This window comes from Leopardus geoffroyi, chromosome B1 (assembly GCF_018350155.1).
Source record: "Leopardus geoffroyi isolate Oge1 chromosome B1, O.geoffroyi_Oge1_pat1.0, whole genome shotgun sequence".
In the NCBI taxonomy this organism is placed as follows: Eukaryota; Metazoa; Chordata; class Mammalia; order Carnivora; family Felidae; genus Leopardus; species Leopardus geoffroyi.
The window spans coordinates 156,634,841-156,706,929 of NC_059327.1; the positions used below are offsets into that span (position 1 = coordinate 156,634,841).

The 72,089-nt window shown below is 35.4% G+C and overlaps 1 long non-coding RNA gene across 1 annotated transcript; it reads right to left on the minus strand.

Annotated features, from left to right (window-relative positions):
- Positions 1-32,208: 32,208 nt before the first annotated feature.
- Positions 32,209-54,269, minus strand: LOC123583458. Its single transcript, XR_006704883.1, has 3 exons — positions 54,259-54,269; positions 38,890-38,894; positions 32,209-32,338 (listed from the first exon to the last, which is right to left on the minus strand). It is a non-coding gene; the product is annotated as an uncharacterized LOC123583458 (long non-coding RNA).
- Positions 54,270-72,089: the final 17,820 nt, after the last annotated feature.

The following is a 72,089-nucleotide window of genomic DNA, read 5'->3' on the forward strand; positions in this document are numbered from 1 at the left end:
TCCGTGAGTTCGAGCCCCGCGTCGGGCTCTGGGCTGACAGCTCAGAGCCTGGAGCCTGTTTCAGATTCTGTGTCTCCCTCTCTCTGACCCTCCCCCGTTCATGCTCTGTCTCTCTCTGTCTCAAAAATAAATAAACGTTAAAAAAAAAAATCAAGGGTATCCAGTAACTACACTTAAGAAGAAACAGTATTATGTGTGATTATTAATTTATTGTTTGTTTCTTCACCAAATTATAAGAGGGGTCCCAAGTGTCTGGACAAGGTCAGGCACAGAGAAGAATACACAGTAAATATTTGTAGAATGAATAAGCTTCCAGAGAGGTGAGAGGAGAATCAGGAGATCATGTTGTTGTAGGAACCAAGTTTTATATGCTGAGAAAGTTTATTCATTTTAAAGGTAAAATTAGCTGATAGTGATACTTAGAGTATACACAAAATCCAAACCATTTTTAATGTGAAATTTATAATAAGCCAGTTTCTTTGTCTATTTGTCATCACCCAATTAATACAAGTGGTTTTTCCCCTTTTCTCCAATGACTAAAACATAATAGTTATTTTAGGACTTTTTGCTTTCTCTTTACTCTGGCTCTCAATTAAGGTAATTGTACCTTATTATTTACATGAAGTTATTCTCTTTTTTTTAGACTTATATTCTGTATATTAGTCATTGGTGATTCAGATGAAACATATTTGTTGCATTTAAGAAGCATTTAACCAAGAATAAAACATCAACATTCACTTATTATTATAAACAGTCGTGAGAAACTCTTAAAGTAATACTTGTCACTATTCTAATAGTGTCTTAGCATTTGCTTTAAAAAAATAGTGGCATTTCACAATCTTTAAAAACAGGTATATTTTTACTCTTCATGCATTTTAAGTCTCTATGAACATGGTTACTGTTATGGATTGAATATTTATGTCTCCCAAAAATTCTTATGTTGAAACCCTGCTCCCTGGTGTGATAGTAGTAGGAGGTAGGGTCTTTAGGATTAGGATTAAATGAAGTAGTGAGGCCTCACCCCTTATGAAGGAGATTTGTACCCTTAGAAAAGTCATGCTTTTCTTAGTCTGCTTCTTGGGTCTCTCAGCTGTGTTGGGGTGCAACGAGAAGGCAGCCATCTATAAGCCAGGAAGTGGATCCTCATCAGACATCAGATATGTTGGTGCCTTGATCTTGGACTTCTCATCCTTCATAAATCTGAGAAATAAGTATGTGTTACTTAAGCTACACAGTCTCTCATAATTTGTTATTATAGCCTGAGCTGCTGAGACAGTTACCTAATACAAACATGCCCTTTTCAGGTCAGATGATTAAGCGTTGATTCACCAGGATATATCTGAGTTCATTAAAACAAAAACAAAGCAAAACAAAACCAAAAACAACTTAGTACTAAATAAGCTTGATCATTTATTTTAACCTACAATATTTCAGTAAAAAAATGAGGATTTATTCAAGATTCCAATGTTTTGATAAATCGATTGATTTGACTAGGTGTTGACAATCATATTTTCCTATTCCTATATATATATATATATAATATATATATAATATATAATATAATATATAATATAATATAATATATAATATAGTATAATATATAATATAATATATAATATATAATACAAAATAATATATATATTAATTAGAGAGAGAGAAGGAGAGAACAAGCAGGGGAGAGGGGCAGAGGGAAAGAGAGAGAAGCTTAAGCAGACTCTATTTTCAGCACGGAGTCCCATGCAGCACTTGATACCATGACCCTGGGATCACGAACTGAGCAAAAATCAAGAGTCAGACACTTAACTGACTGAACCAGTCAGGCACTCCTTTAATCTTATATTATTTAAAATACAATCTTCCTACCATAGACTGGTAAATTTTAGCCAATATTTACTTTATTATCATACATTTCAGTGAAGAATATTTTAATTAATAAAAGTTACTCTCTTATTCTATCATTGAGTGTTTCTTTTGTGCCAAGAGCAGTGTGAGACATATAGCATATTTTATCTTTTTAAATCCTAAAAATAGTCCCATAAGGAGAGAATGGCTGTCATTTTTATGCTGAGGGAACTAAAACCTAGAAAATTAAACATATCTATCTCCCCAGGTCCTATGATGAAGCTAGGATTTGTACGAAGTTCAGTCAGTTTAGGCATTGTTTCTGTTGGTTGTTTGAATGTTTGTTTTGTTAACTTTAGGTCAATGTATGTGTCTTAGAGGCTGATCCTGACCCAAGACTTTGATGCCTAGTAGATTATTTGGGAAGTGCATTGCAATATGACCTTTAGCGTATATTTTGCCCAGGCTGGTGCCTGGGGTCTCTTGTGCTGTGGAAGTGCTTTTCTCATTTTTCCTAAATCGCCCTCTGGTGGCTGGCAGTAACCGGGGACAGTAGCGCTATTTGGGCAGAGTGCCACAGGCAGAGACTGCTCCGGGGCTGAAAATGCCTTCCTTAAACTTCCATGTGTTGCTGGTACTGCCTGTTTACTGTTCTGATGGTGTGTACCGAAGTCCAATTGCAAATTTTATGGGACAAAGTCCCTGTTTTTCCTTTTGGGGAGTTTTCCAATTTTCTACTCCATGTAGATCAATCTGCATGTGGGATTGATCAAATGTTCTGCGGTACTCTGTGACTCCCCCATGTAGGTGTCCCAGGGCCCTGGGTCCAGGGGGACAACCTGGTGAATAGACTGATCCTGCTGACCAGCATGGTATTTCCTACTGCTGTCGAATGAGATTGGAAGCCAGAATGCTGATGACATGTTGGGTTTTGTTGACTCTCACTTATGTAAGACACAGGTTGAGGTTCAGGACCCTGATTACCCACATTCCGCTGTTAACTCTTGAACTTCAGGGAGGGGGTGTGTGAATCCACTTTTCAGGTGTCACCTGAGGGTGCTCCAAGCATAATGTTCCCTCCATCTAAAATTTTTGGTTGATGTGGGTGGCAATAAACATGTTTACCCTGTGAACCCTCTGCTGTGGGCACGCAGAAGACTGATAGTGCTTCCTCTACAAGTTTCTTGGCATGTGTCAGGCAATCTTCCAGGATTGGCTGCACCTCTCTCTCTCTCTCTCTCTCTCTCTTTTTCCTTTTTTAAAAATTTTTAATGTTTATTTATATTTGAGAGACAGTGAGAGAGAGTGCAAGAACAGGAGAGGGCAGAGAGAGAGAGGGACACAGAATCCGAAGCAGGCTCCAGGCTCTGAACTGACAGCATAGAGCCTGACATGGGGCTCGAACTCGTCAACTGCGAGATCATGACCTGAGCTGAAGTCGGTCGCCCAACCCACTGAGCCACCCAGGCGCCCAGACACTTGTCTCTTTTGAGAGCTTTAAAGATATTTCAACCAAATGGACCTTTTCAGTGAATCTCTTCTTTTTCTTTCAGTCAACATGGTGATATTATCCTCTTCCCATTAAGTCTCAAGCTATGCTGAACTAGGGATGGATATTCTTTGATAAATGGGACAACTCTTCCTGATCCATTCATGGGCCCCTCGTCTGTCCCCCTTTGTGGAAGCAATATGTGGAAGGCAAGGCAGTGGGCAAATTTAAGCTCTAGAAGAAGAAAGATCTTTTTCAGTTTCACTCAGTCCTGTTTCTTCAATACCCAGAACAGTGCCTGGTACATAGTAGTAGTTTAATCAATAGTTTTGGAAAAAATGTAATGAATTAATGAATCTTTATCGACCTCTCTTAAATTTACGCTAATCCTACTGCATGAAATATTTTCTCTCTTGTCCTCTGCTCCATTCATCTCTTTATGTGTTGTTCTTTGTACCATTTAAATATTAGTTTGTCTCTGGTTCAGTTCTTCATTTCTCCTTAAATGAGTTCACCTACTTGTCTGTCCACATTACTCAGCCATCTATAAGATAACAACTGTGAAATGTGTTTTTCTAACCTAAAACTTCCTTTTAAAATGCAGATCTTATATACTGGACATCTCTACCCAGATATCACACGGTATGGCATATCAATACATCCAAAACTCAGCTCATTATACTGCTACCCATACCTGCTAATTTTCCTATGTTCCCTTCCTCAAACATCTTGTCAACAAAGCCTTTTACCTATAAATAAAGAGGCAACATTGCAGCATATCTCATTAATGGGCTAAAAGTAGGATTCATAAATATACTATAAAAATTTTAATATGATAAAAAGAAGTCTTCTGAATATTATGAAGGAAGGAGTAGAATTATCAGGTACAACATTTTCCTCTTGTACCCTGGCTTTAAATTTGAGCTGAGAACTTGAAAAAGATAACAAAAGGTAAGATTCAAGGTGAATCATCTGATGGAAGGAAGGCCAATAATTCAGGGCTATTTAGTGCATATTTCATTGTGTGATATAATTCACTCTTCTCTCCTTTCATCTGAGAATTATATTTTCACGGTCCAGGAACAATTTCAAATACTCAAGTGAATTTGATTTGATTTAATTAAACAGTAATTATCTTCCAGATACTCTCCTATTGCATGTGAATAATACAGTAATCAAGACAGACATAGCCTTTATACTCATTGAAAAAGCTAGTAGTAGAGATGATTTAACATTATTATTTCTGTGAATTCAAACAATGTATGTAGTCAGGGATCTTCCCGCTCCCTCTCTTATCTATATGTTCCTTTTTCATGAACTAGTCAATATGGCCTAGGAAGGAGGTGCTCTGACTGCCCGGGTCCAGACCATTTGCTTCTGCCTGGAATCTGGAGATGGCATCAATCCTACACAGATCACATGGAAAGAGCATAGGCGATGGGTAATTTCTGAAAGGAAGAGAGAGTATCTGTCATCAGGAGTAGGAATACTGCACTGAAAAAAGGCACAATATATCGGCTATGTTCTAGCACTTCTTCGGGGGCCTAGAAACTTCCTCCCATAAACTCCATTAAAGAAAAATATTCTTTCTTATCTAATGCAACTATCCTATATACAGTTGAAAACGTACTCATCTTGTCCCCAGAGGAAGACAACACATGCCTGCCCAGTTTCACAACCGGGATGATTAGCATTCCTTTCATTGAGTTCCAGATGGAGCTCATCACAGTCCAGTAATCTGTGGAGAAATGATACATTTTATAAATTTTCACACATCCAAAACACAATGGTGCGGGAGAATGGCAATAAAAGGTGCCATTTGGAGTGTGGTACAGGAAAGAGAATCACAGTGTTCTTTCTGGGCAAGTGAGTAGATTCCTGTCCCGGAAGAGGAGCGAGTTCCGAAGCAGCCAGGTTGGTTGCCTGACCAAGAGTCTGTTCTTAGTAGGTGTCTCTTAATTTACTGTCCACATGTAAAACAACTCTGTGGAATATTTTCCTTCAGGGCTGCATCACTTTATGTGGGAGACTAAGGACTTTCAATGATAATCAAGCTTGTGACAGATTTAGATTTGTCCTTGGTCTTTCAATATAAATTCTCAACTAATGTGAGGTTGATGAAAGAGTAGTAGCCTATTGAGAATTTGCTTTCATCAGAATGTATAATCCATGATTGCAGCAATTTTTTGTTTGTTTTATTAACTCTTGTACCACCCAAACCAGTCATATTGCAGCAGTTTGATAAATACGTGTTAGATGAATGACTTAGTTCTTCCTTTTTCCTGTTCTCCTAATTTTATCATTTCTGCTAACTAAATGGCTTTTGAACTTGCTCATGTCTCTCTATTTCCCTTTTTCATTCTATCCCCATTCACTATCACCTGCTGTCTGAAATCCTGAAATCCTGTGTCAGTCTACTAAATGATCCGTCTCCCACAAGTCTTTTTCCACTCCATTCCATTTTACACACAACAGCTAAGCTGGAGTTTTAAAAGATGGATCAGATCAGGGTACCTGGATGGCTCAGTCAGTTGAGCATCTGGCTTTGGGTCAGGTCATGATCTTGCAGTTCCTGGGTTCTAGCCCCGCATTGGGCTCACTGCTGTCAGAACAGAGCCTGCTTCTGATCCTCTGTTCCTCTCTCTGCCCCTCCCCTGCTCAAGCCTGTTTTCTCTCTCTCTCTCTCTTTCAAAAAAAAAAAAAAATAAGGATAAGATTAAGTTGATCCTGTTTTTAAGTGGTTTCCCATTGCTTTTAAGATCAAGACTCAAAATCCTTCTATGGCCTACATTCTGGTTCCTTTTTTCCTCTGTGCCTCTGCTCTCCCATTCCAATGACCTCTCTCTCTCTCTCTTTCTCATTCCCTAGATTGTAGCCATTTTGAACTTCTTCTCGTGCACTAAATATTCCATGATTCTTCAACTTTGCTATTTGTTCCATCTAAAATATTTCCTCTGACCTACTCCCATCTCTCTTCCCTTCATCTAGCAAATTCCTAGTTGTTCTACACGTTAAGAAGATCTTGACAAGCTTTAAGTTAAATCCTTTGGTAGTGAACACGTACACTCATTTTAATAACACACATCCTTCTTATAATGACTTGCTGAATGTCTGCACAGCGGACGCCTGTTGTGTTAGCCTGCACAGTACCGCTTCCGGTACAGAATCCTCCTTTCCTTTTGAGAGTCATCCATTCTACTGACATTTTCATTGCTGGTAGTTATGTGGGGTGTCCTGCATCCTGTTACAGGCAAGGTACATGACTCAAACCTGGTCTTGGAACTCTGCTTTTCCCTTTGCTTCTGAGCTCCATGGCAGAGATAGGTCTCTGCTTCAGGATAGTAGGGCTAATTTGATCCCTTTCTCTCTAAGCTGCTTCCAAAGATGGTTTCATAAAAAGGAGTCAATCATTATTATTACTTTTCAATGAGAGGCTTTTGGAGAGGAATTTGAGAGATTCTTGTGTCCCACAGAAAGCACTAGTATGCTTGCAATATGAATTCAAATCTTTGAAATTTTAAAACAGCAATACTGCTTAATTTTTAATTGACTCTGCTTTTTGGCTTTTACTTGATAACGTTTTAGAAAATAATTAGGATCCCATCATCTTCCTGGATCCTCTTGTATTTAAATTCTTAGTGTATAAAGTGGTGCTGAACAAATAATAATTACTTAGTACATATTTTTAAATTACAAAAACCAAATGAATGAACAGTTTAGCATATTTTCCATTTTGTTATAGTTTCGTATATTCAGAGCAAGAAAACTCATGTTAGAGATTATTTTTTCCATTCATACCACATGAGGATATTTTTGTTAGGATCCCCCAAAACATATCCACCATCGGGACAGATTAGGGTATTTTGAGATGTGAGAAGTATCCATTTAACTGTTTTAATCATTATCTTTATTTTCCAGGCTAGAACATATTAATGATAGATTTTGTAGAATGGATATGAGGAGCTAGGTGGTTTTAGAGTCATCATTAATTTCATGGTTTCTCATTTATCACAGTAAGTCTGTTATATCCCATTTTCCATATTCTGTCATAAATGTCAATTCACTTAATCAATTTTGCTTCTACATAAAAATCTTGTTCCATTGCAGATATCTATATCTTTATTTTTCAAATATTGGGTTGCATAGCATCTTTGAAATATATAGTACACAGGTCAAAAGAGGATGGGATGCCTGGAAATCCATTTCTAAAGAGCCCTTTGGAATAAACAGGAATATATTCATATAGGAAAAATATAAAATTCTATAACAGCTCTAAAATATAAATGACAGTTAAATATTTGTCAAAATCAAAGATGTTTTTAAATTGATTATGTCACTGATTGGAACATATTTAAAAATGTCATTGATGTTTTCCATATGTTCCATTATTTTAAAAAATTAATGCAAATAACATTATCCACTAGTAAACTTGAGATTCTCTCTGATAATGGTACTTATGTTGCTCAAGAAACAAGGGAGCCATATCCTCCATAACTTTCCTTGGCCTTTTCTTCTTGGTCCAAAAGAAATATAATTTAGAAATACCCTAATCCATACAAGTACTGAAGAAAATTCCTCATTGTCACATTTCAAGAAAATTACAATCACTTCAAACTGTTCTCATCTTTAGAAGGAATAGAAATAGAAAATTATCCCAGTAGAGTGATTTGGTTTAATAAATCATATGCTATTTCAGATATGACAGATATCATCTGTTTATGCTCCATGCCATCCCTTTTTAATCTCTTCTGGAATTCTGAAACCTACATTTCTAAGACTCACTTGTCAGCAGGATTTTGGTTTAGGCTACACTAATTGAGAGACACTAAGGTGAGATTTGGAGAATATAAAAGAAGTATTATACTTCTGGAGTAGTATCTTATAAAGCCAAAAGAAAACTTCAGATGCAAGGCTTATAGAGGTTTATGATTATGATCTTATGCCTCTGTTTTGTTGTAGAGGTTTTTTGACATTAAGGGTCTAGTGCTTCCTGATTTCATCAGGGTCAACCATGGTTCTCAGTGTCCACCCTCAAGCGTTGCCAGTGGCTCTACAATCACATAATTCCCTGTATTGTGTACCTATTTGTTAAATATCTAGAGTCACTTCTGTTTCCTTGGACACCCTCAACCAATGCGCATGTATGTATGTATGTGTGTGTGAGTGTGTGTGTGTACATTTTTAAACGCTGTCCATATGTGTATATGCATAGACTCAAGTGACCATGTCAGAGAATAAGCCAACAGCTTGGGCAGATGAAGCTGAAGGTATTCGTGAGCATTAAGCCAGGAACTCCTGGTTGGAAAGGAAGAGCCTTTCCAGGGAGCAGAGAGATACCGACTCAGTCAGTGCCTGTGATGAGATAATATGTGCCATGTACTCCTTTTTCCTTATTTCTTCTCTTTATGAGCTAACATAGCCATTTAATTGAATTAGCTTAATTGCTTAATTGCTTTGGTGTTCAAAAATCTATTGAACAAAAATACATGTGTGTTTATAGATAGTCTATAACTGTTTTGGTTATGTCTTTCAACATCCTGAACTGTGTCTTTGATGTAACCCTGTTGAAGATTTGATTTTTAGTGTGAGGACTTGAACATATCTGTTAGAACTTAGCACAAATACAACGTACAAAAAAAAAAAACACCAAAGAGATAACACTGGTGAAAAAAACATATAAAATTATCAATGTGTATTATCATATCAAACAATCTTGGCCCAAAAGAAAATATTCCAAAATAATATTGTCTCTGTAGTGAAAACATAGATTTAATCTTTTTTATTCTTTTTAACATTCTATATTGTCCAAAAGCCAGAAAGTTTTTATTTCCATCTCAAATCAAAATAAGACGGGTCCATGCAATGCCTAATTTATGTCTTATACCATAAAATTTCAACAATTTAAGTATATTTAATAAATGTCTTTGATGCAGTTCTAAAACTCCATCATAATAGGTTGGGTTAAAATGGAAAATGTGCCAGTCAGGCGTGGAATGAGGCTTGAAGTTATTGTGTTCCGCCTGATGCAACAGGGTTGGGTTTGTGTTAAGAAAATTTGAATAGCATAAGAAAGAGTTAAATGAAATATTATACATGGGCAAATATGACATATAACAACTATAGTAAAAACACATTAAGGTTGCCAGTGTGATATTACAATATTAAATGCAAAAATTAAAATAGAGCTAACGAGACAATAGGGTAATACCTGCTTCGTGGAGTAATTTCAAGTGCCAGTTCATTAACTAGCTTTTTTGATGCTTCTATTGTTGTAATAAAAGTAATTGCCTTAATAAGTATGAGTAGTATGAGTCTTTCAGGGAAAATTTAATTTTCATAAACATCTTTAAATTCAGTTTATCATTCCATTGTCAAGAACTAAAATTAGTTACAATTTTACCTACAGATCTACATGGTCAAGGCGTGTAAGCTACTTTAAATGTAGAGATTGTAATTTTTAAATAATAAAGGAATTATAAAGCATTAAAATTTATAATTTAGAAAACTTCCCTTTCTTGTCAATATCCTATATCATATTTTACTTCTGTTTGCTTTTGAGTAAACTTTAAGTACCACTAACCTAAAACCAAGCTTCCTGCAGTTTGGAATCAGCTTTTCTGGTAGATTCAAACGATGTCCAGTCCCTAATGAACAGAGGATAGTGTATTAGTTTGCTGGGGCTGCCATAACAAAGTACCCCTCACTCGGTGGTTTAAGCTACAGAAATTTATTTGCTCACAGCTCGGGAGACCAGAAGTCCAAAATCAAGGTGTTAGCAGATCTGTTTTCTTTTGTGGCTTCTCTCCTTGGTTTGCAGATCCACCTTCTGGCTGCTGTGTCCTATCAGGTCTTTCTTCTTTATATGTCCTCATATCCCCTTCCTATAAGAACACCAGTCAGAATGGATTAGGCCCCCCACTAATGGCTTCACTTTAAGTTAATTACCTCTCGAAATGACCTGTCTCCAAATACAGTAGCATTCTAAGGTACTGGGGGTTAGGGCTAACATAGATTGTGGGGTGATACAACTCTGTCCATAACAAATAGGGAGCACTGCATGATCAGATTTGCCTGTCTCAATTTATTTCTATTTCCTCGATTTTTACTGGAGCTTCAATAAAAACTTGAGAAAAGGATCCTCTGCCTACATATTTGAATATGTACTAAAATAGTGAACCTTGAGTATAAACAGATCTCATTACGTATACTTTAAACAAGCGTGGTACTTACATCATCATCAATATTTTATTGGTAGAAATCAACAATGAAGGTTGGTTCACTTACATCAGACTCCCAGTCTGTCTTCTTGTCCCTAATTATTAACAAAACATTATATTGTCTTTAAAACGCTAAAGTATTAGTTTCTAGAGCTTCATATCTTGGGGGTTTCTGTGGTTCTCAGATTTCTACCTTTGTTTGTTTTTTGTTTTGCCACTGTAGGTTAAGGGATTTCTATTTTAATTAGCAATACATGCTGCTATAGCTCATGTTGATCCTTTTAATGCTGTTTTTGCACCTGCGTAATTATCGTAATAACAAAGCTGTTCAGCACATAATTCTCCCCCCTTTCCTGTCAAAAGATAAGGCTTACATTGATCTATATTTTGGGGATAGTCCTATGCTTTTGCTGGGAGACACTAGCTTTTAAGTGAGCTAATTAGTAAGCTGTCCTTACCAGCTTAAAAAAAATAAAAAGAAAACTCTCTGTTGTTTTTAACATTTATTTATCCACAGTATTTCAATTGCTACTATGTGGCAAGTCAAAATGTAAGTTCTACTAGCTGGCAGAAAATTGCTCCCTCCTGTCCTTTTATAAAATGTATAACATGTATGATATTGTGTATTATTATATACTATAATAAGTTTTTAATGTTTTTGTTACTTCCTCAGTAGACATGGCCCACAGGATTCCGGGGATAACAACATGGATACTAAAACCTAGCCAGCTCAGAACAATTAAGAAATTACGAACAATTTACTGGCTTCATCGAATCACCAACTACATGGTAGACACAAACTACATAGTATTTCATTTAAAGTGTCTTTTTTCAAGTTTTTGTTTAAATTCCAGTTAGTTAACATACAGTGCAATATTAGTTTCAGGTGTAGAATTCAGCGGTTCATCACTCACCTACAAGTGCATTTAGGGTGCTTTCTGACAGAAATCCACAGTCTCCACTGGGAGGTTTAGTCGAGTAATTCTGATTTCTCTGGTCTGCATAAGAAAAGGTTTCCACTGATCTTTGGCCCACTCCTCTTCCCTCTCCAATTTGAGGTGGAGTGAGTTACTTCATAAATACCAGCCACTGGTTGGCATTTCTCAAGTGGATGGAGAAAATTTCAGCATTATATGAAAGAGATCTATATTTATGTCCTCTCATGTTTGTGCTGAATCAGTGTCAGTTGGTGACCTGGGTAGATGTGACTTCTCTGAAAATTCCCACACTTCCTCTGATGAGCTGTTCAAGATCTAGACGAAAGGAGTAGCCATGGAGCTCTCACATGAAGGTACAGTCTGGAACAGCACCGTCAGGAATAAAGCTGACATTTTTTTTCTCTTTCAATGGATGCCTTTGGCTTCTTTATTTGGTTCAGAACTTCAAAGAGGTGTTGCATGTTGAATCTCTCAAAGCTCAACTCTTTTAAAACTTTATTCCCCTTGGAAACATTTTACCAATATTGTTCCATCAACACAACAGCTCAAACTGTATTCGTAACGAGTGCAAGTCTAGTGAGTGTCACGGAGGGGTTATCTGAAGAACGAGGGAAGCAGCAGTAATTAGTCATATACGACATAAGTGTCCTGTTCAGAACTATTCTTCCTGGGAGGTTCCAACCAGTCAGCTTAAAAACTTGTTTGTTCTTGGTTTCTGGTGATCCACAGATGGCAGAGATGACCAGAGAAGTTTGTGATGGAGATGGGCGTTCTCAAAATCCTCACAGAAAGGCATGACTTAGGCTAACATATCCTGCATTAAGTGATTAGAAAAAAGAAGTGTATAAATCCTGTGGATAATATAAAGACAAAAGGTAAAAGTAAACATCCTGTGGGAAGAGTTTATGAAATTGTCAACAATCCCTAGATAAGGAAGAGCACAATATTGGTGAACCTGGAATGCTATTTAATGTGGAGATTCCAGGGGCCGAGGCAGGATGAGTGTTAATCTTTTAAACTGGATGGATATAATCACCTTAACTGTACTTGAGCACACACTATTTAAGCCTACTTTGATAGTCTCAATTTCTTACACTTAATCATAAATTTAATTTTTTAAAGTGTGCATTTGTTTTGAGAGAGAGCGCATGTGTATGAGTGAGGGAGAGGCAGAGAGCGAAGAAGAGAGAGAGAATCCTTGGCAGGCTCCCTTCTGCCACTGCAGAACCCAGTGCAGGGCTCAGACTCGGGAACCATGTGATCATGACCTGAGCCAAAACCAAGAGTCAGATGCTTAACCAGCTGAGCCACCCAGGAGCCCCAATCATAAATTTAATTCTATCTTGAAATTTCTCTACTGAGTATGAGCCTCCTACACAGAAAGTGCTCAATAAATGCGAAACAAAGGGAAGGAAGGGGAAGGAAAGAGAGAGGAAAGGAGGGAAGTGGAATAGTAGCTTTTTAAATACCCCTTTCCTTTACATCTGAGTTGTGTACCACAAAAACCAGTTGAAAAGATATATACACATAAATGAGAATTTGAAACGTCTTCAAATGCATACAATCATACTTATTTTTCCCTTAAACATATTCCACATACCTCAATAATCACTAAAGACTGTATTTTTGAGATGTGGTAGTTATTACAGCTGAAGAACATGTGAAAAATATTTTAATATTAATTTGCAATATGTTTTCTTTTTCACAGTTTAACACGCCATAGCACCTTAAAGTGGGTGTATCTTTTTAAACAGTTAAGAAAACTGAGTGAGTTTTCATTTTGGCTGTCAATATAATACATATTTCAGCAACACATTAGGAGATTCTTTCTCTGTGAATTATCCCCAGAGATTAAAAATAAAAATACGGTGGCGTAGAAAAGCTGCCAAAGCACATTCTATGACTGTTCCTGGCTCCCACTCTATCTTTTTTCTATCCAAATGAAGCATCTTTCTGCCAGAAAGTTACAGGTGTGGAAGCAGATCTTTCAGTCTCTGAACTCTTGGGTTTGCATCTGAAGGATGTATCCTATTTTAGAATATGTATTGATGGTTTATATATATTTAAATAAAACGAAGTGGGATGTTCTTATGAAAATGAATAAAGGGAGCAGATGCCACCCTTTTTGCATTATAGAAAATGTCAGTGGGATGTAGCTGGAATATAGCTACTCAGCTATGCTCAAATATTTGTGATGCGATATTGGGTGCAGTGATCCAGATACACATGTTGAGTGTTGAAAATAGATCTTAAATACAATCTGCAAAACCTGTACAATATTATACTAGTTCATAGTGATGTTTGGAAAAATCAATGTTTGTAAGTGACTTGTGTTTTATGTTTTGCCAAGGATAATTAATGTGATGTTATGGTATTTTTGATGAATAGTCTAAAAACATTTTATTCCAGTGAAAAGAAGGGATGATTATAACATACCCTGGCAGAGGGAATGTGAAAATATTCATATCAGAATCTCAAGATCATTTTAGGCAGAGTTGGAAATGTGTTCTTATTGCTGGAAAAATATAGCAATTAAATTGTTCAATAGCAAATATCAGATTCATTAAGCATCATTATTTTTGATTTGATAGTCCTTTTCAAAGAATTACGTTATAAACAATATGTCCGTTCATATATTAAATTCAGCATCACAGTGAGTGACTGCTATGGGCCAGCTGTTACAGAAAGCAACATGTGGGATCCCAAATGGTCCATGGTATTGAATGATGTCTTTTCTTAATCTTTAGTTTAAAGATATTTTGCTGGTTCAAAAATAAAGAGAAATAGGGTTTTTATCTCTCTATTGTATATTCACATGAGGTCATGGCCTTTATTTTGAAATTCAAGTCCCACCCCTTTTGGTTCGCAACTTATATTTTCATTTTGACCCTCCACTCATTCTCATTGAGCCCACAGTTCTTTGCATCTTTGTGATCTTTACATTTTCAATAGTGTGGAGACTAGGTCAGATATACACCTATTTCTAACTGTACAAAAAAATAAAATGGTAGTGCATGGAAATATTACAATAGAGGAACTATAAGAACAGATAAGAAGGAGCAATTACTCTTAACTGAGGGGATCAGAAAGTACACTTAGTAGAAGTAATATTAGAATTGAGCTTGAAGGAAAATTTTATTTTGACCATCAAACATGTTGGCAAATTTATATCTCTAACAGAGGAAAGGGGATGAGTAAAGGTGGAAAAGTGAAAATCATATTCTATGTTGAAGTAAATTTCTGGAATTTTTTTTGGGGGGTAGGGTGGGAGACTAAGTTGAATGTGCCAGATCAAGATAGTAGAAGGGGTGTGCTAGATGCCAAGATAAATAGGCTGTCCTAGCAAAAACTAGTAGGCAGAAAAAGAAATTATAACTGTCTTTTATTTTATTTAAAAAATTTTTTTCAATGTTTATTTATTTTTGAGACAGAGAGAGACAGAGCATGAACAGGGGAGGGGCAGAGACAGAGGGAGACACAGAATCTGAAACAGGCTCCAGGCTCTGAGCGGTCAGCACAGAGCCCAACGTGGGGCTCGAACTCACGGGCCATGATATCATGACCTGAGCCGAAGTCCTGAAGTCCGACGCTTAACCGACCAAGCCACCCAGGCTCCCCTGTCTTTTATTTTAGAAGGAAATGGCTCAGTAAACTAAAGCCATATTTTTTAAAACATCAAAAGTACATATAATCATGTTTGAACACATATTTCTAGCAACAGTCCATCTAAAAGCCAACTAAATATGTAATATGTTTTTTTAGAGTTATATTTTAACAATAGTCAGTTGTCCAGATAACCTGTTAATGTTTCTTATTAGAGTAGAATGCAAAAAGAAAAAAAAAAAAACAAAAACAAAAAACAGGTAGTCCCAAGGAAAAGATACAATGGTATTTCTTTGTTTGTTTTCAAATTTTATGTTTATTTGTTTATTTTTAGCAGAGAGTGTATACAATTAGTTAACTTAAGTATCCTCAATTATATTATCTATAAAATATTGGTTCAGGCTTAATGACTCTGGTTTTTGATATACATATTTAAATAAAGATACTTTTATGCACAAAGTACCTTTTTGTTTGTTTTTGCCACAGTGAAAATTAACACTGAAGTAAGCTCCAGTAAAAATTTATTACTGAACCTTAAGCATGATATATACCATTGATATTTTCAGCTTAATTAAAGTGAAGACCTATTAGCATATTTTCATTATTGTAGGGCCTTCTATTTCAAAGACATGGACATAAACAATTTGTTTTATTCTCTTTGAATAAAATGTCTCAACTAACAAGTTCTTACAGTTTAAAAAGCCCCAATGTAAACTGTTATGCATTTACATTGGTATTTTATTAAAATATTTCTTATTTTCAAATATCCGTATAAGAGTAGTTTATTGATATATCATCATTCTTATTCCTGAATACGAGCCATGTTTCCCTTCCTTACCCAAAGAAGCTCTTTTGTTTTTAATTGGAATAATTGACTTTTTAATTTAACATTTATTTATTTATTTTGTGAGAGAAGGAGAGAGTGTGTGAGCCAGTTTGAGAGAAAGGGTGAGGGGCAGAAACAGAGAGGAGAGAGAATCCCAAACAGGCTCTGCACTGTCAGCACGGAGCCCAGTGTGGCCCTATCCCATGAACCATGAACTGTGAGATCATGACCTGAGCCCAAATCAAGAGTCCAACTCTCAAGTGACTGAGCCACCCAGGCGCCCCACCCCCACCTCCAAGAAGGTGGGAGTTTTTTTGTTGTTTTTTGTTTTTGTTTTTTTTGTTTTGTTTTTTGTTTTTTTTGGATTTGGGGCACTCTGACTTATAGAAATTTTTTGCCTGGAGTGATTTGTGGTGCTGAAACGGAGAATTTATTGGGTCCTAGGGAAGATCTCTAAACAGGTTTCTGTTTGGGGAGTGGATCAATCAGAGTCCCAAATAGAAACAGACGGTAAACAATTGAGGATAATTCCAGAAGGACTTATCGCCAGGGACTGACCGTAAAGGTATGGGTTTGCGTGCAGGGACACCTCAAAGGACAGCACAGAAACACAGGGCTGAGTACTTTCAGCATCTGCCATGTTCTTACCCTGTTTATTTCAAACTAACTTCAAGAACTCTACCTTCCACAGCATCTGCATTGATTCTACCTTCAATAAATGGTTATGTGAATTGAACCAGATTAATAACACACATAAATCAAAACAGCTTGATTAAAGCCTAACTCACTTGAGGCTTAGTTTAACATATGTAAGATTTTTTTTTCTAATAGTTGAAAAGACACAAAAAGTATTATTGCTTTTTCTCAGCTAAAACAGACAAAACGTTGCCTTAGAGAATGTTTAAAATGTGTTTGCACATTTTAATATTCAAATAACAATTATAATATGGAATTCATCACTGAATCATCAAATATATACATCATGAATATATAAGACAAATTTGGAGGGGGGGACAATGAAATCTCAGATATAGGGGGCCCTGGGTGACTCCGTCTGTTAAGCATCTGACTTCAGGTCAGGTCAGGATCTCACAGTTCATGAGTTTGAGCTCCACATCAGGCTCTGTGCTGACAGCTCAGAGCCTGGAGCCTGCTTCAGATTCTGTGTCTTCCTCTCTCTCTGCCTCCCCCCCCCTCCCATCCTTCTCATGCTCTATCTGTTTCTCTCTCTCAAGAATAAATAAAAAAAATTAAAAAAGAATAAGAGAAAAAAAACTTAAAAAAATCTCAGATATAATACCCCAGGATTACTGTTCCTGGTTAGAAACACTTAAAAGTACAACTCACCAGGTTCTGGCCCTCAAACACTGTAGAGAATTTGGCTATTTGTCTAGTGTCAAGAGAAAATTTACCCATGATTAAATTTTATATTATCTATCTTGATGAAGTAATTTTTTTTGTGTTCAAATGAAACACCTTCCAAATTTACTGGAGTTCTCATCAGACATTTACTGTTTGTTCTGTTGTCCTTTTAGAAGAGTAGATATGCCCCAGACATTTGGTGTTCAAAGTCATCCAATGTCTTTCCAACTATTTAATCTGCTTTTATGATTCATTAGCTTCTACTGAAGTTGCTTTGCTTCTGTCTTTATTGAAAGATGTAACTGGAAATGCTGTTGATATAATTCTCAATGTTTATTTGTATCAACTAATGTTTTGTAACATTCAGTTAATTGATATCGGGTAAATATACGCCTTGATTGCATATTTATATTCATTTTCTCATATGAAGTAAAATTATTTTTGTTCTTAAATATGCTTTTGTGAAGTTGATAATTTGATAGACATTCATGCTAAATAAAAGCTCAATGCAATGGGAATTTGATATGGAATTTGGTAAATTCTTTTCATTTGAAGACATATGGCATAATGGCATTCAGTGATCTCTTATAAATGCCTGTGTAAATTGTCTGGAATAGTTCATATATTCTAGGTATTGGAAGGGAACTGAAAAGTGAGGTAGGTCATCTCTGGTGAAAAGAGTTTCCATATATAACCAAATATCCACACTTTACCAACTAAAGAGTCATAGGGTCCCTAATGACTTTGAAACTTTGTTTAAATTATGTTAAAGGAGTTAAAGGAGCTCTTTGGCAGTGGGATCAAAGTGGGGTATGCAGAAAGCAAAATATAAAAATTGAAGAGCATATCATTTTGTTGTGGCTTTCAATTTCCTTTTTCCAATTAAAATCCCTTTTTTATGAAACATCTTCATATTTATATCCCTCCTTTCCTTCAGAATCATGTTGCTGAGTATCCTTGTTTCTTTCTTTCTTTTCTTCTTCTTCTTTTTTTTTTTAATGTGTCTTAATTTTTGAATCCTTTTCTTAGGAAATGATCTCATATCAGCCATTTATTATTTTTTTCATATGAAAGACTTTCTCCCAATTAAAGGAATTACAGGGAGGGGGAAACACTGTTGGAGAAGCACTAAGATCTTCTCACAGCTTTTAAAATCACAATGTGTGGACAGGTGCTTGCTGCACTAATGAGGAGAAAGTGGCCTTGCTCTTGATGTGTGAAAAGCTCTAAGGACAGGATCAGCATACGTGCGGCAATTATCTCTATTTCCCCAGATGTGTGGATAGAGTAGTGGAGGCTTTTGAAACAGGCAATTTCAATGCCAGATACTGAGGAATTCCTTCTGACCACAGTTAGTGCAATGAAAACGTAACACTTTAAAAAGAGTGTTGACACATTTATTACTTATATCAGAAATGATTGATCCTTTGGGATGTTGAAGAAGGGTACTTGGGAAGGAGAGCAAGTGTGAAATATTAAAGTACTTGGAACCTACAACAGGTAAAGGCAGAAATCAATATTTATTTCACTGAAGCAGGTGGTTAACAGAGGGTGGTCAGACAAGAAGTGCGAGCCAAAGAACCAAAAAGTGTCCAAAGAGTAACTGATTGACATGGGGATCCAAGGGCTCCAGAAACAAGAAATGGGGTCCAAAGACAATCGAGGTGAGGGAATGATGGAAAGAGGGATAAAAACTGAGACTGCATATACTCATGAGACTCAGAAAATGATCTGCTATTTCAGCTGATTTTTACCCAATTCCATCTTCACAGGAGTATTAGACACCTCCCTGTCATCTCCAGTGTTTTACTTTCTCTATGAGCAAGAATGCTTAAGAAAATGATGGTGTGTATGAATATCATTGCAAGAGTAGCATTTTGCAGAAATGAAAAGGTTAAAAGGCGGCAATGTCTCAAACTCATTTGAGGGTGTTTCAGTGGGTGGGTTGAAGCGGTGAATAATTTTTAGATTCCTCTAAGAAGGGAGATCATCTAGATTATATGCTTCTGTCACTAAAATATTCTTTGGTGGATTATAGTTAGGGCTGTGCGTTTTATAATTACATTACTGGTTGCAGGGGCATGCAGTATGACCTTCTCAACACCTAAGTAAGAGAATCAGGTACATTTTATTTTCCGTTAATAATGAGAAGAGTATACGATAGCAATGCAAAGTATACGAGATCAATACTTTTCATGCATAAAGCCCTCAGTAGATATTTAATGAATTCATTTGAATTTTATTAGAGACAGATTAAACACCCATACACACACACACACACACACACACACACACTCCCAAGAAGAGAATTTTCTATTGATGAGTCTGATCCTTTAGCACTAAATGTAATGCATACTATTTAGGCTTAGATGAAAAAATCTAGAGAATACACAGGAAATTGTTCTTCCACTCTTCTATCCCATTCCTATTTTCTATTTAATAGATGGAAAAACTGAAGCCAAGAAAGTTAAATAATTCTCTAAATGTCTTAACAGTTCTTTAGAGTCATAGGCTAAGTCTCTCTCTTCCAAGCTAATTTAACTATTTATTTATTTATTTATTTATTTATTTATTTATTTATTTATTAAAATTTAACAGAGAGACAGAGCATGAGCATGGGAGAAGCAGAGAGAGAAGTAGACACAGAATCCGAAACAGGCTCCAGGCTCTGAACTGTCAGCACAGAGTCAGACGCGGGGCTGGAACTCACAAACCGTGAGATCATGACCTGAGTAGAAGTCTAATGTTTAACCTACTAAGCCATGCAGGTGCCCCTACTCTTTATTTTTACTTTTTTAAATTTTTTTAACATTTATTTATTTTTGAGACAGAGAGAGATAGAGCATGAATGGGGGAGGGTCAGAGAGAGAGGGAGACACAGAATCTGAAACAGGCTCCAGGCTCTGAGCGGTCAGCACAGAGCCTGACGCGGGACTTGAACTCACGGCCTGCGAGATCATGACCTGAGCCGAAGTCGGACGCTCAACCGACTGAGCCACCCAGGCGCCCCCCCACTCTTTATTTTTACCACACTGCCTCAGTCAGTATATTAGCAGAAAAAAGTTAAATCTGCTCATTATTACCATATTTTTTAAATGGTTTGCAAGTTGATGAAATAATAACGTTTTTTTCCCTTTTAAACACATAATCATCTGTAATCTTCTTGTTGCCATTTGAAACACGATCTTTAATATGAATTAATAGCATTAATTATTTATTCAATGGGTATAGTCAAGATTAGGAACATCCGTACCATTTTTAAATCTGTTTGGAAGTATTTGATAGTAGGTATGCCTTAGGTTTGTGGCCTTGTAACTCACAGTATCTCAGACATAAAGGTATTAAATATCATGAGTTAGCTTTTGTGGAGGGTTTGGGGACAGTGATATGGAAGAAAGTAGTCATGAGAAGGAAGTGTTTCATAAGAAATGTCCTAATACTATACAAAGTCTACCTTCATTTCCGGAGTACATTTCAATTAAGAAGTGACTATTTCTGCCAAAGGGACTATGAACATTTTCCCATAGCCACAGCTCACAGAAGAGGGTTCTTACGCAGAGAGAATGTGTCCTCCATAGACATACAAAGCAGAAAGTTGGTACGGTGACAAAGACAGGGCTGGCTTGCTTACTCACTCAATCACTCACTCACCCACTCACTTACCTTATTCATTTATGTATTAATTCATCCACTCATTATTTTTCATACTTCAGTTGTTCTTAGGTCAGTAAGTAAAGATCAGGGACAATCTGTGGTCAATAACGAGGGCTGTGGGAAGAGTAAATGTCCTGGAGTTGGGTGGGATCAAAACATAATAGGATCAAAACAGTAGTGGAGAGAGTGGGACAGTTCTGTTAGCATAGCTCTTAGATGAATCTGGTTCTAAAATTCCCAGGGAGTTAAGATGTTAAGATTTTGGTTAGTTAATTATTGTTAATATATTATGCTAGTTTAGAGTATGTTTAATAATAAAACCTGCTGGGGAATTTCAGGCAATCACACTTTTTTATCTTATTCATAAGGATTAATAGTTAACATTAATTTCTTAGGAAAAGGTAAGTGGAGGCAAATCAAGATCCTTTTTTATTTGTGGAATTTATCTCTATGGTATATATCTCTGTGAAGTTCATGAGGGTACACCCTTGTATTTGTTAAAGATTGACTGCTCAATGCCTTGTATAGGACTGGACAGATGAGATATTTCTGACATAATGAATTAATAAATGATGAATGAATTTACCTGGACCAAAGTTAATCTTTCTTAATTATCAGGTTAAAGAAATGCTTAACGTATTGTTAAACATAGAGAGTTTATTTGGTAAACTCCATTACTTTTGCTATATCTAGTTAAAAGAATACAGGATGTCCAATTAAATCTGCATTTCAGATAAAAATATTTTTTAGTATAAGTATATTCTAAATATTGTATGGGACATATTATACTTTTAAAATGTTGTTTGTCTAAACTTCAAATTTCACTGGACATCTTGTACTTTATCTGATAATCATAATCCTACCTGTTTATTAGATTAGGAATTTTTTATACTATTAAAATCAGTAAGTAAAATCTTTTGTGGTATGCTACCTTCAAAAAGACATATTTCTACCTGAGTTTATTATATGTCTTAGTATATCACCAGACATTGAGATACTTTCATACATACTTCTAGACTGTGGAGGGATTTTTGTATTATTGTGAATACTTGCTCTTCTCATCCATTCCTTTTTTCTGATGCTTAATATGCTATTAATTCTCATATCATTTTAAAAAATATTTTATTATTTTTGTATTACATATTTATTTTTGAAAGAGAGAGTGAGAGAGAGCAGAGGAGGGGCAGAGAGAGATGGGGACAGAGGATCTGAAGCAGGCTCTGTGCTGATAGCAGGGAGCCCGATGCAGGGCTCGAACTCATGAACCATTAGATCATGACCTGAGCTGAAGTCAGATGCTTAGCCAACTGTGTTACCCAGGCACCCCTTCCCGTATCATTTTATAAATGAATTGTTCTTTTTGTAACAAGAAAGGATACCAGGGATCATCAGGTTCAATATGCGTATTTCCCAAATGAGAACACTCAATCACAAAGAAGTTCTTTATAGTAGTTACAGGTCTAGTTAGCGAAAGAGGCATTTTTACACTATTTCAATGGACTATTCATCTCACTCCAAATGGTGGTTGACTGAATAAACAAATATAATTAGGCTGAAATTAAAAAAAAAAAAAGTTTATTTAGTGGGGAAGCTAGGTGGCTCAGCAGTTGCGCATCTAACTGTGGTATTGGCCCAGGTCATGATCTTGAGGTTTTGTGAGTTCAAGCCCTCTGTTGGTCTTTGCCTTGACAGTGTGACTTCCTTGGGATTTTGTCTGCATTGTGTCTGTCTGTCTGTGTGTCTCTGTCTCTGCCCCACCCCACTCATGCTGTCTCTGTCTTTCTCAAAATAAATAAATAAACTTAAAAAAAATTAAAGGTTTAATTAGTCCAATAAGATTCTTATCAAATATAAGGAGAAAAAAAACCACAACAATTTATTTGGCTTAACCTATTTTCCAGACTGTGTATTTCCTCATTTAATTCTCTCTAAAATACTGTGAATTAATAGTAACCCTATTTTATAAGTTTCTCAAGACGATGAAAAAGTATCATTTGGGAGTTTCGAGAAATTATCCCTAAAATACAGCATTCAAGTCCAGGTTTGTCTCTACCCCAAAAGTGCCCTTTCCTCTTCTCAGAAGTTGGAATTCTAACACTTTATCAGCTAAGAAAGTGTCAGGTTGTCTGGAGGTATACACTGAACTGAAATTATAGGTATTTGTCTCAATAGTTTCGGATGAAGAAAATATATAGAATTTGGCAGGGAAGATACCGGGAGACATAGTTGCATCAAGTAGACCTCATCTACTTTGAACAAACAGCAAAGCCTTTCCTAACTGTTTATACACTGCCACTACCACTATTAGTTTTGGAAGCAGCTTCCCAAGCAATTTAATTTTCTTTTCATGGGTCCAAGGATTGTTCTACATACTACTTTTTTAAGTTGCCATTTGATGCCAAAGAGTCACCACCATTCATTGTCAAGTCTTTCCTTTGAAGTTCTTTGGCTATGTAAAGAGCAAATAAGATCATGTCACTTCCTGCTTAAAATCTCTGGGGATGTTTCAAGTGTTAGTGAGCAAGTCACTTCTTGAGAGTCTTTAACCATTCCCTGCAGCCCAGACGTGAAACCTTTATACTTACTCTCATCCTTATGGTATCTATGGCAATCGCAGCATTTATTAAACTTGTCTGCCTCCCACACTAAGTTTTTTGAGGTAAGAAACTTTGATATGTTCATCATTATGTTTTTAACATCTTGTGTAATCCTAGTGCTTAGTAAGTGCTCAAATTGGTCTGTTGAATGAGTATTAAGAGTGTTCAAGTTAACTAAGTTTTATACATAGACATGCCTTTTTAATTTTTTTATTATTTTTTTAAATTTTATGTAGAAAGAAAGCATGAGCACGGGAGAAGGGCAGAGGACGAGAGAGAGAGAGAGAGAGAGAGAGAGAGAGAATCTTAAGCAAGCTCCACACTCAGCTCAAACCCATGACTCAAGGATCATGACCTGAGATGAGATGAAATCAAGAGTTAGATGATCAATTTACTGAGCCACCCAGCTGCCTCGACACTATTTTTTAAAACTTCTTTTATGTGTTTCAACTAATAAGGTATAGTACTGTTTAGACTCTGTTTTTAATTCCAGAGTTAACCTTAATATACTATACTATACTATAATAGTAATTATATTATATATAAATATACATATATATATATATTTTTTGCTAAAGTGGTTTCATCCTTGACATGCATTCTCTCATTTTCTTCTTATAGTTGTTGTACCTGCCAGAGTAGAAAAGAGCTATTAATAAAGCGTCATAGGTATTAGAACTTCAAATAAAAGTTATTTTACATTTTCTAGAAATCTCTAGAATAGCTATTTTTAATATCCAGAAAACTCATCTTGGGTCATTTCATTACATATGCACATGAATCATCAATTTGTGATTTACTTTAGATGCTTTTACTATTCAGAAATAATCTTAGAATGAGAGACTTTTCAATGATAAAATGATGCAAAGCATATTGCACATATAAAGTGGAAAACTTGAAGAAAAATGTTGGTTATTCTCTTCTTTATGTTATTTCCCTATACAGAAACACCTGATGAATTCAAAGTTAACATCTTCTTCATGGGCAAGATGTAGGCAACTAAGATTCAACACAGATATTGCATTAATGGCATTTATCTTTGTTTATGGTTTAGTTTTTCACATACTGTGATATTTAAAAGAATGATACTAACGGTAATAAGCTAAATTATATATATATATATACACACATGTGTATATATATGTGTATATGTGTGTGTGTGTGTATATATATATATATATATATATATATATATATATTATGAATTGCAATAGCACATTACAGATTAGTGCATCTCAAAACATAATGTAGCTATTTATAATCAGAACCTAATATTGAATGTGATGGGCCATAAAATACAAATACAAATCTTAGTGGATAAGTGTGCAATCTCCTCAGTACTAAATTTCCACTCTGAAAAATTAGTGGCTGTTCAGAAATCTGGTTCTCTTCCAGCAGTGGGAGTTTTCAATTATTAGAGGATAGATCAAATCCTGTGATAATTTAGCATCAGCACATTTCTGATTGAAGGGTCTCTCCCATAAAGCATCTGACAAGGTCAAGAGGTTTCATTCTGTGCTGTTTACTCACAATTGATTTCTTTCCTCACTTTGCATTTTCAAGCAATTAATATTTTTTCCTGTACTAAACGTATTCTACTTCTTGTTTTTTCCCCTATTAAATTCTCTATTTCATGAGTGAAGAAGTGAGAAAAATTAAAAAAATGAAATATAAGATACATAAATTGAAGTGGAAAAAAAAACAAAACAAAACATGTATCCTGTTTATTAAGGAAAACACTGTTCCATAGGTCTGAATTAGTCAGGCAACTTTTTTAAAAATTACTTATTCAATTTCTTCAGTTCACATTAATTCAGGTATACATTCTCATTTTTTAATTACCTAAAGACTTTTTGAGTTATAACTTTGAAGCAACCTTGAATCATCTTGTCTTTGTGCACTATAATTTTAACAATCCTTTAAAGATCACGTACCCTTCAGTTCAGCAAACATTAACATCTGGAGGTGAAAGATCTAGCAGATGAAACACCTCTGAGAAAAATTACAAGGACATATAATTATTTAAGTAATCAATAGGAGATTAGTGATTTTCACTCTGTCTGTCTTGTGGGATAGACAGAGAGATGTGGAGAAAGCAAGAGGGAAAGTAAGAGAAATAGAAAAAGAAAGAGTGAGAGATATATTCCTAGGGATCAAAGCTTATAGAAGTTTTGACGGGAAAGGAAGTACATGTAATCTCTTCATTCATATTTCAATCTGAAAAACTGGTTTTAATATAGTATGATGAGAAATTGGAAGATCTCAAATCTTTTGTAAATGACAAAAAAACAAGTAGGTTATTTTGTCCCTATAATTCCTCCTAAGAAGAGAGAATGTTAGAAATAAAGCAAACATATGAAAGTCTCTGCTCATTCTGACATTTTTCTGTGAAAATCTTTGTGATAGACTGGTGGCAGGCAGATTTATAAATGTTTTATGTGGTAAAATTGATTTCCACAAATTAAAAAAAAACCTAAACACATATTTTCTTCTCAAATTAATATGTTCTTCCAATCATTCAGTGCTGTTATTCAATATGTTCAATGTTGACATCAGACTTTTATTAAACATGGAAAACATTTTTATTAAAATAATTATACTTAGTCGAGATGGTGACCCACCAGAACAGACAACTATTTCATTTTGGAGTAGTTAAAAAACTTATAGCAGATTATTTCTGATACTTTAACATAACATAGCTGGCTCATTTTTATGTTCTCTAGCATTTGAGTGTGGTTGGTCCTGATCCCAGTTATAAGAAGAAATTAACATATTGAAGAAATCTTTTTGAGCACCTGTTTTTGTGTTTCTTCATATTTGCCTTTTATCTTAGGTATCAATGTGTCTCTCACTGGGACTTGATTTTACACTCTCTACCACTTTCTTGAATCTCCTGAAAAGTTATTTATCATCTACTATGGTAGATTATTGAGAGACATAATAATTCTTTCTGTTTTTACAGGAATCAGGGTAAAAAAAAAAAAAAAACAACAAAAACAAAACTTCTCCTTCTCCGTGGAATCTATAGACATCACTAAAATCCTCTGCTCTCATTTTCCCAAATTCACCCAGACCAAACACCCCTTTACCATTCTGAGAGTGACAATTCTTTTCACTGACTTAAATGGTTAATCTTGCTTATAAAACTTCTATTGTTTACCATGGAAGTTGGGTTGAAAAATGTTGATTGGGATATAATCCACCTGGGGATAAAAAGTAAGCCATCTAAAGAAAACCACACCCACCCATCCTCCCCTACCCCCCACCCCCCACCCCCCAACACTGCAGCATTATTCTTTAACCTAACTACCACCTAAAGGGCTTATGGGCCTTGGACATCCCACTATCCTATAAAGTCAGTAGGATCAGCATGTTCGAAGGAACCCTTCTAGGGCCGAGTCAGGTGAAAACAAAGTCCAAGGATTCTGGATGCTTTTCTGGCTTCTGCAACTTTAACCGCTTCTGTACAGTTTTTTTTGCTGAAAATAGCCTCCCACTTCCTTTTGTGAGGATCTATCCAGTAAAAGTGAGAATGCAATGCATTTCTAAAGATGAGAGTGGGTGTTGCAGAAAAGAGGTAAGTGACTGCACAGAAGGTAGAAAATACTTAGGCAAGCAAATGATTGGATCAATGCCTAGGACTGTGAGGGCCCTGCTGGAGGTTAATATGAATGAAATGTTATGCTTCATTGACTAAGTTTACCTAATTCTTTTACACATCAATATTGCTTTTTATGATGCAGTTGCTTAACTTTGTTGCAATTTGCTATCTAATCTATAATGCTATTATTACCTTCAACAGTGATTGGGGAAACAGCAGGAGCATGCTCTGCTTAAACCTTAATTATGAGACCACCTCTGCTTATATGTACTGTGAGAATATATGGTCTCTGCCACCCAGTATCGCTTTCAGCATCTTACTTCAAAGCAAAAGCCAAAGACACCACATCAGTTTAAAAGCAAATCTGCTGTGTGGGTTTTCATAATGAACTGGGAAATCACAGAGGTTGGTTTATCCCTTCTTCCCTTAGCATCAAGAGAAGCCCTTAGTTAACCACTAATATATTGCACAATGCCATAGAAAGTAGAAGCTTCATAAGTGAAAAATTTTCTGACTTGTTTATTTTAGGCTATAGCTAAAACCTTGATTTTGTATTCTGTCGGTTTCTATAGTTAAAAGCTGCATTAATGTGGCTGAAATACTTTCAACTAAGTAGAGATAAAACAAATCAGCAGGTATTTAAACTGAGGGCTATGAGGTGGAAAAATCACCACTTCCCCTTCAGGTAGAGGCCTGAAGATATATCTTTGTTAATGAGGTTTCATGCTGTCTTACTGGATCCTTAATCATTTAGAATGCAAATCCCAAAGAATGAAGTAAGAGCTATCATATATATGAGAAGGTGGCTGATTTTTTAATAAATGATTATGCCATCTGCCTCCCTCATCATTCTGCTAACTGTGAAATCCCACCTATGAAATTACATGAACTTGTAAACTATAAACAACACAGCTCAAAAGTCAGCAAATGGAATATCGCATTTCTTGGATTCCCTGCCTCCTCTCCTTGATTCAGAGAGTTTGTCCATATGGTCAGGCACACAGGAAGGTAAGAATGATCTTATATGAACAACTGACATTCTGCTACCTATCATTATTATAATATTTTCGCAGTGATTTCTGAATGAACTAGAAGGATGTTCATAAAGATTAAACATCTTTATTTCAGACTGACCTACTTTAGGTATTCTGAATATTCAGAGAGCCTAGCTGTGCCTGAAAAAAAATTTTCAGGTACTTCTGTGTGAAATCAGGAATGCAGGAAGAGAATTCTGTTTGTGTTTTTGGAGACTTTTTTTTTTTTTTTCCCCAAGGAGAACTCAGGGTTGACTCATACTCTGCTTTCAATGTCTCCTGTCCATGATATTTTTAAGGAGTTAATCTGCTTCTTCTCTGCCTTTTTTTTAAAAAAATGTTTACTTATATTTGAAAGAGAGAGAGAGAGAGAGAGAGAGAGAGAGACAGTGCATGAGCAAGGGAGGGGCAGAGAGAGACAGAGACAGAATCCGAAGCAGGTTCCAGGCTCCAGGCTCCAGGGTCTGAGCTCTCAGCACAGGGCTGGATGAGGGGCTGGAACTCATGAGCCATGAGATTATGAACTGAGCCGAAGTTGGACACTTAACTGACTGAGCCACCCAGGCACCCCCCCACCTTTTTTGTTTTTTTAATTCTACTCGTGGCCCAATTTGTGCCACAGTCTATTTCTCTCTTGTCACCTTACTCTTAGCAGCTACTTTTGGGTCTGTTTTGAGTTTTCACTTGCTTCCTGACTACACTCATCACCTTGAGCTCTGGAACCACCCTCTTTTCTATACTCGTTCTACCCCAGCAAGGGCTGAAAAGACTGTCTTTACTTTCTTTGGAAAATCCTTAATCTCTCTCAATATCACTAACCCACATTTAACAACAAAGAAAAGTGATAGGAAGCAAAGAAATAAAGTGAACAGGAAAACCATCCCTAAGGCTGTGAAGGAAAGGAAGAAATACAGAGTCTCCACAGGACTAGCCCTCTGGATGCACTAGCTTTGTGATCTGACCACTAAGTCCAACTTCTCTGTCTTTCTTAGATAAGTGATTTCTTAAGGACTGTTTCTTTGGTCTAAGAATCCTAAAGGCTCCCTTGAGCTTGATCTATCATATGTCCTTAACATATATTTGTAAAATGATCGAAGTATTGAATTTTCATTTATTTTTTTTTACTAATGCTTTTCCCAACATAAAATATTAAGGTGTTTTTTTAAACATATCATAAGTTAAAATCAGTTTAGGAAATTCCCTGAGAGAAGGATCACTTGTTAGTAACTAATTACTTTTGGCCAGGTGTATCGCTGTTTTCTAACTCTTTAGAGAATAAAATAGTTGAAAAGCTATTTGGGATCAGACGGCATACCTATTGTTGAACTGCTCAAACAACACTGAAGAGTGGCGAAAATTGAGGCTGAATAACTTAGGTGAGACTGAGGTCATGGAAGCCCATGTATTCCAGGACGACTTCAGAGTTCATTTTGATGAAACTGGATATTTATTAAAACATTTCAAATATGGAAATATGTATCACATTTGCAATTTTAAACACTTATAATGCAATTTCCTGGAGAGAGAGAATTGGCAGGGGCTGGGCTGAAGGCAGGTTAGGAAGCTATTTGGGGTATTTGGGGTCCTCCTGGGTGAGAACAATGGCTATGTATATGTGGCCATAAGTGTTGGTGAGGGGGAAAATATCTTAAGGAAGCAGCTAAAGAGAGAAGAGTTTGACTTAACATTCTGTGAATGTAAGTAATAAGATTATGGCTAACTTGTCTGCCCCCCAAAAAAAAAATTAAAAAATGTTCCCAAATTTCCCATTTACAATGTTGTCCTGCATATAATGTTCAGCTTCTAAGTCTTAGCCTAATACCTAAATAACTATTCAATCAAGACAACTTACAGTGTTTTCTTTCCCCTGGTTTTTAAATCACATTATATTTGAGTTGAGTATTCTTCTTTGCAAGCTGGCTTTCAACATTCTGGGTGAATGACAATAAAATAAATCTGACTCCCTCCCAAAGCTATATATTTACATTATTTCAAATTTCCATATCACTCAATATAATTTTAAAGACACTGAAATTACACATGTACGTTATTGTGTACAACTTGATATTATTATTTATAAAGTCCAATGTTTCTAGAAATTTATATACAATAATAATTGTTTGTGCTTGTGTTTGTGTGCATGTGTGTGTGTGTGTGTGTTAGGTTTTATTCTACTTTTCATCGTTGTTCCAGAATGAAAAAAAAGAACGCCTGCTTTTTACTTAATTTTTAAGCTTTTGTAAGAAGTATCTTATGTCTTAAAAATGAATGTGATAAATCTCTCAGAAATATGAAAAATAGTAACCCATTGTAAGTTTTTGTAATAAACATAGATAAAGTGAATTAGCACAAATGTACAATTATGTAGTTTATAAAATGCTATTTTAAAAGTTGGCTGTGCATTGATTTTGTCATATAATCCCCAACACAATTTTACCCATAAATTTGAAAACTTTGAACTCTGATTCATAATAAAGCTCAGAATTCTACAAAGTGGGTTATGTGAAGTAATATGAAAAAGCCTATGTATGAATTATTTCTTAGTTAGAAAATTGCAAAACTGCTTCAAGCAACTTTCTATACGATGTCAGGGGAAGGAAAAAGTAGAAAGAAAGCTGGATATGAAGTTGTTTTCATGCTTTCAATAAACAGAAATGATTTATTTCTCTAGAATGATTCATGAATGTATGTATTCAATTAATAACTTACTGTCTACTCGGCATGTCATTATGCTGGCACTATGAGGATGTAAATGTAAACATTGTCTCTCCTTGTCAGCTGCATGGAAGAGGCCACAAAATAGTTATTAAACAAGAGAGATTGTCATCTGCCATAAGAGAACCTGAAATATGTATGTCTTTAAAATTTCAGAGGAAAAATAAATCATTCCTGATGAAGATGATAGGGAAAGAAATCTGAAGGAGGTAACATTTGAGCTCATTTGTGAAGGATGGTAACCTTCAATAGTGGGAAATGGAGAAGAATGGATGTGGCAGGTAAACGAACAACATGAGAAATATGTATTAGTGGCAGCTTGTGGGGAAAAAGTCAGAAATGATATTCTGGCAAAGCACCTGGGTAGCTCTGTTAGTTAAGCATCTGACTCTTGGTTTTGGCTCAGGTGATGATCTCACGGTTCATGAGTTTGAGCTTTGTGTCGGTCTCTGTGCCGACAGCACAGAGCCTGCATGGGATTCTCTCTCCTCTCCCTACACCTCTGCTTGCTCTCTCTTTCTCTCTCTCAAAAATAAATAAAAAACTTTAAACAATTAAAAAAAAAAGAAATGATTTGGTGGCAACATAACACTTGAACTTTTACGAACGTTATATAATGACTAGGACAACGGAAAGATAAGACAGTTGTAGTGACAAGGGTGACATTCAGTGATAAACTAATGAATTTGGACTAAAGAAATAGAGGTACCCAAGGGAATTCGTTAAAAATAGTGATAAGGTGAACCCAGAAGTGAAAGAATTAGAATTATGTTTTAAGATGAACTCGTGAGGATAAGGAGAGAAATCAGATAGGTCAAAAAAAGTCAGAAATGTATTGTAGTACCTAGATGAGAGGTATAAAGGATCCAAACAGTGATAGTGATGATGTAAATATTTACTAAGAAAATACCACCTTTTCAGGGGATTCTTTCAGTAGAGTCCAGTATGAAGAACGTGTTGCTTTATATTTTCTACTGTGAAGAAAAGAAAAGAATTGAAAATGCTAAATCTATGGAAGACAAATATCTCGTAGTGCATTGAGAGTTGTTAATTCACATGAAGTTTTGCTAGTGAATTCCCCATGCCAACAGGCATCTATGTAATATAGTTTGTATTAAAATGCTATATATTCTGAGTGGTAAAGTTCAGTGTGGGAATGATGCAACTTTCATTCAATATTTTCAAATCATCCTTGTTATGGAGTATTTTTCTTTTTTTTTTTTTTTTATTTTTTTTTAACGTTTTATTTATTTTTGAGACAGAGAGAGACAGAGCATGAACGGGGGAGGGGCAGAGAGAGAGGGAGACACAGAATCGGAAACAGGCTCCAGGCTCTGAGCCATCAGCCCAGAGCCTGACGCGGGGCTCGAACTCACGGACCGCGTGATCGTGACCTGGCTGAAGTCGGCCGCTTAACCGACTGAGCACCGAGGCGCCCCTGGAGTATTTTTCATAGGAGACTTGAAATATCTTAATTACCAAAAGCATCAAATTTGAAAATCACAGTTTCATATTTACCTAAAAGTTTTTAGGTATTGTGTTTAACACAAACTGAGATATTTTCTGAGCCCCATGTTATCACGGAATGGTCAAAATAAAATTCCTGGAACGGAAGTTACATGATAGTATGTGTCTTGTATGGTGCCTCATCTCACTTCCTATAGGTCACAAATATTAAGTATAGAAAGAAACATGTCTAATTCTTCCAAAGAACTATGCATATTTATAGTACTATATGTAGGCAACTCTTGGGAGTTTGCAACTTTCTATTGCTGGATGTAAAATGAGGATATATATATATATATATATGTATATATATATATATATATCTCCTCATATATGTATATATATAATCTCCTAAAGTGTTGATATTACAATTATCTCCTTCAACCTATTTTATCTGTCCTCTATTTGGAGAATTTATAGTGCTTAAAACTACATTTTTAAAATTCCTTTGCAGCTGGGGTTTTAGATATGAATTATTTTTCCACCTTCAAATGTGCTTCCATGAGATTTGGAAATCAAAGCCAAGAAAGGCCCTCTTCCTTCAACTCTGGCTACCCCGATTCTTTAGGAAGATCATGGTTCTCTTGCAACAGGACCCAGTGCCCGCTCTTCAGCTTTCCAGAGAAGCAGTAGCCTCTTGATCGTACTAATTATTCCATGGGTTACAACTGTGTGTGTCATTTCAATTTTCTGTTATCCAAGGTTTCTCTGGTAGTACAGATGGCTTTATGGCCCACCCTAGAACAGCCTACCTTCCGAGTGGGGTCGTTCTGGGTTCTTCATGAGATCACTCTAGAGTCCCAACCTAGAATTGGCTCCTTCAGCCCTTTGCACTATTTTGTAAGCACCTAATTCGGTTAGTAAATTCTATTTTTCCTTAGACTGGTTTCTTTTTCTTTCTTTCTTTCTTTCTTTCTTTCTTTCTTTCTTTCTTTCTCTCTTTTCTTTTTTTTTTTTTTTTTTTTTTTTTGCTTACTTATTTCAGAGAGACAGAGAGAGAGAGAGAGACCAGGGTAGGGGCAAAGAAAGCAGGAAACACAGAATCCAAAGTAGGTTCCAGGCTCCAAGTGGTCAGCACAGAGCCTCATGTAGGGCTTGAACTTATGAACTGTGAGATCATGACCTGAACTGAAGTCGGGTGCTAAATCGACTGAGCCACGCAGGCATCCCATCCTTAGACTGGTTTCTGTTTTTTGCCTTGAACACTAAATCATATAGCCTATATTGTATTGAAACTATATCACTAAACAAGGCCGCAACATAGTTTTAAAAAGTACCACTAATTCTATCAAACATGAATTTTTGTGTGGATGACCATCTGTGTGTGTTCCTTGCTTTGGGGCTCAGAGTCTTGTATGTTTTTTGCACTCCTTCCCTGAGTTCCTCCTTTAAGCAATTCCCTTTGACTCCTGTCCCCTTTCCTTTATTACTGTGTTTTCTCATATTTCTATTATTTTCCAGTCACCCTTTCCGTCCCTGTAACAATTCTCCTTCACTGTACTCCAATCAGTAATTTTGTAGAGCTCTGAGATTACAGGTTCTTCTGGTTCAAGGACTGAAAGAGCTGTCAGAATGACAGATATTTTCTAAATGGATCCTCAAATTTTACTGATTCTTAGGGTGCCAGAATCACTGCTTTCTCTGAAGGTTCTTTTCCTCTAATAGAATAAAATTCTGAGATCGTGTTCAGTCTTTCCAGTGTGTAAAAAAATAACTTTATATAAACACAGACAAAGATGACAATAATGATTGTTGTAAAGAATATAGGAGGAAGGGGAGAGCCTGGGAGCTCAGTCAGTTAATGCATCTGACTCTTGATTTCGGTTCAGGTCATGAGCTCACAGTTTGGTTCATGTGATCCAGCATGTTTCTTGAGATTGAGCCCCCTCATCAGGCTCCACACTGATGGTTCCGTGGAGCCTGATTGGGGTTCTCTCTCTCCCTCTCTCTCTCTGCGCCTCCCCCTCCACACACTCTCTCTTTTCTCTCTCTCTCTCTCTCAAAATACATAAATAAACAGGAAAAAAATTGAAGAAGATGGGAAGAAGTAATATACAAGCAGCTATCTAGACATAACTGAATTGTGGAAGCATCACAAAAGATTTCAGAAGGTTACTAAAATGGTCTTGCTTGCTTATGGCATTTGAGGATTAGCTTCATGAGAGGGGTCAGGAAATTTGGGCTATTTTCTCTCTCCTATTGCTATATAAGAGCTGTTGTGACACAAAAGAAAGGGATAATTAGGTCAGTGGGGAAACCTAACGATGTATACTTCTCAGGTGAAAAGAAGTGCCTTGAAGTTTTATAATATGCTTTCTAGGTTATACTCTCTTTTAAGTTAGGAAATTTACCATGTAAACTCAGGCTTATGGAGAAAACCTTCCATACAAATGTTGGCAAGATATCGTACAGAACTCATAGGCTTTATCCTGCTACTTTTTCCATATTTTTTATTCCCATTGCTAAAAGTGTATATCACAATTCCGATATTAAAAAGACAAGAGAAAGAGTAGGTAACATGTGATGTGGACTTAATGATAAATATCCTTGAGAAGCAGTGAAAAGGCCTTTCCTGATCTACCTAGTTGTGCAAAATTTGGCAATTTTCTCCAATGTGACCAAGCTAGTACTTGAGATATGTTCATAATAATTTTAATTCTAAGTATCTTTTTGAATCCATGTTAACATTTAATCATTGATTACAAATTATATAACTCCTAATAGAAGAAAATTATTCTATACACCTAATAAATACTTTTAAATAAAGACAGTATAGGGGCGCCTGAGTGGCTCAGCTGGTTAAGCTTGACTCCTGATCTCTGCTCAGGTCATGATCTCTTGGTTTGTGGGTTCAAGCACTGACAGTGCTGAGCCTGCTTGGGATTCTTTCTCCCTCTCTCTGCCTTTCTCCTGCGCACACTCTCTTTCTCAAAATAAATAAATAAGTTAAAAAAATAAAAATAAGAAAATAGTATAAAATGTTGAGACAAAAACTGTATTATTTATCTTCTGGATGGACCAACATCTGGCAAACACCTGATGGTATATTCCTTTAGCTCCGGACGTCACAGGCAAGTTTAAACCTTCAGCATAAATCCTCTGGAGCAAGAACACAGAAGAAGACAAAGTTCATGGGATTATTGCATCAAACTGAACATTTTCACTTTCCTTTCTGTTCAGTCTTTTCTCTTGTTCCCCATAATGAAACACTGGTGTTCAAGGCAATCCTTAAAGCTTTTAGCTGCGGTCCCCAGAGTTGGTTCAGCCATTTGCCTGTGGGAAGCCTCTGCACCTCCAGCTGGAAATTATCATGCTAATGATAACAAGTACTAATTAAACAAGTCAATAGCTTTCTTATTTTTTCTTCTTTCAACTGTCTCTGTGATGTCCTCTGATGGACAGAATTTCTTAAAATTAAGTTTCTTTTGATATTTTACTGGCAAGGAATAAAGTGTGCTTATTTAACATACAAAGCTTAATACGTTTTGACATATGTATACATGGAGAATCCATCAACAAAATCGAGGTAATTAACATATCCACCACCCTAAATTTTCTTCATGCCCTTAACAATTCCTCTCTGTCCATCTTATACCCAAGCAAACACTGAATTAATTTCTGTCATTGGAAATTAGGTATCATTTTGTACAAATGTATATGAAGAGACTCATAGAGTATGTGTGCTCTTGAAAATTATTTTTGTTTCGATTGCTTCACTCAGCATAATTATTTAGAGAATTATTCAAGATGTAGCATGTATCAAGAACTCATTACTTTTTATTTCTGAGTAATATTCTACCGTATTAATATACTAAACTTTGTTTATTCATTAACCTGTTATTGAATGTTCTGGTTATTTCCAGTTTGGGTTAATGCAAACAAATCTGCTAGCACTTGATATGATCCCTGCTTTTAGCTTTCAACCATTCTAATACATGGGTAGTATGATGTCACTATGGCTTTAATTTTAGTTTCCTAATAACTGATGATAAGCATCTTTATATATCTTCCTTGGTAATTATCTGTTCAAAAGTCTAGTCCATTTAAAAACAATGTTATCTTTTAGATATATTTTTCAGAGATTTTATTTATATACCTGATTTGCAAATAATTCCTCCCAGTCTGTGGCTTGTCTCTCATTACTTTAACCATATTTTTAGAAAAGTAAACATTTTTATTTTTAACTTGGGAAATGTCAAGTTTATCTTTTTCTTCTTTAAAGGATTGTGCTTTTGGTGTCATTTCTAAGAAATCTTTGCATAACTTAAAACCATATATATTTTCTCCTATGTTTTTTTTTCTAGAAGTATTATAGTTCGGTAGTTTCCATTTATAGCAATAGTCAACTTTTCAAAGTTGTTATATAAAATGAAGCATGGATCAAAGTTTATTTTTTAATATGAATATCCAATTAATCCAAGACATTTGTGGAAAGAAATCAAATATGGGATTTTGCTCAATGCTTTTGATGTGTCATTGGAGATGATCATGTAGTTTTCTTTATTGATATATTAACGTGGAGAATTATTTGATATTTGAATGTTAAACTGATCTTTCCTTCCTGAGATTAACCCCACTGCTCATTGTGAATTCGTCTTTTTATACATCCTTGGGTTTGGTTTGCTGAAATTTTGTTCAGAATTTTGCATCTGTTTTGACAACGGTTATTACCCTGTAGTTGGTGGTTGTAGTTGTTTTTTCTGTAGTAATATATTTTTTAGTGGTTTTGATATCAGGTGAATTGTCTCCTCATAGAATGAGTTAAAGTTTATTCTTTCCCTGCTAACGTTCTGGAAGAGTTTGTATAGAAACAGTGTTTGTTTTTTTTGTTTTTGTTGTTGTTATTGTTGTTGTTTCTTATAAATGTTTACTAGAAGTAACCAATGAATCCATTTAGGCTTGTTTTTTTTTTTTTTGTGGGAAGGTTTTTAACCATAATTTATATTTTCTAACACATATAGCCCCGTTTTTGTTTTTTTTTTTTTTAATGTTTATTTTTGAGAGAGAGAGAGAGACAGGCAGAGCATGAGCAGGGGAGGAGCAGAAAGAGAGGGAGAAACAGAATCTAAAGCAGGATCCAGGCTCTGAGCTGTCAGCATAGAGCCCAACATGGGGCTTGAACCCACGTAGTATGAGATCAGGACCCGAGCTGAAGTCGGATGTTTAACCAACTGAGCCACTCAGGTGCCCCTGTTAAGTTTCTTTACTTCTTCCTGAATGATATTTATATGTTTCAAGGATTTTGCTCATTTCTGCTATTCAGTTTACTGCCATATCCTTCTCATATCATTTTAATATAGATAGAAGTTTTGTAGTGATATCAATTCTCTAAATCTTGATATTGATAAGTTGTATCTTCCTCCTCTTTTTCCTCAGCAGTATGATTAAATTTTATCAATTTTTTTTTTAATGTCTGTTTATTTTTGAGAGAAAGAAAGAGAGAGTGCAAACAGGGGAGGGGCAGAGAGAGGGAGACACACAATCTGAAACAGGCTCTAGGCTCTGAGCTGTCAGCACAGAGCCCCATGTGGGGTTCAAACTCATGAACAGTGAGATCATGACCTGAGCCTGAGGTCAGACACTTAACCTACTGAGCTGCCAGAGTGCTGCTGATGCATTGATCTTAATGAGTTACCTTTTGTTTTCACTGATTTTCTCTTCCATTTGTATTTAATTGGTATTTAATTGGTAATCTTTATGGTTTCCTTTCCTTTACTCCCTTTGGGTTTCATTTTATAGTTTCTTAAGGGGAAACCTAAGGCTAATATTATGAATATCTTTATTATTTTCTGATAAAGTTCGAAGATATTTCAGTGCCTTAAATCTCTCCATGTATGCTGCTTTTAACAGCATTTTATAAATTTCTACATGTTGTGTTTTCACTTTTGTTCAGTTCAAACTATTTTCTAATTTTCCTTTTGATTTCTTCTTAAGTAGTAGGTTATTTGGAAGTATTTAATTTGGTTTCTAAGTATTTGAGACTTTTAAAATACATCTTTCTGGGATAACTAGCTGACTTACTTTCTGTGATGCCAGAGAATATATCCTAATAGGCTTAAATCTTCTAAAGTTTATTGAGACATATTTTATGACCCAGAATATAGTCTATCTTAATAAATATCCTATGTATAATTGAGAAGCACATGTATTTTATTGTTGTAGGACAGAGTTTTGTATAAATGTTGTCAGGTTAAGTTGAATAGTGTTGAGCAAAATTCTTATAATCTTACCTGTTTTCTGTCTCTTGTTCCATCAGTTATTGAGAGAAGATATTGAAATATCTTATATATTTTGATTTATATATTTCTCCTTACAGTTTTATCATTTTTTGCTTTAGGTATATTGAGGCCCTGATATTAAGTGCACAAACACTTAGGATTTGTTGTATTCTTGATAAACTGACACAATTATTATTATGAAAGAGTCTTCTCCAGCCTCAGTAGTACTCATTGTTCTGAAATCACCTTTGCTTTAGATTAATATAGCCAGTCTGCTTTCTTTTGACTTGTACTAGTATATTTTCCCATCTTCTTACATAGTCTATTTAGGTCTTTATATTTAGAGTGTGTTTCTTTTAATTTAGGTTATTTTTATTGTGGCAAGAACACTTAACATGAGATCAACCATCTTAACAGTTTTTAAATACATGACGCAGTATTGTTAACTACAGGCATACTTGTGTGCGACAGATCTCTAGAACTTATCCGCCTCGTGTAACTCACCACTTTATATCTGTTAAACAGCTCCCTCCCTCAGCCTCTGGAAACCACCATTCTACTCCCTGTTCCTATGAGTTTGACTATCTTATATACCTTATATAAGTGAAAATACGCAGTATTTATCCTGCTGTGACTAGTTTATTACACTTGGCGTAATGTCTTCCGGGTTCACCCATTTTGTCCCACATGGCAGGACTTCTCTCTTTTTTAAGGTTATTCAATATTCCATTGTGTGTATCCACCTCATTTTTTTAAATCCATTAATCCAACAATGGACATTTAGGTTATTTCCATATCTTAGCTATTGTGACAAATGCTACAGTAATAATGAGAATGCAGCTCTCTTCAAAATCTCATTTCAGTTCTTTTAAATATGCACCCAGAATGGGATTGCTAAATCATATAGTAATTCTTTTTTTAATCTTTCGAGAACTTCCATACTGTTTTTCATAGCAGTCATACCAGTTTACATTCCCACCAACAATGGACAGGGGTTTCAGTTTCTCCAAATCCTCACTCACATGTAACTATCTTTTGTGCGTGAGGTATGAGGTGTGAGGTGACATCTCTTTGTTGTTCTGATTTGCATTTACCTCATGTATAATGATATTGATCACCTTTTCATATACTTGTTTGACTATTTGTATGTTTTCTTTGGAGAAATGTCTACTTAAGTTTTTTGTCCATCTTTAATTTTTTTTTTTTTTTTTTTTTTTTTGGTTATTGAATTGTTTGGGTTTCTTACACATTTTGGATTTTAATCCATTTTCAGGTGTATGGTTTGCAAATATTTTCTCCCACTCAAAACTTTTTTTTTTACAGAAATAGTAAAAGCAATTCTAAAATTCATTTGAAACTACAAAAGACCCTGAATAGCCAAAGCAATCTTGAGGGATTAAAATCAAAGAAGAATCACACTTCTTGAATGCAAAATATATTATAAATCCATAGCAATTGAAACAGTATGATACTGGCATAAAAACAGACATTTAGACCCGGGGAACAGAATAGAATGCCCAGAAATAAACTCACACATTTTACCATCAATAGGATGGGTAAGAGTGATTGTTCAGTCCTTAATAGGTTCTTTTCCAAATATGTCACTTTCATTATTAATTACTATTGTTATTAGTTATTATTGATGTTACTGCAATGACAACATCATCAATCTCATTCGGCATGTCAGTAAGATAGGTCATCACTGGCAACTCCTTTCCATCATCTTTATTCATTTATTAACAGTTTCAGTGAATTTACATCATAATTTTTTTTTGAAATCTTTTGACTCCTCTCAATATCAAAAACCAAAATCTGCCACCATGTGTATGCTGGGATATTACAATCACTTGGTAATTATCTTCTCTTCATCCATTCTTGTCCTTCTACTATCTGTTCCTCAGGCTGTGATCAAAGGTAACTTTTTGGCATAAATAATCTTATTAGCACCTTGTTTTAAAAGCATTATTGAGTCCTTTCCTCTTAGGAAAAACATTAAAATCCTCAATAAAACTAAAACTCCTATTTTTAAAATTAATTTAAGTTTAACTTTAGTATAAAGACTCAATTTACTAGCATGATGTATTTCTCTTTATCACTAATCACAACTGTAATTTTACATTAATTTATATGATTATTTGATTAATGTTTATCTCCTCCACAGGCTTGTAAACAAAGTATTTGCTTATCTTCCAATTCCTGAAATGTAGCACAGTGCTTGACACATTTTAGCAATAATTAAAGATGTGTTGATTGAATCCTATAACTTATTACATTTGTGTAATTAAAAAATATATATGTACTATTAATATCATAATAAAATTATTTTGAATAATTCACAAGGTATCATGCTAAATATTTTACATAAATCACTTCATTTAAAAAATATTTTTAATGTTAATTTTTGAGAGAGAGAGAGAGACAGAGAGCAAGCAGGGGAGGGGGCAGAGAGAGAGGGAGACACAGAATCTGAAGCAGGCTGCAGGCTCTGAGCTGTGAGCACAGAGCCCAACATGGGTCTCAAACTCACAAACCATGAAATCATGATCTGAGCTGAAGTCGGGTGCTTAACCAACTGAGCCACCCAGATGCCTCAAATCATTTCATTTTATACTTAAAATTGCCCAGTGAACTATTATTTAAACTATATATAAAGAGGGAAAAGATTGAGAGAGGTTAAGGAAACTGCTCAAACAGCCAATAGAAAACAAAGTGGAATTTAATTATTTGTTTACTTTTAAATGTTTATTTATTTATTTTGGGAGACAGAGAGAGAGAGAGAGAAAGAGAAAGAGAAAGAGAACAAGCAGAGGAGGGGCAGAGACAGAGGAAAGAAAGAATCCCAAGTAGGCTCCATGCTATTGGCAGGGAGCCCAAAGTAGGGCTCAATCCCACAAACCATGAGCTCATGACCTGAGCCAAAATCAAGAGTCAGACACTTAACCAACTGAGCCAACCAGGAGCCCCACAAAGTGGAATTTAAATGAAGATTTGTCTGACTCAAAGATATTCAGTCTCTATTCCTATAGTATATTGTCTATTTCTCCTGTACAAAATCTAAATAAACCAACAAATAGCTTTTGCAAATAAGACATGCATCCTTTGCTACAGACTCTTAGTTCATCTGAGCAGAGTTGTTTTTTTTTTTTTTTTTTTTTATGTTCTTAAACATGTTTTTTTTTCATATAACTCAAAAGTTATTTTTTTTTTTTTAATTTATTTTTGGGACAGAGAGAGACAGAGCATGAACGGGGGAGGGGCAGAGAGAGAGGGAAACACAGAATCGGAAACAGGCTCCAGGCTCTGAGCCATCAGCCCAGAGCCTGACGCGGGGCTCGAACTCACGGACCGCGAGATTGTGACCTGGCTGAAGTCGGACGCTTAACCGACTGCGCCACCCAGGCGCCCCAAAAGTTATTTTTTTAATATGATATTTTTTGTCAAATCAGTTTCCATACAGCACCCAGTGCTCATCCCAACAGGTGCCCTCCTCAATACCTATCACCCACCCTCCCCTCCCTCCCACCAGCCCATAAACCCTCAGTTTGTTCTCAGTTTTTAAAAGTCTGTGAGCAGAGTTTTTATGTGCACTTATGCTATCATCCTCTAGGTAATAATCCATCTCACTGAAAGATATTTAGAAATCATGTCATGTGACATTTCTGACAGTTTTCCCAAAGTACAAAAAATCACACTATAATGAGGGAATGATGAGAATGGGGTATTTGATTAACAATTCAAGGCTTGTGCCCAGCTATAAATATATGCAGACCTCCAGAATTTTAAGTAGAAATAAAAAGCAACTTGAAGTTATTCAGTGTCGATGTGAGATAAGGGTAAGGGATATCATGACATGTGTTTCTTCCAGAAGTGTCACTTATTAAATGAATGACATTTATAAATATACTTTTTTTAATGTTTATTTATTTATGATAGAGAGAGACAGACAGAACACAAGTGGGGGAGGGGCAGAGAGAGAGGGAGACACAGAATCTGAAGCAAGCTCTAGGCTCTGAGCTCTCAGCACAGAGTCTGATGTGGGACTCAAACTCACAAGCTGTGAGATCATGACCTGAGCCAAAGTCAGATGCTCAACCAACTGAACCACTCAGGTGCTCCTAAAAGAATGACCTTTATATTAACAGAGGTAATATTGCCTCTTCTCATTCATCACAAAGTTGGGTGTATCAAATGATAAATAAAATAATCTTTCGGAAATGTTCTGTCATTGCTGCTGTGTTTTAATTTTTATTGGAACACTCTTAGGGAAAATAGACATCCATTTCACAAACACAAAAAAATCTCTAAATAACTACATCTTATCTTACTAGGAATAATTCAAGTACTTTTCAAAAGTTTCTGCCTACAAGTTTTTCTGATAAACCGAAGGATTTCTTTAGCTTGCCCATAATGTACTGTTTCCGCCAAGATGACCAGAATCTAAGTGTACTCTTGAGGTCCAAATCTGCAACCTATAATTTCAGGAAATTCTAATTCAAAACAATTTCCTGCCAACTATGTTTGTATTTTGACTCGTTAGTGAACTTCTGTGTTTCCAAAACAGCCTGCAAAAAAAAAAAAAAACAAAAAAAAAAAAAAACAAACAAACAAAAATAAAAACAAAAACAAAAAACCCTTGCAACTCCGGGAGCTGAGGGTCCCACTGCCTTCCTGCTCCTGCTCTGGGAGCGAATTCTGCCATAACTGCATTAACTCAGAGTATTATCCAGGCTCTAACAGATTTGAGGGGCCACTTAATTCTCCTTTGGTCTCCTTCCAATACAGGATATGCAACCAAAGAAAATAGTGAAATGGAAAATACCACGTTAATAAATGTGCAAGTTTCTGATTTCCCACTAGAAAGAGTATAATAAAGCTAGATTAGAAAACATGGCTTTTACTCGATATTAAAGTGGCATCTCTTGCTTCTTATTCTAAAAAGAGTAGTGAATGTGGATTCATTTGCTTAGATGTGTCCATATATTGTGAGATAAGACTATTTCTGCTGGGTATGCTCCAAGGCTGGCCAGCTGTGTGCATGGCTACGTTACTCACCTTCTTCAGAAGGAAGAGAAAGTACTTGGAGAATAGCCAAATCTGGCAAAATAGGTCATTCCAGGTATGCTTTCCACCTGGAAGTAAAGAAGTTAAAGTTGGTAAAAGCATATACTTAATGCATTAGCTTCGCTGACACATATTGATGGAGTTCTTCCCCATTAATGAAAAGGAGCTCACTCAGGCTTTCATCAATAACACTAGCAACCCCCATAATGGGGAGGGATAAATAAGACTATTAAAACAAAGATTACCCCCAAATCTTATTTATGGTTAGAAAGTCACCCATAGGCCAGGACGCAATGTAAGGATATTGAAAGAGGCACAGACATTTCCCACTATACTATTACAGAGTTGATTACTTGAGGATTAAGGAATTCTCTTTGACTATGCTCGATACTGGATATTTCATTGCAAAACTTCCTGGGGAATCTAAAGCTTTATAGCACTAAGGAAACAATTCTTTGAATTCACACACAGATATGCATGTAGTTGGGCTTGATTTGGATCTAGAGTCAGATATATATTGTGCCAGAAACAGTCACTCCATTTGATAATTTGAGACCCTGTGCTAAATTAAAAACAATGGTGTCCAGAATACCCATCTCCTAAATAACTGCACTAACTAGAGTACATTTATTTTAATTTTTAAAAATTTTTCAATGCTCATTCATTTTTGAGAGAGAGAGAAAGAGAGCAGGGAGGGGGCAGAGAGAGGGAGACACAATATCTGAAGCAGGCTCCAGGCTCTGAGCTGTCAGCACAGAGCCCAACGTGGGGCTCAAACCCACGGACTGATCCGAAGTCAAACACTCAACTGACTGAGCCATCCAGGCGCCCCTAGAGTACATTTATTTTTAAATGGTTCTCGAACTTATTTTTATAATCTGTCTTGGACAGGTGTATGGGGACAATGTGAGGTGACATGATTAGTATCAAGATCTTATATGTTTGCTCTTAAGAAAAACCTCTACCCATCTTATATTTGAGTAATAAGATACATTGAAATGCTATTGCCAGCAAACATATTAAACACTGCATTTTGTTCAACATTCTACAAATGTGTTGGAAAGCATAATCTCCTTTTCACAACAAATTTAGTATATCAAACAAGAACCTTATTTTATGGATGGGTGCAATGTTTAATTTTGGCATCAACTTGACTGGGCTAAGGGATGCCTAGATCACTGTAAATTATTATTTCTGAGGTGTCTGTGGGCACGTTTATGGAAGAGATTAGTATTTGCATCGGTAGACTGAGGAAAGAAGACTGCCCTCACCAACACAGGTGGGCATCGTCAAATCCACTTAGGACCAGAACTGAACATGAAAGCAGTGGAAAGGCAAATTTGTTTTCTTGCTTAAGGAGGAACATTTATCTGCTGCCCTGAGACATTGGTACACCTCTGGACTCAGACTGAAATTTGTAACATTGGTTCCCATGGTTCTCAGGCCTTCTGGTATAGACTGGAACTACACACCCCTAGCTTCTTGTGCCTTCAGCTTGCAGACAGCAAATCATGTGACTTCTCAGCTTCCATGTTGTGTGAGCCAATCTCTCACAATAAATCTTTCTACATAAATCTCTCTCTCTCTCTCTCTCTATATATATATATATATATATATACTTAATTTTATTTATTTTGAGAGAGAGAGAATGGGTGGGAGAGGAGCAGAAGAGAGAGGAAGACAAAGAAAATTCCTCCGTACTGTCAGCAGGGAGCTCGATGCGGGGCCTGAACCCAGGAACCATGAGATCATGACCTGTGTTGATCAAGTCAAAATCAAGTGTTGGTTGCTTAACTGAATGAGCCACACAGGCATAGAAACATTTTTTTAAAAAATGGTCAAAATAATATAACTAGTAAGTAATGAACTCAGAACTGAAACTCTACACCCAGCAGCAACAGATATTGGGAACACTGATGCCTTAAATGGGCATAAATGAAACAAATTCCACCTACCAAAAGTTTCTGAAACTAAATTCCTTGTCCCCATTTTTTAAAAAAAAAGGTTCTCCTATAGTTATAATATTGTAAAATGATCAGATATATTTGTAACACAGAGCTGATTGTAAGTGCACATCTATTGTTTTGGCCACTTGGTGATTACAGGTGTTGAGAAACACGCTTCTTTTCCTTCCCCATTCAAAACTTGTGTTTGGTTTTCTAGAAATGGAAGGTTGTACATGCTTGTTTTTCTCAAGTTAGACCTGGAACTAATTTCAAGGATGTGACAACTGGATCTCACAGCTTGAAAGTTGCTGTGTTTGGCATTAGATATAAAAATTTTGAAGAGAATTTATTGGCCAAAAAAACTGTAAAACTTGGACTATAGCAAAATAAGTAGAGATGTTAGGAGCAGCAGTAACTTCTCTTATTGAAAAAGAACTGATGGAATATTAGGACCTTATGGGTGTTATTTTTATTTTAAATGATTTATTTGGGGTTGGAGTCATATCGTACTTCCTGGTACAACTTCAGAGTCCTTTTCTTTAAATGAGGCATAGATAAACACTCAGGCAACCTGGCATATTATATATAAAGCAATAAACACAATTGTTTTTCAAGGTTTTTCAAGAGAGAACTGTACTAATATGTCAAACAGGAGAGCGCCCCCGTTCTAAATTTGAAAGTTACTTGTCTATATGTGTGGTGCTCCAGTAATTCACAAGACTGTCTACGGTTATAGTATGTAGTATTTATAGATGGCTAGCTTATTTTATTTAATGTTTATTTATTTTTGAGAAACAGAGCAGAAGCAGAGGAGGGGCAGAGACAGAGGGAGACACAGAATCCGAAGCAGGCTCCAGGCTCTGAGCTGTCAGCACAGAGCCCAACACGGAGCTCAAATTCACAAACCATGAGATCATGACCTGAGCTGAAGTCGGACGCTTAACCAACTGAGCCACCCAGGTGCCCCATTAATGGCCAGATTATTATAAAAGCCTAGGAATTAACATAGAATTAAGAAGTTCAAAGATTGAATGATGATGTGGCTTCACTCACATGCCTTATTGAGTGCCAGGGACTCTACTAAACACCATCAGAATCAATGCATGCAAAGCTCTGGTAGCACAACGTTTGCATGTTTGGGCTAAAAATGTGACTAATCTACTAATGCCTTTCTTTGTATGAAAGTCTCTTTGCCAGGAGTGAACAAACTGAAATGGCTGTATGGCAAGTTTAGAAAAAGCTGCCTGTAAGCTGCAAGTTAGTTTTTAGCAGAGAAAATCACCCATGTTAAAGTCAGAGTTTCAATAGACAAAGACAGGCTTAACCTTAGCCTTTGTTTTATTTTCGCTTCAGTAGATGCTCTGCTCTCAGACCCAATGACGTATTCCATACTGGAGTTAGTCTCATATAGGACAACTTTCTTGGCTGGTGTGTCAAACTTGTTGGACGCCCAACTAGTTTTGGGAATTTAGACACTTTTATTCCAGCTAGAGGAAATCCTAGAACCAAGGTGAATGCAATTACCTACATGCTGAAACAGATATCGTTTCAAGGAACTAAACAGAAGACACGGCCGATGTAGCCTGAGACAGAGAGAAAGCCTTGTGAATGATCCTGTAGTGATCAAGAATTAAAAGCACTTACAAATGATATTTCTACTAAAGAATGATTACTAAACCTGCCTGAGATAAGAATTGACTCTGGCAGACTATCAATTGGATTCCTTAAAATTTTAAATGACCATTTTCTCCCATAAAAATCTTCAAATATATAGCTTATTCCTTGTTACTATAAATAATGTTATCTCTGAAGAATAACACTAGGACAATGGTTCTTCACTAAGGACAATTTCTCTCCCGAAGGACATTCGGCAGTATCTGGAGGTATTTTTGGTTGTCACACCTGAGGAGTGGGTGCTGCTAGCATCTAGTGGGTAAAGAACAATGTTGGTGCGAAACATTCTGCAGCGCACAGTACAACCCCCCCACAACAGTGTTATTTAGCCCCAAACACCAATAGTTTCTAGGTTGAGAAATCATGCATTAAAGTAAAATTTATAGTACTTACATGTCATAACTGCCATGATCCATTTTATTTTTAAGTATCTGTTGACATTTTTAGGTAGATTAATAGCTAAATTGGTAAAAATAAGCTGCTTTGTAACTATTTTGAGTATGTTTTGTGTAAATTTTTAAATCTCTCAATTGACATGCATGTATACAGATGCACATGCACACACTGGTATATCAACGTTGGAATTCATGTTTGAATATTGAATATATGTTCTATCAAGCCCATTAAACCATAACTTTCTTAAAAGTTTGAGCTGTCCTGTTTATATTCTCAAGTCTTAACAAAAATCTTCTTTCCTAAGATAACGTATGTATAAAACAGACAATTGATGAGGGTTTATGTTTTGTATATGTCGTATTAAGATCGAAATAAACTGATAGGAAACTAATAAAATACGTATTATAGCATGATGGTTCAGTGCATGACTTATATTTCCTTGGTTTAACCTTCTTTCTTCTACTCTACCAGCCATGTGTGACATTGGCCAAGTTGCATAATGCCTTTATGCCTCAGTTCCCTCACACAGAAAATGGAGATAATAGTAATTCCTACCACTAAAGTTGTTATGAGAATTAAATGAGTAATACATTTTAAAAACTTGTAACAATATCTGGGCATGTAAATTTTATTTGTTACTCTCTGCTTCCCAAATTCTTTTACAAGGTAATGAAATTTGGCAGAGTCTAGAACATTAGTCCGATCTCAGTGTTTCTGGACAAGTCTGTTTAGGGCAAGTCTGTCCCTAAAGTACATTAAATGAAAAACGTAAGATTCCATTGTGAGAAGATTAGCGACAAACTAATGAGAAAGCTGGAAAAAATATGCACAAAGGTTTTCTGAAACAAAAGAAATCCCATGGTTTTCAAATTGTAAACTCAGTAGATCAGCTGAAAAACAAGATTTTTACTATTAGAAACAGTAATATTATTGAAGAACATTAAATAACAATGTTTTTTTTTCTTTCTGTCTGTAATATATATGGAAATGGAATTCATGAAGGAAAAATAAAAGAAGAACAGGTGAAGGAAATCCCACATGTAAATAATAGAAATTACCTAACAGAAAAATATTGCAGAGATGGTAATTGAACAGAAGAGAATTTGTCTAGGAAAAAAAAAAAAAAAAAAAAAACACAAAAAACAAACAAACAAAAAAACATAAAACCTTTATTTTTGAAAAATTCAATAATTCCAGAAAAATTAATTTTAAAGACTTACTCTTACACATAATAGCAATATCCCTACGTTTTCAGGATAAACAGATATCTTACCAAATTTCAGACCCCCAAAAAACTTACAGATAACTGCTATTCCATAAGCCAATGACTGGAAGAACACATACAGACTACTGACAGAAAATGATAGCAATTCTAGAATCTTCTACTCAGTTACTACCTCTCTTCACTGTACACATAAAAGTGCTATGTATTTAGACATGCAAGAATTCAGAATCTATTTAGTCATGTGTCCTCTAGCCAAATAGCAACTGAATCATTATAGGTATCTCAAGATATGGAAAATACATTAAGTAAAAGTTGTTAGTAAAACTCTTAAATTAAACAATTTATGCTTAAATAAAATAAAGTAAAATAAAAGTAAAAAAAATAAAAAAAATAAAAAATAAATAAAATAAAATAAAGTAAGTAATGATTATTGAAACAAAAGACAAAATATGTAAGAAAAATATATAATAACCCAAAAGTAACAGTTTATATGTTGGTGATAAAACCAGAGATAAGTGAGGGAAGTAAAAACATTCTAAATTAAGCTTTCATGGTGGGAGGGGATAAAACAGAAAAGTAGTTAAAGTGTTTCATTCTGATGGAAACCCCGTTGGTGAATAAATCATCCGGGTGAGAATATAATTTGAAAGACTAAAGTTATACGACTTTATTCATTATTGATAAGGAAGGGAAGGATCATGCAAAATAGAATAGCATAATAGAACTTAAGAACCAGGAAAGGCATAAGATGAATGAGCAAAAATGTAACCAGATTGTACGTATAACTGGGAAGCACAAAATCAAGTGTCAGTTATTAGACTAAGTGTGGATTGCCTAAATCTCTTATCAAAATATAGGCATTGTTACATTGGGTGTCTTGGTGAGGGTGCCATTTGCCTTTGTGGCCCCTGAGCAAAATTGTGAAAAGCCACAGTGATTCAGGTCCTGATAAGACTATGAACAGACTCTCTTTCCAGGAAATTTCTAGCTTTGTGTAAGGCTACAGTCAGCAGACTATTCCCTAAGTTATTTGAGGCCTAACAGCTTAAAAGAAACTGGCTACTGGAACTTGATTATATTATAATACATCAGCTTGAATTTAGTCTTCAATGCCCTTTTTGAAATATAAGAAAGGACATAATTCCCTTGGGGATCTACAGGATTAACTAAATTATCAGCCTGTGTTTAAACCCCCTAAAGAATGAGTATTTATTCTATTTTTAGCTACAAAATTTCTCCTTTCACTGTCTTTCAGGATGGTGGGAAATGGTTTGTTCATGTTTGACTTATATCTGTGAGTTAGTGTCTCTGCAGAAGAAGAAGAAAAAAAAATTCTTTGAGTCCCAACTTTTAAGAATTATAAAATCAGCCCATAAGATTAGTTTATTTAAAAACCAGATAGATATCAACTATAAGAAACTAAAAACAAAAACAAAACAAAACTAAACTAAAAACACAAAACCTAAGGCTTAAACAAATATATGCCATCCAAATGAAAAAGAAGAAATAAAGCTTATCAATAAATGAGAGTTAAGGGTCAAAAGTATTATAAGAGAGAAAGAAGGACACATATATACTAATAAATGTTAAAATCCACAAGGATATGAAACATTTATGAATCAATCATAAGAAACGAAATAAATTATTAAAAACTAGTTTGAAATGCAAGGACACTTTATAAAAGATATTTAGTAGATGATTTAATCTACCTTTTTCAGGATGGGTATATGAAATAAGCTAAATATAAAGAAAATCAAATATATAACAGTAACACAGAGGATTTGAATAATGTGTCATCAATGAGCTTAATGTTTAAACGTTTACAATCACTAAATGTACAAAATTTTGTTCTCTACAGAGAAAACATTTTTTTTTTCTTTTACCCATATATCACTTGTATAAACCTAACATATACTTTGTCATACAGATACTCTTATATAGTTCCAAAAGGGTAGATATTTTATATGGTGTAGTTTAATGAAACCTAAAAATCAATAGTAGAAACACATTCAAAAAAAATGTATGTATTTAAAAATTAAGAAACATAGCCTAAAATAACCACAGGATACCAGAGAATATCAAAAATGGAAAATAATTGCAAGTAAACAGAAAATAATGAAAAACAGGACAATTTAGTAAACCTATGGGACTCAAGTAAGAACGCATTTATATAAATAGTTATTGGCGCCTGGGTGGCGCAGTCGGTTAAGCGTCCGACTTCAGCCAGGTCACGATCTCGCGGTCCGTGAGTTCGAGCCCCGCGTCGGGCTCTGGGCTGATGGCTCAGAGCCTGGAGCCTGTTTCCGATTCTGTGTCTCCCTCTCTCTCTGCCCCTCCCCCGTTCATGCTCTGTCTCTCTCTGTCCCAAAAATAAATAAACGTTGAAAAATAAAATTAAAAAAATAATAATAAAATAAATAGTTATCACTGTAACATCATTAAATCAGATTAAATTATGTGAATTAAATGTTAAATTAACAAATTAAATCAAAGAATTAGGAAATTAAGTTATTACTAATAAAATGTGAAAAAAAGAAAAATAATAAAACAATGACATCAAATTCATTTTTTAAAGACCAATACATCTTTGGCAACTTAATTTATGTCAAAAAAGAGACGAATGCACATTAGCTTTTATTGTTATTTAAGGCTCTGTTAATTTTTTATCCACATTCATTCTGTCCACTTTTATTACTTATAAAATTTCAATATTTTTTTTTTTACTAACCTCTAAGTGATAAGGTATGTAGAAGATCCCCAGATGATGAATCTTGATAGGTATAAACTAACACTAGTGAACTCAATCATCTTGTAAACACCTTGGTTAGTTATGGAAATATGGCAACATTCTAGAAAATAAGAAGTGAGGGAAAGGCAAATTCATGGCTTTTGAAAAAATTGTTTTTAATATGGGACACTGGTTAGGGATATTTTATGTTTTGCTTAAGGATACTGTAACCTACATGAAATATTGGGAAAGTTTCCAACCATTGGTGGTGTGGGGGGAGGGGGGGCAATGAGAGGAGTCAGTGTAAATCTTGTGCTCACTCCAGCCCACATCTACTAAAGCAGACACTCTGTGCTGTCACAAGCTCTCCAGGTGGATCCGATGAAGGTTAAAGTTTCCAACCACTGCATCAAGAAGAAAAGCATCACCCTAATGGTGGCTGAGGGGACATACTGAAAGAAACTGAGTCTTGATGTTGATCTGCTAACTTAAGGAGACTGGGGCTGTCTTCTCTCCAGTATTTTCCTTCCTTTCTCTTTCTCTCTTTTTTTTTCTATTTCTTTTTTCTTTCTTTCTTTTTCTTTCTTTCTTTCTTCAGTAAAATGAGGTTTAATGTATTGTATGACAATAAAATTCTAAAAGCCATGATTTGGTAAGACAAAATATACCGTTATAGAGAGTTCTATTTTTGTCAGTCCCTTTGAGAATCCACTACTGAGGAAATGCTTGGCCTCAAGAAATCCAAACAGGAAAATATTGAACAATATTGAACAGAGGTCTATGCACAATTATTAAGCTTTGACACCTTATTTGGTTTTCTACTTTTTTCCACTGTGTCTTCCATTTTGAAAAAAGATGTATCAGGTCCATAAAGTTTTTTTCACAACTAGGTACACAGTTATTAATAAGCATTGATAAAATTTTAACTAATATGGCATATGTTGCTGTTTAAAAAGTTATTTGATTATCGAGGTTTTTTTTTTAATTTGTTGCTTAAGCATCTTAAACTCAAATATAGAAAATAATAAAAGAACCTAGTATTGAAAAAATTTAAATTATAATCAATATTATATGTAACACAAGGGCAATACATTAGAAAATCTACAGAAAATTGAATATTTTCTAGCAAAATACAAACTAACACATTTACATAAAAGGAACTTAAAAAATTCAAATACTAATGAACAGATTAGAAAGTCAATTAAAGCTCCAACTTTATTATTTTCTCTTTTTTTAAGTTTATTTATTTATACAGACAAAGAGAGAGAATAAGTAGGGGAGGTGCAGAGAGAGAGGGAGACAGAGGATCAGAGGCAGGCTCCATGCTGACAGCAGAGAGCCCCATGTGATGTGGAGCTCAAACCTGGGAACCGCGAGATCATGACCTAAGCTGAAATTGGATGGTCTTTTGCTTAACCCCCTGAGCTACCCAGGTGCCCCAAAGCTCCAACTTTAAATGAAAGATTTATGAGGGGGGGGCGCCTGGGTGGCTCAGTCGGTTAAGCATCCTTCAGCCCACATCATGATCACGCGGTTGGTGGGGTTCGAGCCCCACGTCAGGCTCTGTGCTGTCAGCTCAGCACAGAGGCTCAGCAGCTGGAGGCTGCTTCGGATTCTGTGTCTCCCTCTCTCTCTCTACCCCTTGCCCACTTACAGTGTGTCTTTCTCTCTCTCAAAAATAAACATTAAAAAAAATTTAAAAAGAAGAAAAGAAAGACTTGGAACATCAACGTTTTCACAGCTGATTTCTATTCACCAATTAAAGGAAAATAAATTTCCTCATGAATAGTTTAAAGTAACAGTTGGAATTTAGCATAAACTTAATATTCTAACAAATAAAGATAATTCAAATTTATAGTCACTTATAAATACGAATAGAACATGAAAAATAATATATTGGTATATTGAATCCAGCAATTCATTAAACGCACACACACACACACACACACACACACACACAATGTGATTAGTCACCTTTTATTCCAGGAATTTCACTTAAAAGAAAAAAATTAAAGAAAATAAAATAATTTAGCAATAGATTCCGGCAAGTGCATTGATAAAACACAGCCATTCATAGTAAAATTCTAAGTAAAACAGGAAGAGGAAAGTAAACAGGATAAAGTTAATTTTCAAAGCACTGTAGAGAATATCAGACAATATGATGAAATATTGAAGCTATTTTCATTAAATTCTGGAATAAAATAGGAATGCTTTTCCTCACCTAGTGTTGTTATGATCAGGGAAATTTTTCACACTTTTCAGAAAGAAGTGCCAAGAATACGTATTTTTTTAAGATGGTAAGATTACAAACTTAAGAAATAACAAGAGACTTCAGTAAAAAACACTTAAGTAAGAGAGACTTTTTGAAGATAGTTGAATATGAGATAAATAGAAAGTAGTTTTTCTCTAACTCAAGCAAGGACTTTATATGGATGGAAGTAAGTGTACACATATATGTAAATATATATTCAAAATAATGGTCAAAGATGTAAAAGCCCAAGGAATAAATATAATTAGAAATTTACAGAATTTTGTAGAAAGGAAATTTAAAACTTTTTGTAGAAAGGAAACACCAATTTTTAAGGACAATGAAACTATAAGAAGAAACAGAGAGTTATAGTCTAACTCTTAATGAGACAATTAAATTTCAACTAAATTAATTTCTAGAAGGAAACAATCCTCCAAAAATAATATATAAATGTAATGAAATTCCATTGACAATCCCTGAGGAAAATTTTTCTAGATTCTAATATGAATAAGGAAGTCTACATTTCCCTAAAACAAGAAAATATGGAGAAAAAAGAATTATGGAGGACTGAGTTTACAAAATATTGAATTTTTCCTTAAAACCACTATAATTACAACTTGGTATTTCCACAGGAATAGTGAATTAGATCAGTGTAACAGAATAAATACTCTACAAAGTTTAATATAAAAGTGTTTGTATTCAATTCAGTGAGGAAAAAGGGCTTACTTATCAATGATCATATCTTAATTGCTAATCCATCTGAAAGCAAACACATTTTTTTAATTTTTTAATCTACTGCTCTAAATAGAGAATTCTCAATATATCAGAGATTTAAATATCAAATAAATAAATAAATTAGAGAAAAAATGCTAGGAGAATACTTTAAAAAACGGGAGGAGTGTCTGGGTGGCTCAGTCGGTTAGGCATCTGACTCTTGATTTCGGCTCAAGTCATGATCTCATGGTTCATGGATTCGAGCCCTGCTCTCAACACAGAGCCTGCTTGGGATTCCCTCTCTCCTTCTGTTTTTGTCCCTGCCCGCCCCCCCACTCCCCACTTTTTCTCTTTCTCTGTCTCTCTCTCAAAATAAATAAGTAAAAATTTTAAAAAAAGGAAAAAAAAAAAAAAACATGGGATGTAGATTACCCTCTAAGCCAGGGATTCAACTCATGATAATAAAAAAAAAGTATACATATTTAGCAGTATAAACAATTTTAAAAGTATAACAAAATATACATTAATCAGAGTTAAAAGGTAAATGATAAAAATTATAAATATCCTAAGTGAAGTGAAATTACAAATAATTCTTAATTTTATTATAACTTAAGAAATAAATAAGGGAAATGCAGTCTGGAGAAAAATTTGTAAAGACTGTAAGTTGGAAATTTATTATGAACATTAAGAGAAGGTGCTCATCTTTAGTATCAGTAAGAAAAATGTAAATTAAAACAACTTTTTTTTGTGATTGGCAAGAGGAATTGCTGACATTGCAGATGAGAATGTGGGCACTCTCAAATGTTGCTGAACAGTTCTACACTTGGAAAAATATAGCACCTACCAAGAATTTAAAATATGCATAATGTTAGCCTATAAAAATAAAATCACTATTTTGTGCCTACACACACACACACAGACATCCAAATGTATCGTATAGGAATGTTTCTATTGGCTAAAAATTGAAAATACTTTCTTAAAAACCAAATAATTATCTTGGTGTTATCATATGTATAGGATTGTTTCATCTTTATTGCATAATATTAATCGTTCTTAAGTAATTTATTCAATTTACCACTCCTCCAAACTATCATCATTTCTTGCCTTCCAGTTCAGTAATACCACAAATCTGATCATTGCATTAAACAGTACACCTTTTATGACTAATAAAATTAGAGTATAACATCTTCCTTTTCAGCAAGATGAAAATGGTATACATCCACATTGTATTTCGTCTTAAAGATGAGACCTACCTACCTATTCTTATATCATTTGAAATCCTAATGTTGGTGCCAAGGTTGTTTCTTGGCTGAATTAGTGGTTATTTTTACTGTGAATATATTTCAACAACTAATTTACATTGAGGATATGTTTCAGCTCACTTTACAAAAAAATATATTAATACAATTATATATTGGAGACAATGTAAATATTTTCTGGAATTCAAATTTGCCTATTTACTTTTATAAGATATAGTACAAATTTACTACATAACTTAGTTTCATTGTATTCTACAAATCTTCCAGATTGTCACAAACCTGATTTGGCAAAGTCAAATACATGTATTTTAATCTCATTGATATTGTTATGCCATTATGTTAAAAAAAATCTCACTATGAGTGACTCATGTAATCATAGCTGCGTCTCATTTGATTAGTTTAATAGTGTCTGAAGTCGTGTATATCAGAAAGCTATTGAGATCATCTCGATGTACTTAAATTTCTGCTAATATAACCCTTTCATGTTAGAGTTTTTCCAATTAAGCTATGTTCCCATAAATCTCTTTAAAATAACACATCAGATAAACACAAAATGAACGGTAGTGTTTTATGGTATCAACATTTAAAAACGAAAGTGTCTCTGTTGAAGCTATTATTCGATAAAATAAGATATTTAGCTGAAACACTGAGCACAAAACCCTTTCTAAACATAATAAATACTCATTGAAGTTCTGCTAAGGTTAACTAAAAAAATATATATGTATAAAGTTATCTAGATAATTAACAGGAAGGCTAAGAGTCTAAATTATAGTTTCCTATTTAAAAGTCAAGTTTGTCTGTGTTTCTCAAGTGTACATGATCACAATAATTAACTGGTGCATTTGTTAGAATGCATGTTCTTAAACCTTTTACTGGAGGCTTCAACTAATTCTGTAGGTGTATGTACCTGTTTATTATTGTGATCAGGGGTTTTTGGAAAGAGCTGAACAGTAGAGTTTCTATCAGTAGATTGAGATATTGCCAAAATTTAAATGTAACCCAATAGTGACACAAATCAGTTGCAGCTATTACATATTATTCTCTTCTCCACTCATTCTTCCTCTGTAAAGAATACTGAACTCAGTTACCTGCTTTTTTTTTTTTTTTTAACAAGTCAGGAAATACTATAAGTCCTAGATTTTTCTTTCTGACTCCACTCAGAGTTCGGATCTATATCTCCTTTTCTAAGATTCTTAAAGCTTCAGTGAAGGAAAACCTCACTTCTGCTGCTTAATAGGTTGGATGCACGTATTTTACCTAATAGGCATATGTGAACATTTTATTCTATCTATAGGAAATGTTCGCTTTGACCCACAGGTATAACAAAACTTTGTCTATTAAAATCATCAAATCTCTGAACAAATAGTTAACAAAATATCCAATAAATACCTACTCAATCGTCCATCATTTATCTTCATTTAACGTGAGTATTTATCCAGGGTGACTGGGTGGCTTAGTCAGATAAGCATCTGACTTCAGTGCAGGTCATGATCTCATGGTTCGTGAATTTGAGCTTCACATTGGGCTCTGCGCTGACAGCGAGGAACCTGCCTGGAATTCAATCTCTGCCTCTTTCTCTGCTCCTTCCTCCCTCACTCTCACTCTCTCTCTCTCTCAATAAATAAAACTTTAAAAAAGTTTAAACTTTAAAAAAGAGACAAGTACTTATCTGGTTTTATTATCACAGAAAGACAATCCTCTGCTCTCAGTGACACTAACTTTTATTGTTTTCAGCCTGAAATCAATGTAGGGTAAAGAAATGGTGCAGATAGAAGTGAATTCAAACGTCTCAATAACTGAGAAGGTAGCTGAACTGAGTAACCAGGACAGGCAACAACCAAAGACAATTGAAAGAACTGCACTGGTACATATCAACTTTGGATACATAGGAAACATGTACGAGGTGTTTGTATGAGCCAGGCCTTCTGCTGGGTGCTCTAAACAAATAGAGAATATAGTAGTTATGCAGATGATTGCAATTCAGTGAGAAATGAATGTTAGCATTATAATACCTGGGGTCAATCAAATTTCTTCTACTCATTTTTTTAAAGACTTTTATATTAAAGATCAATAGTTTCTGTAGGCTTCAACTCTATGGACAAGGTGAAAATACATTTGTTTTAAAGATTTACTATGAAAATGAAACAAAACTACTTTTCTGAGCCTGAGGCCTATAATTGTAGCTCAAGCTACATATGTCTACAAATAAATTCTTGGAGATAGTTCCAAACTCCACTTGTATCGATTATAATACCTATATGTTATATAATATGTAATAAACATTGTACCTATTATACCTTTTATTGATAGAGTGTCTGTTACAGTTACTAGTACTAATTATCACAAAGATCATTTAGAATTGTCACAAATAATTGGAGCACACAAAATGGGGATGACCAATTCAGCAGGGTAGGGAAAGTATCAAAGAGAAGATATACAAGCTTAAGCTATGACAATGGATAATTATTCATTAGACACAGTGGAAACTAGGACTATGGTTGGTTGCAGGCAAAGGGACACAGAAGCTCCCTCAATTATACTGTGTGTTCTCTGTGTTTTATGTTTTGTTGTGTTAGCAGATCTTATTACAGAGGACAATAAGTTTTTTTTTTAATGTTGTTTATTGGTGTGCATGTGTGTAGTGTGTGTGTATGTATGTGTGTGTGTGTGTGTGAGAGAGAGAGAGAGAGAGAAAGGAAAAAAGAGACAGAGAAAAGAAGAAAAAATTAGCATTATTCCTTGATGACTAGTCAACAAAAGAAAGTTAAATCTTCTCTCCTTATTTTCTTTTTACTCCTTTTCATTTCTTAATTTATTTCCATGTCTAGTATTCAGTACCTCTCCTTTTCTTCTCAATGGCTACCCCATCCTGCTCTAAGGCACTCTTAAATCACTAAGTGTATGTTCTAGGAGTAAGATGTTAGAGTATAATATATAATATCCTGATTGAATCTCTTGGAGGATCTTAGTGCTAAAATCCTGGGGCACCTGGATGCTTTAGTTGGTTATGCATCCAACTCTTGGTTCAGAGCAGGTCATGATCTCAAGGTTCGTGAGATCGAACCTCGCATTGGGCTCTGCACTGACAGTGTGGAGCCTGCTTGAGATTATTTCTCTCCCTCTCTCTCTGCCTCTCCCCCACTTGCATGAGCACTCTCTCTCTCAAAATAAATAAATAAACATTTAAATAAAATAAAATCCTAAGGATCTGCTTTGAACAAAGCATGGCAAAGATCAATGGAGACAGATAGATGATAGGTAGGTAGGTAGATAGATAGGTTTAAAATTATTTATTCATGGGGCACCTGGGTGGATCAGTCAGTTAAGCATCCGACTTCAGCTCAGGTCATGATCTCACAGCCCGTGAGTTGGAGCCCCCACGTTGGGCTCTGTGTTGACAGCTCAGAGCCTGGAGCCTGCTTCAGATTCTGTGTTTCCTTCTCTCTCTGTCCCTTCCCTGCTCATGCTCTGTCTCTCTCTGTCTCAAAAGTAAATAAAAAAAATTAAAAAAAATAACAAAATTATTTATTCATGCCCATCCTTGATTTTAATAAAAACCAAACAGACTATGGCATATTATTCAAATAAGCACTTGAAAAGACTCTCAACACATAGAGATTTGTCTTCAAATCAATATTCTTATGGCAACTCATATCTACTATATATTGGATTAAAATGAGACATTTCACAGGATAGCAAGTACTTGGTTCTCTGAACTGCATAGCATGAAAACATATATACTTATAACTTCATGGAATAGATATTAATAATACGTGTATTCTTGAAATTCAATTGGATTTATTTGTCTCACCAAAAGGTAAGGCTTTCACTTACTTCTTGCTAAATCAAATGTGGAAAGGGAATACAGATTCTGTAATGTGAAGACAGTTTAATCAGCAAGAGGGCAGCTTTATTTTGATGTAGATGAGTTGAAAGGTGACTGAAGCCCTTTGAACTCTAACTCAAACTTACTGCTTCAATTTGACACCTACCGTGTCAGTTTAAGCTCAGAGGCTCCAAACTGTCATGGCTGATTGTACTGATATATCTTCAACTATTTAATAAGTAGATTATTTAAATTTTTATGTATCTGTATCTGTCGCTATCTATATCCTCTATCTATTCATCTGTTTATGAAAGGGACAGTTTTAGCCTACACAATTTTTACAAAGTTTGTGTGTGTGTGTGTGTGTGTGTGTGTGTGTGTCTTCTGGTTCATTTTCCACTGTGGGCATTAGATGTCCTTTTCTGGATTGGGAAGAATATTCAGGCCCTCTAGTTTTGACTAAATCCCAGGAAGACTTCTCAACAACTTGAGACAAGTATGCGTAGTCTTAGGAAGTCTCTCATATCTTCCCAGTTAAGATGTATAAAAAGATTTATACCGATGTTCTCTATTTGCTTTCTACAACAAAACCTATGGGGGCTTTTTACAATGTCAATTTAGCTAAACTAGAGCTCTGTTTCACAGATTTCCTTCACGACATGCTCTCAAATTAGGTTGAACAGAAGAGAAATTGGTGTCAGAGGAGAAGCAGCCCCATTTTTTTTAATACTCTGAAGTTTGCATAGGGCTCCCATACATGACCCATCTGTTGGTTCAGCTAGCTTTTGGGGGCCAGCAGTCAGACCTGCAGCGCATTCTGTTCCCATTGGATCTCCTCTTTCAACTTCTCCAAATCCTGAGAAGTGGGTATACAGTTCCCCAGTGAGAAAGGCCAGGCTATTCTGTATATTATCCTTCTTATCATTGAGGTTGGAGGAGGTGAGAGACAGATAAATCTTTGAGTTAGTCCCTGCTCTGCCCCCACCATGCATTTACCTTTCTTTTCCAACCTCTAAACCTGAACTCAGGCCTAAAACCAGATACTGAGCCCACAGCCATTAGACTGCTGATCCCGTTCCCACAGATGCACAAAGTCTGGTTCTCATAATACATTTTTCCATACCATTGAGAATGCTTCTCCTTCTCTCATCCAACATTAACTAACCCAAAAGCTTTTATACCCAGCTTTTTAGCTACCGGTCACACAAAGACATTTATTTTTCTCTCAGCTATATGAAAAGATGAAATATTTCATTGTCCAGTGTTACATGTACAGCTAGATACGTAAATAAATTGAAAGTAGAGGCAGATACTGATGGGATCTCAATTTTTTAGAAAATCTTACTGTGCTTAGAGGTACAGCTTCAAAGCTGCATGAGGAGGATTATCATCTTTTAGAGAAGCAACCCAGATGTGCAGGAGGACCACACCTCTTGGACAAGTTTAGAAGAAACATTCTTCATGGGACACTGCCAGAATATTGCTTTGTTTTTGTGGAGGGTAAATCTCGTCAGACTGTAGTACTCTATATTATTAAGGAAGCCACCATTACTTTGCCATGGGAGCAAACTTAGTTATTCAGGATCTCATGGGGTTTTCTTCAGCAAACCGGAAAATAATATTTTGGATATTTTGGACATTTGTCAGCCACTTTCGTTGTTGAGTATCCCAGGCTGAGTCATGAAACTGCTATTCTATAGTTGACTCTCTCCCCACCCTTGGTCCACTGATGGGTGACCAAGTAAGCCGAGATCTGTCACATAAACAGAGAAGCTGCTACCCCCTGAATGCCATTGTAGGAGTTAGGAAATCACCCCTCAATGTTGGACAACCCCTCCATGGTACACTTGCACTTATATTTGCAGAAGGTAGAATTATAATCTTCTCTGAAGATTGTTACATTGTTCTCCAAAAAAAAATGTTCTGCTTCAGGATGTCTATCCTTTGGAAACATTTTCTAATGTTAGTGTACCTTGCTCATGGGGGACTCCCCTATAGTTATCACATGTTTTTTATGGTCATGTTTTTTTTAAAATAGAGAACTAATAAGAGGAGTTGGCTTTTTCTAATATCTCAGAGTGTTATGATTGTTTTTCTCATTTATGCAATGTATTGAAGAAATCAGTGTTACTGATGCACAAAGCGATCTCCCTTAAATACTTATCTGATATTTAAAATAAAACCTATTTAAAGAAGTTCAACAGAATAATGGCTCCTTCCTCCTTTCTTTTTTATTTCTCTTCTCCACTTGTCCCATCTTTACTTCCCACCTTCCTACCTCACTCCTCTTCTTTCCTTCTGCCTGTCACTAATGTTCTCCTTCTTCATAAGGGAAAAACAAAAAAACAAAAAACAAAAAACAAAAAACAAAAAAACAAAAACAAAACAAACAAAAACTTAGCCATAATTTTTTTCACCATATTTTTTTTTTTTACTGTAACTTTTTTTCAATGTTTGAGAAAGAGCAACAGAGCACAATCAGGGGAAGGGACAGAGTGAGAGAGGGAGACACAGAATTTGAAAGAAGCTCTGAGTTGTCAGCACCTAGCCCAGCCCCAAAGGACTCTAGCCCACAAACTGAGAGATCATGACCCGAGAGAAGTCAGCCGCTTAACTGACTGAGCCGCTCAGGTGGCCCGATATATATATATATATATATATTTTAATAAAGAACTTCTCTTGTTTTTAATTTTAAGCACAAAGTTTCCTGTTGTTATTGTTGTTGTTCTTAAGTTTATTTATTTATTTTTGAGGGAGAGAGAGAGAATGCAGGGCAGAGATAGCGAGAGAGAGAGAGAGAGAGAGAGAGAGAGAATCTGAAGCAGACCCCAGGCTCTGAGCTGTCAGCACAGAGCCCAGCACGGGAATCGAACCCATGCACTGCAAGATACACCCGAGTGGAAGTCAGAGGCTTGACTGAGCTACCCAGGTGCCCCTGGAAGTTCCTGTTTAAACTATGTATACAGATAAATTTCCTGATTCTATCCAAATTCCTTTAAGTATGCAATTGATTTCCTATTGGAAAAGATTATTTACACCCTCAAAATAAAGTATAAAATGTTCCAGATCTGGCAGAGCATACTAATTTATAATTAATATAATAATTAATATCTCTCTTTTCAGGAAACTTATTTGTGTTTAGTTTCCTTACTTGCACAATGGGGATAAAATATGAGGACATACTTAAGAAGATACCTAGGAAATTGGTACCACATAATTAGTGAGTGAAAGGAAATAATGCAATTATACGCCAGCCTAAAGATGACAACAGCTTATTTATAGATTTCTACCATTTTTCTGACTGAATTGCAAAAATTCTCATCACTGAGGTGTGCTGATTGGCTTGTGAACAAAGCACTCAACAATTTAAAATTAACCATTTGTTATTCATTCAGGTTCTTGCTACTTATCTTTGATTCACAGAAGGCAAGGACTTCATAAATCAATAAATTTCAGGCATATATTTATATTTTCAAAAATAATAGACATAACGTATGTTTAAATAGCTTTCTCAAAAGTTTATCTTGGAACTTTATTAATATAGTGTCTATTGATAATTCAATGAAACAGGTGGGTGACTTAAATTAGAAAGACTAGACTTTGCAGGGTCTCCAAACATCTCTCTCAATATATAACAGCGAAGCAAGTATGTACCATCAATTTAGAAATAAGTTTTGAGGGTAATTCTGATTAGCCTTTGCAACTAACAATTACTTAGAATCAGCCAAATACACTTCTGGTGAATTAATCTTTCTTTATATAACTCAGTCGATTAATAATGTATGTATGAAATGTGCTCACATCTTGGCTCTCCTTCCTGTTTAGGGGGCCAATATAATACTGATGTCATACTGAGAAGTAATATGCATTCTCTTATTTTCATCCTTTTTCCTCTAAGTAACTAACAATTTATCCCGTAAGCTGAGATAGCGAACTAATTTCTCCCACGGTTAACCCATGAATATCATTTTCTCCCATCTCCACTGTCAGTGGCTCTCATTAATTACTGTTTGAAAAGGCATTGACTCAGAAACCAATTACTTTTCTGGAGAAAAAGTTTGCCAAAGAAAGTAATACCTCATTTGCTGAGAACTATTCTTCATGTCATGTTCATTATCAAAAAACTGGTATTTCTTAAAACTGTTGTGTTAGTTTGGTTATGAAAAGTTTTACCACATTTCAGACCTGATGGATTTTTCTTCTCACTTCTCTATTTTTCCCCTAAGTTAAAGAATGTGTTCTATATTTTTATTTTCCAGGAACGTGGCTCGTATTTATGGAGATTGCTGAAATTAGTGTTGTTTATGAAGTAAAATATCCCTGGAAGTTGTCTTCCACTGAGCATTAGATTATTCATAGTCAAAATATGCTTCATTTGTTTTTACCCCTTAGCCTCTGTTGGAAGCTGGTCTTTTTTCCATTACTTCATTCCTGGCTTGTTGCTGTGAAATGCATGTGTCTTCTGAAATTTCAGGTACTAGCAAAAAATAAATAAATAAATAAATAAATAAATAAATAAATAAATTAAATTAAATTAAAACATAGATTTCCTAACATTTGCAGCTCTATGCTTTTAACACATTACGTCTGCTTTCTAGGGCACACAGAGGTACATTTGATATTGAAGAATTCAGCAATCACGGGTTTCTCACCATAAGTAATTAGAAATATAAATAATTAAAGACTGATAAGAAAACTATTTAAGAATCATGTGTCTGTTTGGTCTAAAAAAAGATATCAAAACATTATGGAAAGTTTGCACGTTTTTTTTTTCTTTTAATATCTCTCCTGAGATCAAAATAAGAAGTAGCTGCATATGACAGGATGATATGTGAGGTACAAGAAGACATTTCCATTCCAAATCAGTATGTTTTTGCACATGACATTATGCTAGCTATAGCTACTCGACTTTCCAGTTTTCATTTTCGTGTTAGTGACATTTCTGAAGACATGGCATTTGATTTATTTCTGTCTCGTATCCTGTTTTTTCTCTTTATATTTAATGGTCCTTTTGTGGGTTGCTTTACTTCTTGTACCTCCAATCCCAACTAGTCTCCAGCACTAGTGATAATGATGAAAACATTTGGATGAGTAAATTCTGTGACATTTCTCATGATGAGATTCTGGAAGGAACCAAATTTCTGCTCCAAACTCCTTTCATTAAGAAATCGTTTCGAAGAGGTACTTTGTCTTGCCCAAAGGTATGCAGGGGCCAGCAGCAGAGGCAGACTCAGGACATGGCCCGTCCTCCTTCCATTGCAAATGCTTCTCCATTTCCCATAATTATGAGAGTGTACTTCGCCCCTCCGCCAGGCTCGTCTTAGGTGTTGTATGTGGTGCTTTGCCTGATTGGCTTTCAGTCAGCTGTCAGGGTGCAGCAACTGTCTCAAAATGTACCTGTCTCATCATTTTTGTCCTGTCAGCAGCTACCTCTCCCATTTCACTCTGTCATAATTTTTCAGGTCCTTTACAGCATCCTATGAAAGATAACATACAGAGACAGTTTCACGCTGTGGGAGAAGTCCTGAGAGGAAAAGTTCATGGTTCAATATGCAACCCAAAGAGAGATTTGTCCCAAGCAGTCAAACAAACAGCCTTACTCAGATCTAAGGCACAGGGACTAAAAGTGAGCTTGAATGAAATAGGTAAGTAACTTGGATTTTTAGAAAAGAGTTGTGACACTCCAAGCTGGAGATATTTGTGGAAAGGCACAATGTCTTTGTCAGGAGGTTATTCTGGTTTGCTCTGACTGTCCCAATCACCTCTGATGTGGGCTTCCCATTGACTTCAAAGGAACTTGGGCCTGGGTGGGTAGGATGAGTGCTGAGAAAAAGGAAAAAAATGTCCATGGTGATTGATTCCAAGTCACATTAATCCTTCTTGATGATTCACTTAGCCACGTAAAAGGACAAAAACAACAAGGAGAGGAGTTTTAAAATAAATGGAAATAAAGCTGGGAAAAAAAAAGAAGGATAGGAAATGAACAAAATGTCTATTTGGTCAGTGATTTCTATTTTGTAAATTCTTGTACTATTTTCAATGTGTCTCACTTCTAAAGCTTAGTAAGTGTTCTTTCTTTGAGCTTCACATAATACGGAAAGGGGAGGGCAAAAAGGTTTGTCCAACAACACCCATGTGTGTTAAGTGTCACCTACTCTGAGTAGTATATTATATTGGCAAAATTGGTTCTTTGTTCTTCATAATTAGATTAAACAGTTCTGCACTATGTATTTTAATTTCTAGCTCACATTATTTCTCTAAGAATGCCTTAGTTAATTATAGTAATAGATATTAACTGCAGATATCTGCCAAAAATGAATAATTTTATACCTTTTATTTTCAAATATATATATTTGAAATACATATGTTTGTGTGTATGCATATATATGTATATATATTATATATAAGTCAATAAACTGACTTTCAGAGGATTTAGAATTTATATAAATAGAATTATAGTGTAGCCAAATTGTATTTAATATACCTGTAATCTTTGTCTTAAGAATTTCGTATTTTAAATTTAGATTGTAAGGACTTGGGATTCTATGATTTGTACTTAATCACAATTTAATTTTTCAACAGAAATGTCCATTATCTTTCCATAGATCACTCATGTTAAATATTTCTTTCAAGACAAATCTGTGCAGTTTAGACACACTCTGAAATAGAAAAGTACAATGTTAATCACAATTTCCTCCCAATTATAACTATCATGCTATTATAATGAGCTTCCTGGTTACAGTATATAAAAATACATTAAAATTTTTTTTAATGTTTTCATTTATTTTTGAGAAAGAGAGAGAGACAGAGCACAAGTGGGAGAAGGGCAGAAAGAGAGGGAGACACAGAATCAGAGGCAGGCTCCAGGTTCTGAGTGGTCAGCACAGAGCCTGATGCGGCGCTCCATCCCGTGAACCCCAAGATCATGATCTGAGCCAAAGTTGGACGTTTGACTGACTGAGCCACCCAGGTGAGCCTGAAAATACATTTTTAAAACACCATTTGGTTAAAATAAATATATACAATGGAACATATATTGTCAACCTTCAAACTTATGCTATCATTGTAAGGAAATTATCAGCATGGGATTATAATCTTCAGGTTTCTAAAGCCTGCCTATTTATTAAAACTATTCTGACAGGGAAATATACACTTTGTTTTTTCTTAATGTAATGAAACAGAATCTTTTATTTTTTATTTTCTTCTGGCATTATTGAGATACAATTTATATATAACATTATATAAGGTTTTTTTTAAATGTTTATTTATTTGCTTTTGAAAGAGAGCGTGAGCAATGGAGGGGCAGGAAGAGAATCTCAAGCAGGCTGTGTACTGACAGCACAGATCCTGATGTGGGGCTTGATCACATAAACCTGAGAGATCATGACCTGAGCCAATATCGAGAGTGAACGCTTACCCAACTGAGCCACCCTGGAGCCTGCACTGTATAAGTTTAAGGCATACAATATGATAATTTGATACATCTAAAATTATGATGTATATAACGTTATTTCCACAGTAGGGTTAGTTAACAACTCTGTCATCTCCCGTAATTACTATGTGTGTGCGTGTGTGTGTGTGTGTGTGTGTGTGTTTATAGGTGTGTCTAGTGGAAACATTTAACATCCTATATCTTAGCAAGTTTCAGGTATATAATAAAATATTATCTATAGTCACAATGCTGTACATTAGATTCCCAGAACCTTTTAATCTTAGTACTGGAAATTTGAGCCCTTTGACCATTTCCACCAATCTCAGCCCCTGGCAATGATCATTCAACTCTCTTACTATGAGTTTTTTTTTTTTCTTTTTCTTCTTCCTTTTTTTTTTATTAAGATTTTATTTTTAAGTAATCTCTATACCCAACATGGGGTTCAAAATCACAACCCCAAGATTAAGAGTCACATGTTCTACCAACTGAGCCAGCCAGGTGCCCCCAGCTTTTTAAAATTTCACATGAAAGTGAGATTATACAATATTTATCATTCTCTGACTGACTTATTTCACTTAATTTAATGACCTCAAGGTTCATCCATGTTGCTGAAAATAGCAGGATTTCCTTATTTCTCAGACTGAATAATATTCCATTACATGTGTTCATCACACACAGCCCATAAAACATCTTTTCACCCATGCATCTATAGACAGACACAGGTTGTTTTAATATTTTGATTTTTGTGAATAATGTTTCAGTGAACATAGGGCACAGATATCTCTTCAAGAGAGTGATTTCATTTCCTTTAAACATATATCCAGAAGTGGGAATGCTGGATTATACAGTAGTTCTATTTTTAATTTTTTGAGGAAATTCCATTCCCACCAAGAGTACTCAAAGATTCCCTATTATCCCCATTCTCATCCAATACTGGTTATCTCTTATCTTTTGGTAATAGCCATTCTAACAGGTTTGAAGTGATATCTCATTGTGATTTTGGTTTACATTTCCCTGATGATTAGTGATGTTGAGCACCTTTTCATGTATCTGTTATATGTCTTTAGAAAAAAAATGTCTATTCAGGGGAGCCTGAGTGGCTCAGTCATTTAAGCATCCAACTCTTGTTTTCAGCTCAGGTCATGATCTTATGGTTCGTGGGTTACAGCTGGAACCTGTTTCGGATTCTTTGTCTCCTTTTCCCTCTGTCCCTCCCCTGGTTGAACTCTCTCTCAAAATAAAGAAATAAGCATTAAAAAAAGAAAGAAAGAAAGAAAAATGTCTATTCAGATCCTCTGCCCATTTTTAAATCTGATGTTTCTTTTTAGTATCGAATTGTATGAGTTCCTTATATGTTTTGGATACAAGCTCTTATCAGTGATGTTTTGCAATTTTTTTTTCTCATTGCATAGTTTACCTTTTCATTTTGTTGATTGTTTCTTCTGCAGTGCATAAGCTTTTCAGTTGGATGTAGTTCCATTTGTTTATTTTTGCTTTGGTTGCTTGTACTTTTGCTGTAAAATCCAAAAATCATTGCCAAAACCAATGTCAAGGAGCTTTCTCCCTCTTTTCTTCTAGGGGTTTTATGGCTTCAGGTCTTGTGTTTGATTTTTAATTAATTTTGAGATTATTTTTGTGAGTGGTATAAGATGAGGGTCAAATTTCATTCTTTTGTATATTATCCTGTTTCTCAGAATCATTTATTGAAGGGTGGACTATCCTTTTACCATTGAGTGTTCTTGGTTCCCTTGTCAAATATTAGTTAACTGTGTACACAAGGGTTTACTTCTGGGCTCTTGATTCTGTTCCATTGGTCTACTTCTTTGTTTTGACGACATTATCTCATTTTTATTTACTACTATACCTTTGTAACATAGTTTGAAATTAGGAGGTGTAATGCCTCCAGCTTTATTCTTCCTTCTTGGAATTGCTTTGGCTATTTAAGGCTGTTTGTGGTTCTATATGAATTTTATGATTATATTTTCTATTTCTTAAAATTATGTCTTTGGAATTTTATATGGATTCCACTGAATCTACAGGTGGTTTTGAGTTGTATGGACATTTTGACAATATAAATTCATCTGATCCCTGAACACAGGACATTTTTCCATTCATTGTTGTCTTCTTCAATTGCATTCATCAATGTCTTTGTGTTTCCACTATACAAATCTTTCACTTCCTGTTTACTTTTTCCTGACTTTCTTTAGGATACTGGGAACACCTTTTAGAATTCCATTTTGATTTATCTCTACTGTTGTCAAGTGTATCTCTTTGTTTAACTTGCTCAGTAGTTGCTCTAGGTATTATTTTGTATAAATATTATTTATATTGTTAAAACTTATAACTCTCAGTCCTCTGAGATCATTATTTTCAATTTCATGTTTACCACTCTTTCTGTCTCCTTAACTTCTATTTATGAAAAAGTGACTTTAATATTTTCTCTGCATATATTTAGAACCAAGTCAGACAGTGTCATATTTTTTTGCCTCAAATATAATTTAGAAGACTCGTTAAAAAAGAAAGTCTGTTGTATTTATCCATATTTTTGCTTATCATATTCTCCCTTCCTTCCTGATATTCTAAGATTATTTGATTATTTCTTTTCTTGTTAGATAACTTCCTTTAGCCATTCTATTAGGGTATGTCTGTTAGCCACAAATTTTATTAGTTTTCATTCACTTGGGAATGTTTTGACTTCCTTTTCATTCCTGAAGAATGTTTATGCTGGACATTGGATATTGGGTTGGTTGTTCTTCTCCTTCCGTACACGACATATAATGTGTCACTTCCTTTAACCTTCATGGTTTCTGGTGAGAAATCAGTGTCACTTGAAATGTTTTTTCCATATAGTAAGATGATATTCTTTTCCTACTTTCAAGATTTTTTTCTTTGTCTTCAGTTCTAAGAAATTTGACTTTGACTATGATTATGTCTTGATATGGATTTCTTCCAGTTATCATGTTTGGTATGAACTTTGCTTCTTGCATCTGTAGGTTAATATCATTGGCTAAATTTTTAAGCATTTGTCATTAGTTTTTTAAGTGCATTTTCAGCCTCACCATGTTTCTCCTCTTTCAAGACTTCAAGACATGATTTTTAAATTTTTTTTATACTTCCATATGTTCCAGAGTCTCTGGTTTTGTTGTTACTGTTGTTTTGTTTTGTTTTGTTTTTTCAGTCTATTTTCTTCCTGTTCATTACTGGGCAATTGTTACCATTCTTTATCCAATGTTACTGATTCTTTCTTCTGTTTTCTTCATTGTGCACATGAGATCATACATTGAGTTCTTCTAATCTCAATTATATATTTTTTTCAATTCTAACATTTCCACTTGGTGCTTCTTTATATTTTGTGTTTCTTTGTTCAACTTTTTTATTTCTCTTCTGAGGTTCAAGGTTTCTTTTGTTTTAAGTGTGTTTGAAGTTGTGCTTTGAAACATATTTAAGGCAGCTGCTTTAAAATCTTTGTCAGATAATTCTAAAATCTCTTTCATCTTGGTGTTGACATCAGTTCTCTCTCTCTCTCTCTCTCTCTCTCTCTTCATTCACTCTTAGATCTTTCTGGCTCTTGATATGACAAGTGATTTTTTTTGTTTGTTTTTATTGACACTTGGACATTTTGAATAATATGTTACCAGGCTGGAGATCTTACTTAAACTTCTGTTTTAGCTAATTTTATTTGACACCACTGTGACAGAAGATAGTGGTGGAAGGGGCAAGGACCTATCACTTCCAAATGGATATAGATATCTAGGTTCCTCAGTCAGGATCCATTGACAACTGAGGAGAAAGTTCCTTATTAGTATTTGGTATGTATGGGAGTTTTGGTTCCCACTAGACCTCCAATAATATCTCTCTGACTGAGCAGGTAAGAGTGTCTCATTATTGATCTCCACATGGTTATCACTAACACCACAGTTAGGTGGTGGCCTCATTTCTGGGGGTAGTAGGGAAAGCCCTGATTCTGCACAAGACCTTCTCTGACACCACCTCAGAGGGGGGTAGGAGGTGCAACTTGTTATTACCTAGTGGTAGTGGAAATGGAGACTCCCCTTGTCATATCCATGAACACCACAGGAAAAGGGCTCATTACTGCCCTGTGGGAATGAAAGTCCTGCCTCCCTAATTAGCCTTTCTGACACCACCCCAGTGTAGGGAGGAAGGTTTGGGGTGATGTAATAGTCAGGATTCTCCAGACAAATATAATAAATAAGTTGTATATAAATGTATAAATATGTATAAATACATCCATATTTCCTCAATATATCTTATGTATATTAAAAAAATGTTATGTGTTTGTGTGTGTGTGTGTGTATGTGTGTGTGAATGAAGAGAATTATGAGAGGGGAAGATGGCGGGGTAGGAGGACGCTGGGCCCATGTGCGTCCTGCTGATCACTTAGATTCCACCTACACCTGCCTAAATAACCCAGAAAACCGCCAAAAGACTAGCAGAATGGAGTCTCTGGAGCCAAGCACAGAGAAGAGGCCCACGGAAGAGGGTAGGAAGGGCGGAGAGGCAGTGAGCGCTCCACGGACTGGCGGGAGGGAGCCAGGGTTGAGGGGTGGCCCGCCAGCCAAGCAGTGCCCCTGAGTCTGGCTTGCAAAAGCAGAGGGGCCGGACGGACTGTGTTCCAACAGCAAGCAGGACTCAACATCTGGAAGGTTATAAGCTAACAGCTCTGCTTGGAGAACAGGAGGGCTGTAGGACAACGGGAAGGAGAGTTGTTGAGCCCCGGTCAACAGAGCTCAGCTTGGCAGGGAACAAAGGCACTCACCAGTGCCATCTCCCTCACCCATTCCCCAGCCAAAATCCCAAAGGGAACCAGTTCCTTCCAGGTAACTTGCTTGCTCCACACAAACACCCAACACTGTGCTTCTACGGATCCATCCCTCCTGCTGGTCTGACTCCCTCCAGGTGCCGCAAGGCCCCTCCCGAAGCAGATATATGAAGGAAAAGTGAGCTGAGCCTGCCCCTC